Source organism: Brachyhypopomus gauderio, unplaced genomic scaffold (genome assembly GCF_052324685.1).
Source record: "Brachyhypopomus gauderio isolate BG-103 unplaced genomic scaffold, BGAUD_0.2 sc190, whole genome shotgun sequence".
NCBI classification, from domain to species: domain Eukaryota; kingdom Metazoa; phylum Chordata; class Actinopteri; order Gymnotiformes; family Hypopomidae; genus Brachyhypopomus; species Brachyhypopomus gauderio.
The window spans coordinates 144,070-213,663 of record NW_027507011.1 but is presented as its reverse complement, the minus strand read 5'-3'; the positions used below and the strand labels follow the sequence as shown (position 1 = coordinate 213,663).

Genomic DNA, 69,594 nt, shown 5'->3' with positions numbered 1-69,594 from the left:
GAATACCGTTAGTCAAACACAACTCGTATGTTATGAGGCTGTGGTCAGAAATGGTCTCACGCTGAGGGAGAATTGCTAATTCTAAAGTATGACTACAATTATGCGTAGGACCCACCACATTCTGAGTGATACCCATTGAATCAAGAATTGCTTGAAAATGTATGCTAAAAGAGTCACATTGATTTTCGAAATGGATGTTAAAATCACCAACTATAATCCCCTTATCGGCTGATAGCACTACATGAGACAGGAAGTCTGAAAACTCCTGTAAGAACTCAGAGTATGAACCAGGGGGGTGGTAAATAGTAATTAACATAAACGACTGCGACGCTTTGTTGGTTGTTAAATTTGATATATTTGATACAGTGAGGATGAGATGTTCAAAAGAATTAAACTTGAAGCCGAATTTTTGAGAAATGCCTATATCGGAGTCATATATTTTGGCGACACCACCTCCTTGACCATTTGGAAGGGGGTTATGAACATATCTGTAGCCAGAGGGAGAAGCTTCGTTTAGGGCCATATAGTCGTCTAGTTGGGTCCAGGTTTCTGTCAAGCAAAGCATGCATAGATTATGAACGGTAATCATTTCATTAACAAGCAATGCTTTAGATCAGTGGTTTTCAACCTGTGGGCCGCAGACATACTGCAAGGGGGCCATAGGCCAAAATTCTTTTTTTTCTCCAATAAATAGATACTTCCAGAAAACGCGTTTAGTTTGAGTTCATTGTTTGGTTTGGCTAGTGGATTAACTAGTTAGTTAGTTAGCTACTTCAATCTGAGTGAAACTGTTGTCTTCTGTAGCCTACACATCATGGATAAATGGTTAAAAACAGGGTCTTTGACAACAAAAGACCCTGAAGCTGGACCATCTACAAGTGAAGCAGCCACTGTATCTCTTACTGAGAGAACCGAGAAAAGCAAGCATGAATCGAAAAGAAGAAAATACAGTAGTGAGTACCTAGCACTAGCCTTCACATGCACAGGAACAGAAAACAAGCCACTACCACTACTGTGCGTTGTGTGTTCGGAGGTCTTGGCAAATGAAGCGTTGAAGCCAACCAAGTTACAGCGACATTTGGAGACTAAACACAGCGAGTATGCATCTAAACCTGTGGAATTTTTTGAGAACAAACTTAAATAATACCAAAGCAGGAAAAAGACCCTTGAATTGGCTTGCTCTGGAACCGATAATGCTAAAGCTGTTGAAGCTTCCTACCGTGTTGCGCAGCTTATAGCAAAGTCTGGAAAGCCACATACGATTGGGGAAAGTTTGATTTTACCTGCTGCGAAAGAGATGGTTAGCGTGATGTTGGGAGAAAAACCCTGCAAGCAATTGAATCTCGTATCACTTTCTGAGAACACAGTTGCAGCGGTGATAGTGGGAAAAATTCCTGAGCCTGAACTTTTTATGAGCGGGGGAGGAAATGGTACCATATTTAGAATATTTAATAATTAATCTTTAAATTAATTAAGAATAAATATGTCAGGTAATTATTATCGTGAAATAAAAAAACAAATTTCTATTAATATTCTGAGAAAATGCTGTAACCTAAAGATTGTTAACACAATTAGACACAATATGTTAAAAACAGGCATGATTAATTATTTATTCATTATTGTTAGTAAATTATAGGATACCAGACAACTCAAAGAAATTATGCAAATAAAGTTTAAAAGAATTACAAGTATTATGATTATAGTTAGTTTTAATATATAAAATATTTAATAAATATTTTGTGTTGGATTATTAGGACATACATTTTGTGCTTTTGTTCATGTATTACACCTTACGCCGTAAGGCGGCCAAGATGAACCAGATCGTCTGACCACCTGTACCGGCTCAAAAAAAAAACACTTTCTTATATTTCTGATAAAATTTTAACTTAATCAGAATAAAGATAAAATACTGAATTTATCCTCTGAAGCTCTTCCAATGTCTGAAATACAGGCGGTCCCCGGGTTACGACGTTGATCCGTCGTAAATCGATTTTTGGTGTAAATCGGAACATACGTACATACTGTACGTAAATAACGTACTATATGCAGTTATCCTATCCTAAAGCTAGCCTTTTGGCAAATACCTTTATCCATAGCTGCGTTTAACTAATCCTGACGCCACGCACACCAAACACCAAGTTCCGTTTACGATGCAGAACCACTTGGGTCCAAACGAGGCTTTATACAGTAAATGGGAGATGTGTAGTAACCACGAAAAATCGTAACTCGGGAACCTCGTAACCCCTGGACCGCCTGTATGATGTTTATGCATTAATGTCTTCGACACGACCAATCAAGTTGAAAACATTAACTGACCAAAACAAACTGGACTTAAGGCTGGAGGGAGGTAGCTTTTTTAAGTAAAGTCCGAAAATCAGAAGGCGGAATGACCCGCAAGTCAATCAAATGACACCGCCGTCATCCATCCAGCACTGATGATCCAGTGAGAGGATCATATTTCAGCCTCAAAACAGACAGCACGCGCATGTGTGTGGTTTATTATTATGATTTGACGGATTTTTCCGTCAATATTTTTAATATAAAATATATATAAAATATGTTTTTTTCTCGCGGACATGTCGGTACGCCGGAATTCCGGCGTGGCGCCTGAAAACTATCAGGCCTGCAGTTGAATGGCGAATAAATGAAATGCCACCAATACAGTCTCAGTTCTTCCAGGCATGGCGTTCACATACCAGACAACATGCAAGGCCTTCGTGTCCCCGGACAGGAAGTGAATACACCACGGTGTGCTCCCTTTTATTGCCCCCCTTTGGCGCCAAGCCTCACCTACAGTGGGCGTGATGGTATTGCACTGAAGGTCCACTTACGACCATGCCACATTAACAACAATGACTGAATAAAGGACATAAAACAATGGACAGCAACTCACTTTTTTCTTCTAAATTCCAATGAAACAAAGGTTCTACTGCATGAACCCAATGCTGCAAAAAGCATGGTCTGATCTCACAGTGTCCAACTCATTTCACATCATAACCCACGTGGTCGACTGTACTCTCCACATATAATTATTACAATTACAGCTATTTGTAAATCTTTGTCCTATGAAGCCTCTTACTTATCAAACAGCCTTACAGCATCAATTTGAGGCTCAGTTACAAGCCCAATTATTCAATATAGGCTTAAGACTTATTTACACAACTCTCATTTAGCCTTTTATATGTAAAATACAGAGCCTGGATGCCCAAGTCGTAGAGTGTTCAAGAAAACTGAGATGTTGATATTGTCTGCCAGTCACTATAAGCGTTCACTCAATTTTGTGATGATGATGAATATTTGTTTGGAATGACATACGATTGCTCTCACCCCCAGTCCGTCCATTTTTGGTAATACTGTCATTTTAAAAAACCATGTTCGAGCTACATGGTAATTGGCAAGCTCATGTACTGTATTTGAACTGTTAATGTGGTTTTCACCTTACAATCTCAAACTGGGATGCCCCATGGAGGATGGATTCCTTCTTGAGACTTGGTCCCCCCAAGGTTTCTTCCTAAATCCTGGGATATTTTCCTTGCCACTGTTGCCTCTGGATTGCTCATTAAGCCCATGGACCCATATATTTACAACGCTACTTTATGATATGTTATGATAAGTATAAGATCAGACTCAGTATCATCAGATAGGGGGCGGTCATGCTCTGGTGGTTAGGGAACCGGTCTTGTGACCAGAGTGTCCTGGGTTGGTTTCCCAGGCCTGAGGCCATGACTGAGGTGCCCTTTAGCAAGGCACGTAACCCCAACTGTTCCAGAGCGGCGGGCTAGGGCTACCAACCGCTCTGGGCACGTGTTCAACAAAGCCCCCTAGTAATACTTTGTGTGTGTGTGTGTGTGTTCTAAGTTCACAGATGGGTAAATGCGGAGGACAAATTTCGATTGGGGTGAAAATCACTTTTGACAAAAATATGGCACACATACTCATAATTAAAGCTCTCAGAGCAAAATGTGATTCATCTACGTATAATGCCATGCTGTGCCCCCCAGCACTGCTGCTCAGACCATTCTGAATACATACCATTGAACATGATTAATTTGCTTTGAAGTCTTTTATTATATGACATTAGTACATATTGTACAGTCACATGATGCAGGACAATTGCATTGTTACATTTTTGATTACACACTAGGTCGAGCTACAGAGGAAGTATTGGTTAGAAATTGTACATTATATGATGTCAATTTTAGCACTTATACAGAATTTTGATCCTCTTGACATCAATGGTGGAGAGTTCCTCTCTCTGCCCTATCGCCACTGATGCATCAGGAATAGGAGTGATGGTGTCTTGGTCGTTAACAGAGAAAGCAGTTCTTCCATAGTGCATCACGGAGGTGTAGTCATATGGTGTGTTGAGGTTGTTGGTGTTCGCCTTGTTAAAATTGTACTGCATTGATGGGTCAATGTTTTCCCAGTTGATCCTGACATATTTGTCACGGTCGCTCCTGGTATGCTCATGGTAGAAACCGAGCGCGTGGTTCAACTCATGCTCAACGATACCATGGTACACACATCCGCTTGTGCTGAGAGAGATCACCTGAGAACCACCTGTTTTGCCAATAGCAGAGTAGCACCTGAAAGACAGACTGTCCTGGTCACAGACATCAAGCAATTGGCAATGTGTACAAAACAGGAATAACAGAAGTAAAATAATTCAAATAGTTCCCTGCTCTCACCCATTTAGGTTCTGAATGCTGATGTAATCAGGTTCAACCGTTCTGCGAACAAAGCGAATGCAGGTTTTGCTGTGGAAGGATGCCATGGCACTGGTAATTACATTCAGGTCAGAAGAAGCTGAAAAAGAACCAAGCAAAAACATTAAGAAATAACATCAACATCAATGTAAAACCTGAACCTGAATCTGGAGGTTTTACTTACAGAAATCATTGCTCACGACATAAGGGACCTGCACTACTCCTGTTGAAGACTTCTGCCAAAAGCATTTGTTACTCGGGCAGACCAGAGCATTCCTGGTTCTTGGCAAATGTATGTCTCCCTCCACCAACTCTTCACTAGATCCTTCATACAATCATGGAACAAAAAGAAATTTGGGTTGCAAAAACCAAACAGGAACTTCAAACAAAATGTTAATATAAAAAGATAACAACCAGCAACTTGTCTGACCATTGTTGATGGTGATAATGCGTGAAATGATGTCCACATGCTGAGGTTCTGTGAGAGGGAGAGCCTGGTAGAGACCCAGCAGCAGGGCTAGAATGTAGAGAGAGGCTCTGGGCTCCATGTTGCTTCAGTGTGAGGAGATGATCTGGATGCTTCTACACTCTAGCTCAATGTCTGAATACTGTCCATCCTGGCCTTTTATACACATGGACACTTATATGACCACAATCCCATGAACAAACAAACACAGGTGTGACAGTTTGGGACTAATGTTAGGCATTAGTGTCCACTGTCTAATGTATATCACCAAAGGGAGGACACTTGGAACTTCCCCATTAGTCAAATATCTCAATGAATTGCAGTCTGCGGCTGAGTTTGTTTGGCTAATCTCCACTAATGGATGATCTGTAGAGTTTGTTTATCACTGTGCATTGGACTGTTTTTGTTGTCATTTCAGTTTAATCACTATTGTAGGATCTGTTGGAAAGGATAGTTCAAGAATTGTGTCATAGAAGCAGTCAAACAGTCAAGCTTTTCATGTTGGAGATTTTAAGAAAAACTATTGCAACTTAAAATTTTGCTGACATTTTTTGTCTTCACTTCAGGTACATATATAATGTTATAATTAGGGGTGGGACGCGATTAAAAAATTTATCAAATTAATCGGAAGCTTTGTAATTAATTAATCGAAATTAATTGCATTTTAATCGCATTTCAGTATTTAACATGAGAAATATTAATTTAAGTTTGATTGATGAATGAATCAATGAACATAATCATAAACTTCAACATCTTGTTTATTTTTCCACCAGTCTACTACACAGACCAATATATGTGTAGTGTGCAGAAAACAGTTCAGAACATTGGAAATTCTGACCAAAAATGTTTTGCTCAGGATATTGGAAGAATTGAATAAATCAGAAGATGTTTTTTAATACCATTTTAGATGGTATATTTTTCTTTGATTTCCCAGGCCTCTGCCACAGGGATCTCCATAGTGCCTATAAGTGGTCTTCTGCATGCTCAAAGCAAATGACTGGATCTTCATCATCTATAGATTCATCATCTATAATATGAGCTGTCACACCAAGATAATTCTTGTTGCTAACAGAGGTCCAGTGATCCCCAGTCAGAGCCACATTTGTGGCACTCTTCACAATAACCTGTTTTAATTCTTTCCTCATCATACAGCTGCTGGATTTTCTTTGACATTGTCTTTCTGGGGTGAGTTTCCCAAAACGTTCTTAGCGCCATGTACTTCGTAACCTCGTTCTTACGTACGAGGTTAAGAAGTACTTGGCGCTAAGAACGTTTTGGGATACTCACCCCTGGACGGTAGTTCGTAACTTGCATCAGTTGACGCAATTCGCAGCGCTTCTTGTAAGCATTTATCTTCGACCACAGGGAGTGGACAACACAAATAATGTAACGAGTCATGTATAAACGCGTGCGGAGTCGCGCGCTACGGCCACTCGCGAAAGTTTAATCCAGACTTAATGGTCCAATGAAGGTACTTTAAAAACCAGGACATTTCCTCAATTAAAAAAAAACCCGGGACAGGATGTGAATTACGGACGTTTGGTCACCCTATCGTACTAGGAATACATTTAGCAGCTAAGTTATCATTACTGACCTGCGCGTTAAGCTGGGCGTACACTGTGCGATTTTTGGCCCATTTTCAGCCAATTTTTCACTCGTTTCAGCTCAATCGCGTGTCGTGCATCGTATAGTTTACACAGGTAAACGAGGAACGATTCACACCTCACGACCAACTCCCGATCAGAAATCGCAGCGTCGCAAGAACATCAAACATGTTTGAAATTCAAATCGCTCCTCGTGAGAGTATCGCACTGTTGAAGCAGCTCCACGAGCCGACTCTCTGCGATTTAGTCGTACAGTTTGAGCTGGAGCTGAGTACACGATTTAAAATATCGCACAGTGTATGCCCAGCTTTAGCCGCAACATGTTTTGCGTTGAGGTGGTAATGAAGGGTGGAAGTGCTTGTAACGATTCTGTTGCGGACTTGGGTAAAGTAGGACACAAACGCGTAGAGACCAGGGTTGCATTTGCAGTAGACTGTATATTTAATTTAGAATCCAAAGACAGATGACCAATTGACAAACTCCCGACACGGTGACGAGACCGACGAGGCATTCTGGACAGACCACGAAACACTGGGGTTACATCAATTCACTATAATACCTAGATATAACAATATTAAGACAGAACAATGACATCTCTTAACGTGGTGACTTGATGAACGAGGCAGTACATAATGCATGTAACATGGCCAGTAACACTCTTTACATGACGACTAGATCACCGACAGTACATAACACATGCAACATGGGCAGTAACACTCTTTACGTGACAACTAGATCACCGAGGTATTTAAATAAACCACATAACATTATGGGCGGTAACAACTCTTTAAACGGTGACCAGATCAACAAGACATTAGAAACAACCACGTCAGTAGTCTTTGATAATTCGCGTGTGAAAGGGAGTAAATACCTAGATTTAGAAAAGACAAACGAAACTAAGTTTTCAGCTACATAGGACTTTGACCACGTAACTCAAAATTAGAACACACGCGGACATGAACCTTAATATAAAAACATTGACAGACAGGGAAATCAAAAGAACAAACACGGACAACGGCCAAACCTAACAGGGTTGCGAACTAGAAGAACAACGTTTCCCCAAAGGCAACGGCCAACCCTGAAGGAGACAAATACACGATAACCATAACAACATAACCAGAGACAGAACAGACTGATAAAGACTGAAACGAAGACTAAAGTGAATCGACTAAAATCTAGAGCACGGACAGACGGCACTGGACAACCTGGAAACGCGGAGGGCATGAAACAACGATCGCCAAAGACCGTGTCCTAACTAAGGATTTAAATACCCACTTATTTAAACAACAATGAGGTACAGGTGAGACCCATAATACCAAGGGCTGGAACAAGGCAGTGCAAAACACTAAAACCGACGAATAAACGTAAGTAAATGAGGGGGGGGGGCGGAGTAACGCGTTACAGAACCCCCCTCCTACGCGTGCCACTCCGGGGCACGCACGATCCAAACCAAAACCATTTCCCGAAACTAAGGAGGCCGAATCGGGAATCCTGAAGATAATGTAGCAGCCGAAAAACCTAAAGAGGAGGCACGTGATGCGACCGGAGCCACTGAAGCTGAAACAGAAGAAAGGGGAACAAAATCAGAACAACCAGGAGAAGACGAAGGCACGGACTCAGACTCAACACACGACCACCCCATACGAGAGGAACAGGCAGAGGCGGGGCCAGGAACAACCAACGGGACGAGATCATCAGGACTAACCGAACCAGGGGTCACAAAACTGAGAGAGCCAGAGACAAAAGGCCCTGTAGAGAATCCACAATCAGGCCCAGCGTCTACACCAGAAGACACAACCGGACCTCGAGCGGAGCACGGGTAATTGGAAGACCCAGAAGGCGGAGGAACTAAGGGGACCGATGCAACCCTGGAAATTGACTGAGGCAAGGGTACCCGTTGCGGAGAACCCTGGTGGCATGTTGGAATGGGCACAGTAGGAGAAACAGAAGAGAAAAACCCAGGGGCAGAAGACAATTCCAACACAGACATAATCACACTAAGAACAACAGACATAGGAACTGGAACCAAATTAACAACAACACGAGGAACCCACATTGTAACATTAGAACTAAACATTCCAACAGGAGGCAACACAATAGAAACAGGGACAAGTACATAACCAGGGGATGGTGCCAAAAACATAGGCATAGTCTTAGAGTCCATGCATGCAATGAAGTCAGTTACTGTCTTCAACACTGATGCCGGTTTCGTCTCTGTGCCTATGGAACTCTGATCTCCTAGATCCAAAGGGACAGTCTGGGTGAACCTCTCGGTGTTATCAGCAGATCCTTCCTGGGTAACAGGGTCAGGGAGTAATCCAGAAGACTGGGGAGCAGAAGACGGAAGCGACCATTCCCGGGTCGCGGGAGCGACAGATAACTCCCTCTGAAGTGCAGGTGTATGCAGCGCAGGCCTCTCCAAAGCCCTCGGAGCCGAAACCAGCCCAGAGACAGCGTTGTCGGGGGGCATTGCTACCGAGGAGACAGCTGGAGGTATAGGAGGCCCTGTGATAACAGGAGGGCCAGGGAGTGTTTCAACCAGGGTGGCGTCGCTAGGAAACGCAACAGTCATGATGACCTCACTAGAGGGCGTTGCTGCCAGAGACATAGCATCAGTAAGCACGGCCGCCGGGAGAGCGTCATCAGCAGGCGCGTCCAGAGGAACATTACAGAGTGGCCTGGTGGCCAAGGAAATGTCCAGAGGCATCGGGGCCAAGGAGACGCCAGGGAGCGTGGAGGCCTGAGGGACGCCAGGGAGCGTGGAGGCCTGAGGGACGCCAGGGAGCGTGGAGGCCTGAGGGACGCCAGGGAGCGTGGAGGCCTGAGGGACGCCAGGGAGCGTGGAGGCCTGAGGGACGCCAGGGAGCGTGGAGGCCTGAGGGACGCCAGGGAGCGTGGAGGCCTGAGGGACGCCAGGGAGCGTGGAGGCCTGAGTAGTAGCTTCGGTATGCGGAGCCTCCTGGAGGAACTGGGTTGGTATTGAGGGAGCAGGCAGAAGAGCTGCCTCGATCTTTCTTCGTAATGTCATCAAACTTTTAACATGAACGAGTGGATCATCTGTGTTGGCCATGAAAGATCTATTCCTGAACTCCCCCACTACCATTGGATATGGAGAAAAACGTTTAAACATCAAAATAAAAAAGTCCTCTAAAGAAAACCCGGTCCCCTTCTCATCCAATTTTGTACTGAGTGTCTTTTTAGCCCAAACCAACGCCTTTCCGGTGAGAAACTGGCACAAAAACTGAATTTTAACATGTTCCGGAGGAGGAGAACATAACAAAAATTGAAAAAACAATCTACTTTGAAAAACAAAGTCCTCAACCGTCCCCTCTCCATTATATATCTTAGGGGGGTCACGCCGAGAGAATAGGCATGGCGCACTTATTACCGGATTGTCTGTCAAATCAGTGTTGGGTCTCTCGCTGTGTCCATTTAAAGGGCGATCGTTCTGTAACGATTCTGTTGCGGACTTGGGTAAAGTAGGACACAAACGCGTAGAGACCAGGGTTGCATTTGCAGTAGACTGTATATTTAATTTAGAATCCAAAGACAGATGACCAATTGACAAACTCCCGACACGGTGACGAGACCGACGAGGCATTCTGGACAGACCACGAAACACTGGGGTTACATCAATTCACTATAATACCTAGATATAACAATATTAAGACAGAACAATGACATCTCTTAACGTGGTGACTTGATGAACGAGGCAGTACATAATGCATGTAACATGGCCAGTAACACTCTTTACATGACGACTAGATCACCGACAGTACATAACACATGCAACATGGGCAGTAACACTCTTTACGTGACAACTAGATCACCGAGGTATTTAACACTAGAGCTCCTGAGAATTCAGGATTCTGAGGACATCACCCCTCCTTCTTGCCAGCAATTAGCAAAGCCAAACATCACCCTTTATTATGTTAATTCACAGAGCAAGACTGAGGCAGCAGCCTCACCCAGAAAGTCTCTGATCACAGAGATCACAGATCACAAACAAGCAGAAACACAAATGCTTCTAACACAAATATAGATAGATAGATAGTATAAGAAATGTACAAAGAGCAAGATTCAAGCCTGCTGTTTAGATCACAAACAAGCAGAAACACAAATGCTTCTATCAAATGCTTCTAACACAAATATAGATAGATAGATAGTATAAGAAATGTACAAAGAGCAAGATTCAAGCCTGCTGTTTAGATCACAAACAAGCAGAAACACAAATGCTTCTATCAAATGCTTCTAACACAAATATAGATAGATAGATAGTATAAGAAATGTACAAAGAGCAAGATTCAAGCCTGCTGTTTAGATCATAAACAAGCAGAAACACAAATGCTTCTATCAAATGCTTCTAACACAAATATAGATAGATAGATAGATAGTATAAGAAATGTACAAAGAGCAAGATTCAAGCCTGCTGTTTAGATCACAAACAAGCAGAAACACAAATGCTTCTATCAAATGCTTCTAACACAAATATAGATAGATAGATAGATAGATAGATAGATAGATAGATAGATAGATAGATAGTATGAGAAATGTACAAAGAGCAAGATTCAAGCCTGCTGTTTAGATCACAAACAAGCAGAAACACAAATGCTTCTATCAAATGCTTCTAACACAAATATATATAGATAGATAGATAGATAGATAGATAGATAGATAGAGAGCACATGAATTTGTTTTCCTGTCTTTTCCTCTCCTTTTCCAGCCTGCTGTTTAGATCACAACATTTATCAGTGATGCAGTGATGCAACGCGACCATGCTAATTTTCGCTAGCAATGATATGGGATTTCCTATATAACATTAGCATCAAGCTAATCGCGCCATATAATTTCTTAGCTTTTCAAACGCGAATTCAAACGCGGAAACAGAAAGTGTTTGATTACAACAAATATTATATAGTATAGTATATGAAATATACAAAGAGCAAGATTCAAACATTTTTATTTATTTTTATTGTTTGACGGGACTCATTAGAGAAACTGTCGTCTCTACGTGCGATTGAATTGTAACTTTTGAAACATGAGTCTACAAATTTTCTGCAGTATCGGTAACATACAGTCTGCTTGTAAACTTTTTCGTGAAGTATCACGTTTGGTGTTTTGTTCATATGAGCTTGGGGGTGAGCCAGCTTGTGCTTTGGCAGGCGTATGAGCTGGGGGTGAGCTGCTTCCACCGCATTACCAAGACAATGGGCGTTAATCCCTTCACAGCAGGGGAGTGGGCTACATGGACCCTACCAAGCCCTGTGAAATTTTTCGCTTCTCTAGGAGCTCTAGTGTTAAATAAACCACATAACATTATGGGCGGTAACAACTCTTTAAACGGTGACCAGATCAACAAGACATTAGAAACAACCACGTCAGTAGTCTTTGATAATTCGCGTGTGAAAGGGAGTAAATACCTAGATTTAGAAAAGACAAACGAAACTAAGTTTTCAGCTACATAGGACTTTGACCACGTAACTCAAAATTAGAACACACGCGGACATGAACCTTAATATAAAAACATTGACAGACAGGGAAATCAAAAGAACAAACACGGACAACGGCCAAACCTAACAGGGTTGCGAACTAGAAGAACAACGTTTCCCCAAAGGCAACGGCCAACCCTGAAGGAGACAAATACACGATAACCATAACAACATAACCAGAGACAGAACAGACTGATAAAGACTGAAACGAAGACTAAAGTGAATCGACTAAAATCTAGAGCACGGACAGACGGCACTGGACAACCTGGAAACGCGGAGGGCATGAAACAACGATCGCCAAAGACCGTGTCCTAACTAAGGATTTAAATACCCACTTATTTAAACAACAATGAGGTACAGGTGAGACCCATAATACCAAGGGCTGGAACAAGGCAGTGCAAAACACTAAAACCGACGAATAAACGTAAGTAAATGAGGGGGGGGGGCGGAGTAACGCGTTACAGAACCCCCCTCCTACGCGTGCCACTCCGGGGCACGCACGATCCAAACCAAAACCATTTCCCGAAACTAAGGAGGCCGAATCGGGAATCCTGAAGATAATGTAGCAGCCGAAAAACCTAAAGAGGAGGCACGTGATGCGACCGGAGCCACTGAAGCTGAAACAGAAGAAAGGGGAACAAAATCAGAACAACCAGGAGAAGACGTAGGCACGGACTCAGACTCAACACACGACCACCCCATACGAGAGGAACAGGCAGAGGCGGGGCCAGGAACAACCAACGGGACGAGATCATCAGGACTAACCGAACCAGGGGTCACAAAACTGAGAGAGCCAGAGACAAAAGGCCCTGTAGAGAATCCACAATCAGGCCCAGCGTCTACACCAGAAGACACAACCGGACCTCGAGCGGAGCACGGGTAATTGGAAGACCCAGAAGGCGGAGGAACTAAGGGGACCGATGCAACCCTGGAAATTGACTGAGGCAAGGGTACCCGTTGCGGAGAACCCTGGTGGCATGTTGGAATGGGCACAGTAGGAGAAACAGAAGAGAAAAACCCAGGGGCAGAAGACAATTCCAACACAGACATAATCACACTAAGAACAACAGACATAGGAACTGGAACCAAATTAACAACAACACGAGGAACCCACATTGTAACATTAGAACTAAACATTCCAACAGGAGGCAACACAATAGAAACAGGGACAAGTACATAACCAGGGGATGGTGCCAAAAACATAGGCATAGTCTTAGAGTCCATGCATGCAATGAAGTCAGTTACTGTCTTCAACACTGATGCCGGTTTCGTCTCTGTGCCTATGGAACTCTGATCTCCTAGATCCAAAGGGACAGTCTGGGTGAACCTCTCGGTGTTATCAGCAGATCCTTCCTGGGTAACAGGGTCAGGGAGTAATCCAGAAGACTGGGGAGCAGAAGACGGAAGCGACCATTCCCGGGTCGCGGGAGCGACAGATAACTCCCTCTGAAGTGCAGGTGTATGCAGCGCAGGCCTCTCCAAAGCCCTCGGAGCCGAAACCAGCCCAGAGACAGCGTTGTCGGGGGGCATTGCTACCGAGGAGACAGCTGGAGGTATAGGAGGCCCTGTGATAACAGGAGGGCCAGGGAGTGTTTCAACCAGGGTGGCGTCGCTAGGAAACGCAACAGTCATGATGACCTCACTAGAGGGCGTTGCTGCCAGAGACATAGCATCAGTAAGCACGGCCGCCGGGAGAGCGTCATCAGCAGGCGCGTCCAGAGGAACATTACAGAGTGGCCTGGTGGCCAAGGAAATGTCCAGAGGCATCGGGGCCAAGGAGACGCCAGGGAGCGTGGAGGCCTGAGGGACGCCAGGGAGCGTGGAGGCCTGAGGGACGCCAGGGAGCGTGGAGGCCTGAGGGACGCCAGGGAGCGTGGAGGCCTGAGGGACGCCAGGGAGCGTGGAGGCCTGAGGGACGCCAGGGAGCGTGGAGGCCTGAGTAGTAGCTTCGGTATGCGGAGCCTCCTGGAGGAACTGGGTTGGTATTGAGGGAGCAGGCAGAAGAGCTGCCTCGATCTTTCTTCGTAATGTCATCAAACTTTTAACATGAACGAGTGGATCATCTGTGTTGGCCATGAAAGATCTATTCCTGAACTCCCCCACTACCATTGGATATGGAGAAAAACGTTTAAACATCAAAATAAAAAAGTCCTCTAAAGAAAACCCGGTCCCCTTCTCATCCAATTTTGTACTGAGTGTCTTTTTAGCCCAAACCAACGCCTTTCCGGTGAGAAACTGGCACAAAAACTGAATTTTAACATGTTCCGGAGGAGGAGAACATAACAAAAATTGAAAAAACAATCTACTTTGAAAAACAAAGTCCTCAACCGTCCCCTCTCCATTATATATCTTAGGGGGGTCACGCCGAGAGAATAGGCATGGCGCACTTATTACCGGATTGTCTGTCAAATCAGTGTTGGGTCTCTCGCTGTGTCCATTTAAAGGGCGATCGTTCTGTAACGATTCTGTTGCGGACTTGGGTAAAGTAGGACACAAACGCGTAGAGACCAGGGTTGCATTTGCAGTAGACTGTATATTTAATTTAGAATCCAAAGACAGATGACCAATTGACAAACTCCCGACACGGTGACGAGACCGACGAGGCATTCTGGACAGACCACGAAACACTGGGGTTACATCAATTCACTATAATACCTAGATATAACAATATTAAGACAGAACAATGACATCTCTTAACGTGGTGACTTGATGAACGAGGCAGTACATAATGCATGTAACATGGCCAGTAACACTCTTTACATGACGACTAGATCACCGACAGTACATAACACATGCAACATGGGCAGTAACACTCTTTACGTGACAACTAGATCACCGAGGTATTTAAATAAACCACATAACATTATGGGCGGTAACAACTCTTTAAACGGTGACCAGATCAACAAGACATTAGAAACAACCACGTCAGTAGTCTTTGATAATTCGCGTGTGAAAGGGAGTAAATACCTAGATTTAGAAAAGACAAACGAAACTAAGTTTTCAGCTACATAGGACTTTGACCACGTAACTCAAAATTAGAACACACGCGGACATGAACCTTAATATAAAAACATTGACAGACAGGGAAATCAAAAGAACAAACACGGACAATGGCCAAACCTAACAGGGTTGCGAACTAGAAGAACAACGTTTCCCCAAAGGCAACGGCCAACCCTGAAGGAGACAAATACACAATAACCATAACAACATAACTTGTAATAACCAGAGACAGAACAGACTGATAAAGACTGAAACGAAGACTAAAGTGAATCGACTAAAATCTAGAGCACGGACAGACGGCACTGGACAACCTGGAAACGCGGAGGGCATGAAACAACGATCGCCAAAGACCGTGTCCTAACTAAGGATTTAAATACCCACTTATTTAAACAACAATGAGGTACAGGTGAGACCCATAATACCAAGGGCAGGAACAAGGCGGTGCAAAACACTAAAACCGACGAATAAACGTAAGTAAATGAGGGGGGGGGCGGAGTAACGCGTTACAGTGCTCCTGTGATAAGCAAACTCCTTCCTACATAAAGTGTAAATAACACTATTTTTGTTTGTACTTCCATCTGGAAGTTTCATATTTTTAAATTTCCCATCCACAGGCGTAGCCTCTTCAGTCATCTCCATCATGATCTTATTGTGTGTCCATAATCTGTATGCCCGGAACTCGCGCACTGAGAAACATTCCACGGTGCAAAAGTGTCTCGTGCGTTAAAATGCGTAAATTTTTTTTAGTGCGTTAACTTTCCTGTAATTAATTAATCGAATTTAACGCGTTAAAGTCCCACCACTAGTTATAATCTGTTTCAAAAAGCAAAATCAATTTCTGTCCATTTTTTCTTAGAATGATTTGTTGATAAGTAACGGTTCAAAATAAAAAGTAGGCATTTCCCTGGCTTGTCCAAGGATGCTACAAACATCCATATTTGCAAAATATGAAATTAAATCCAAAAGTATAAAATGCATATGTAGTGGCGATTTCTGTCTAACGCCAATGAGGATGGTGGTAAGTTGTTCCCGACACGCAGTCAAGTAAGCACTCACAGACAGAGAAATAAAAATAGGATAAGCATAGACAGACTGAAACGTATAAAAATGCAAACATGTCAGGTAAGTATACCACTAATTTATGTGTATTATAAGTTACCATCAGCATGATGTACAATTCACAAATATGGCTCCAACACACTGGCCCCTAATTGTCACTGTTACTGCAGGACAATTCTAAACCATAATGAAAGGGAGCCATACGTACTCAATAAAGGCTATACAATACAGGTGTTCCAAAACCTAATACACAATACATTAGCCCATACACAAAGGTAACCATAAAAAACCAAGAAACACCAAATGAAATGCTAGTCTTACATTTTGTTTCCATTCGGGTCCCCCCCCCCCCCCCCTTTTTTTGTTTTTTATTTCAGTAAAGTTAAAAAAGGTAACTGATCAAGTCCAAGTCCAATGTACATGTAGCGCCACCTGTGAAAGTCCGTAGGTGTAAGTGTATGGGCTGGTGTGAGAGCACGCACAGGAATATTTAGATTTGTCAGTACTGCAAGTGTGCAATCAGAGCCTCTCTGAAGGTGCTTCATCACCTTCGAGAAGAAAGCAAAGCTTACTGATGGGTCTCTGCAGCACGTGGGTCTTTGTTTGCACCAATACGCTTCGCACAAGACCTTTGGGGCCAGGCAGGGTCTTAACCACCCTACCCAGGGGCCAAGAATTCCTAGGTGCTGCTGGGTCTACCAGCACCACAATGTCATTGATTTTGAAATTCATTTCAGTGTGGAGCCACTTCTGTCGTTCTTGCAGTAGTGGAAGGTATTCCATAGTCCACCTTTACCAGAACCGATCTGCCAGGTATTGGACATATTTCCACCGTTTCCTGCTGTACACATCATTTTTACTAAAGAGACCAGGAGGTGGCAACGGTTCACTCTTCAACTGCAGTAGGTGGTTTGGTGTCAAGGGTATGAGATCATTTGGGTCACTAGAGGTTGTAGTAAGCGGTCGGTCATTGAGAATGCATTCAGTCTCACAAAAGGCTGTTTGCAGCATTTCGTCGTCCAGTGTTTGTTATCGTACAATCGAGAGAAGTGTCTTCTTAACCAGGCGGATAAGTCTTTCCCATGCTCCTCCGAAATGAGCTGCATATGGTGGATTGAACAGCCACTTGACATGGTTAGCAGGAATTCCTGAATCTTTTCTTTATCCAGCTGATTCCGTGCCATTTCCAGTTCCTTCTGTGCGGAGGTGAAGTTGGTGCCACAGTCTGTTCTGATGGTAAGCACCTGACCTCTCCGACACAGGAACCGCCGGACTGCATTCATGCAAGCACTGGTATCCAGACTCCATGCTACTTCTGGATGGATTGCCCGGCTTACCAGACAGGTGAAGAATACTCCCCAGCGCTTTACCCGTGAGCGACCACTTTTGGCCTCCACCGGACCAAAGAAGTCAATACCCACATGGGAAAATGGTGGCAAGTTGGGAGTAATCCGATCCTGTGGCAATTCCACCATTTTCTGCATTCCAGGTCTGGCCTGCATCCGTCTGCAAAACACACAAGATCTAACAATGTGTCTAGCACAAGAGTTAGCCGAAGGGAGCCAGAATTTTTGTCTAAGTTTTGATAGCATGTGATTTCTTCCTGAATGTCCATTTTGCTGATGAATATCCCTAAGGATCAACTTGGATATATGTGATGACTTGGGGAGTATGATTGGATTCTTTGTGTTTACGGATATCGGTGCTTTACCTATCCGTCCTCCAACCCTCATGATGCCATTGTCAATGAATGGATCCAGTCTGAATACAAGGCTATCAGATTTCACTGGTTTGTTCATTTTCATCAATTTCAATTCTGCATCCAGGTGGCAGTGCTGTTCATAACAAATGATTGCCTTTTCTGCTTCATCCAAATCATCCACAGTTAAGCATTTTTGCTCTTGCTCACCTTGTCACTTTGTCTCTGTCCTTTCGACTTCGATGCAGAAGGATGCGTTTGAGCTTCAGCAACCAGGCAACAGCTCTAAGTAGTTTCCTCCAAGAGGAGAAGTACTGAATCAGGGATGAAGTTGCATTAATCTCCATCTTCACACAATTCACAGAAATGGCATGTTTTACCTCTACATCACAGCTGGGTATGTAGCTCAGATCTTCTGGCATATCAGGCCAATCTGATTCCCCTCTTGAAAGCAAGGGAGGACCGTGGAGCCATCTGTTGGACGCCAAGAGTGGTTCAATATAGAGTCCACGTGAGGCATCATCTGCCGGATTGTCCTTCGAGCAGACATACCTCCACTGGTGTGCTTGCGAGAGGCTGTAGATTATTGCAATGCTGTTAGCAACATAGGTGCGGAACCTTTTGGTTTCGTTGTGAATGTATTTCAGCACAGTTGTGCTGTCTGTCCAGAAAGTGGAATTCTGAAGATCTATGTGTAGCTCTTTCTGGGGCATTTTGTCGACTTTCACAGCCAGTGTGGCAGCAGCAAGCTCCAACCTGGGAATAGTCATCTGCTTCAGAGGTGCTACTCTTGATTTCGCCATTATAAAGACAATGTGAATGTCTCCACTGCTGTTCTTAAGACTAAGGTAGGTCACCGTTCCATAACCGGATTCACTGGCATCACAGAAATGATGCAGCCGAACAGTCTTCACCGGGCCGAAACCCTCAGGTTTTATGCACCTGTCCACTTCAAATCTGTCCAGCTGTTTCAGTTCTGTCATCCATCTTTGCCATGGCTTGTAGAGTTCTTTTGGAATGTGTTCATCCCATCCACGATTATCAATGCACAGTTTTTGCAGGAATTGCTTGGCCTTGAGAATGAAAGGGCATAGGAAACCCAATGGGAATGGGATGGAACTCACGACTGAAAGGATGGCTTGCCTAGTGAGTGATGTGCTCTTGTCGGCAACCTTGAAGGTGAGTATGTCTTTCTGGATATTCCACTGGATTCCCAAGGCCCTCTCAAGGGGTGGTTTTTCCCTGTCCAGGTCAAGTTGTTTCACAAGCGTGGCTCTGTGACTTTCAGATATTGTAGCAAGGACCTCACAGCTGTTACTTACCCACTTGTTTAGGGTAAATCCTCCTTGGGCGCATGCTTCCCTAAGGTTGTGCGTAAGCTGGATAGCCTCCGTCACAGATGCCACAGATCGAAGGCAGTCATCTACATAAAAACTGTTTGATGGTGTCAAGAGTTGTTGCACTAAACTGCTCTGAGTTGTCAACTGCTGTTTTTTTTTCAGGGCATAATTGGCGATGCTTGGAGATGACACAGCACCGAAAAGATGAACCTTCATCCTGTACGCTTCCAATGGCTTGCTTGTATCCCCCTGTGGCCACCAGAGGAATCGGAGGAAGTCACGGTGATGTTCATGAACACGTACTTGATAGTACATTGCCTCGATGTCGGCCATTACAGCAATCCTTTCTTCTCTAAATCTCAGAAGAACACCCAGCAGTGGATTCGCCAGGTCCGCACCCTGGAGAAGTTCTGTGTTCAGTGATTTGCCCTTATAAGATGCAGAGCAGTCGAATACAACTCTCAACTTGCCATTCTGCTTGTGGTAGACTGCGTGATGAGGTATATACCAGACCATTCCATCATTCCTTTGCAGCTGGCACGTAGGCACCTTTTCTGCATAGCCCTTGCTGAGCACATCTTCCATAAATGTGGTGTACTCACTAGCGAAAGCAGAATCTTTCTTAAATTTTCTAGCTAGACCCACTGTACGTTGTACTGCCATCTGCTGGTTGTCTGGCATATTTACAGCTTCATTGCGAAAAGGTAAAGATAAATGATAGCGACCATTTCTAAGCATGACTGACCTTGTCGTCACATCCATGAATTTTTTATCCTCAACGGACATCTCAGTTTCCTCTTCACATTCCTTTTCAGGGAAATCATGGTTGTATTGTCTAATAAGCGTCTCTCTTATGTTCTCCAATGTGATTCGGTTGACTGTTGCGGGTCCCTTGTCACCTCTTTCCATAGCAGAGCAGGAATTGAGTGGACCATTGACCACCCATCCAAGTAATGTCCTGACTGCATATGGTCCATCATTTTGGCTATTTAAAACATCCCATGGTTCCATCGCCTTCGGTACGTCCATGCCGATCAGTAGCTCTATATCAGCATCAATGCTGTCCAGGGTTATGCCACTGAGGTACGGCCATCTTTTGATGTCGTTTGCTGTAACCAAATGGTCCTTTGACACTGGGATTTTGGCTTGTGTGTATACAATGGGTAACTGAAGGAACACACTGCCATCAATGTTGCCAACTTTAAGACCTTTGAGCTTGTCAGAGCAGAAAGTTGCTGAGCTGCCCGGGTCAAGGAATGCGTAGGTCATTATGGATCTGGAGCTTTTGGGTGACTCAATGATGACTGGCACAATGGCCAATGCACAGTGACTGGCCCCTGTAACATGACTAGCTGAGATGAGTGCGCTATTAACAGGCGCCTGAGTTTTGACAGTATACTCACAGGTAATGTTCAGTAAGGTATGATGTTTATGCTTGCACAGCTCACAAATGGCCCTATTGAGGCAGTTCCTGCTAAGATGTCCTTTTTTAGACACCCAAAACAGTAGCCATTTCTCTTCAGATATTCTACTTTCTCTTCATGTGCCTGTGATTTGAAATTTTCACAGTCAGTGATGTCGTGCCTATCTGAACAGCAACTGCATGTCATTGACGCTGGAACGTGCTTGTTGGATTGCTGCGTCTTAGCTGTCTGTGCTGTTAACTGAGGGTTAGACAAGGTGACAGAGGTCATGAAGCTGCTTCCACTCTTTTGAGACTTTGCACTAGGCTTGGCTCTAGAGATGGGCTTGCTGATTGGGTTATCTCTGATGTCACCAAACACTGGATGGAGTAAGATGGTAGACTGGCGTTCTATGAACTCCACAAGATGAACGAACTTAATCCGTGTGTTGTTTTGTTGGGATTTTTCATACACTGTGGTTCGCCAGCGTTCACAGAGTTTGTAGGGTAATTTGGAGATGAGCAGTTTAAGATTAGATGTTACATTCAGTTCATCCAAATGGTCCAGATTTTGCATGGCAGTAAGACATTCTCTTAAATATAGTGCATATTCAAGGAGAGCCTTTCCATCATCAACTTTCAGTGTTGCCCAATTAAAAGCCTTGTCTAAGTATGCATTTGCAATTTTCGTTTCATTTCCAAAATGAGTTTTCAAGAGCTCTTTTGCCTTGGCATAACCTTGGAGGGCATCCATATGCATGCAACTTTTGACGATATTCTTTGCTGGGCCATCAGTGAACTGCTCTAAAAAGTACAATCTGTCTTTATAATCATCAGTATTTTTTTCAATAGAATGCTCAAAGGCAAGCATAAATGGCTGGAATGACAAGGGATTACCACTAAAAGTAGGCACTTCTCTTTTTGGTAAAATGGAAAGATTTAGCTGTCTCACCATTATTTCTGTAAGGTCTCTCTGCCTGTTCAGCTCTGTGTCGGTGGCTGGAGTGGTGTTGATTCTGCCACATCGTTGCTGCTGGTTTGTGGTGGACGGCGCGATACCCCTGGAGCTGCTTTTTAGATGTCGCACTGCTCGCTGGAGTGGTGTTTTAGGAACAGCCGCCACAGGTGCAAAGTCGAGGCGAGAGAGGACAGGCTTACTCGACTCCTCCATACGGGAGTCATAATACTCATTCATAGCGTTACCTTGCTCTTCAGTGTCACTTAATGCTTTGAGTTTGGCATTTGCCTCGTCTAATTGAGCTTGTAGTTCCAGATTCTCGCGTTTGGATTTTAATGCCATTTCTTCCATGTCGCGCTTTAATCTCAGTGACATTTCCTCCATCTCACGCTTTATCTTGAGCTCTGCCTCCTCCATTTGCAGCTCCTGAAGTGCTGGCAGTGCTTTACTTCGTGCCTCCAGAGCAGCCTTCTCAGCCAGTGCCATCTTCACTGCAGACGAGGCCCTCGAAGTCCTGGAAACGTTAGAAACACTGTCCTGTGGCTGTATGGTTGACTGCAGTTTGTTTTGTTCCATTCTCCAAACGTTCACTTTTTCAAGGAAATCCTCAATGTCCTGCAATTTTCCATTGAACCAGTCCGTGTCACTTTCGGTTTCATCCTCCAACAGTAATGATTGCACTTTGCCGTGTGATGTTTTAAACGACTGAATACTTAGCAACAGTGCCGTCACCTTTCCTTCAACTTGTTCCATTTCTCCGTTTTGAACCAACAAAGTCCGAATTTCATTGATTTGTTTCGTGCAGACACTTAACTTGCCGCGGCGGGAGGCAATCTTGATCTTTACTAACTCAGCCGGGTCTTGTACCATCTCGCATTCCGACATTGTGATTTAAACGCAGTCCACAATCACTACAGTCTTTCAACTTTTAAAGTCCTTCGAGTATCGGTTTTCACACACCCTGCTTGCTTGCTTTCCTTCCTAATTTACGCTTCCATTTCATCCTTTTTTGCGCATCCACAGGAAAACATCCAACGTATCCGAAGCAGGGTGAAGTAATCCAAGATATTTCAGAGCAATCCTTCTTACCGTCGGGTTAGAAAGTTTTCAGACTTTGTAGTGGCGATTTCTCTTTAACGCCAATGAGGATGGTGGTAAGGTGTTCCCGACACGCAGTCAAGTAAGCACTCACAGACAGAGAAATAAAAATAGGTAAATTTAATTCCTCAGTCCGGTTTTCTTTCTCTGTGAGTGCTTACTTGACTGCATATCAGGAACAACTTACCACCATCCTCATTGGCTGCATGCATAAGATTTTGAAGCGCTTGTAAAAGTTTGTGATAAAGGCAGAGACCACATGAATCTCATGCAACAAACTGGTGCCTTGAGCAGAAGGCAAAGAGCCAGCTCTCATGATGAGAACTTAGAGCACCCATTAAACCTTCTGGAGTGGCAGTCTCCATCACATCACCCTCTCCATCAGAGAGTGATGATCTCCACTGATGCTACCAGAACGTTCCCCTGCACTTTACACTTTCCGTCTGTCCCACATCTCCACCTTACATCCAGGACCACATCCATGCACCTCAATAGGGTTTTTTTAATGGGTTTTGAACCATCCTGTCACAGTAGGGATGGGTTCTTAACCATGGAAACAGTCCCGTTGGTATCAAAGTACCATCCCACTTCTGACGAAATTTGTACCAAAGGCTGACGGCAGCAACCATAGATTGTCTTGGATCCAGGTCCTACTCTCAGCAAACACGTGCGTCACCACCAGACCAAAGAGTGACAAAAACCTCAGGGTGCAGCCTGTCTGGATTTGTAATCTTACTTGCCTCTGTGATCATGCTGCCCTGTTACAATTGTCAATTTATCTTTGTATGGAATGAATACTCTGAGCTGCCAGTTGTAAAATATGGTGTCCCACAAGGGTCAATACCATGCCCCATGTAATTCTCATTAGACTACTGTCAGGCACATTTATTTGCAAACATGATATGTGTTTCCATTGTGTAACGTATTGAACAGGCAGAGAAGGATCCAAATGCGGAAGAACACCGCTTTTATTGAAATGAGACGCTGGTACAAACACAGGCAGGTGAATCACGAGTACTAGGATCAGTAGTAACAGCGTTTTCTTGGCGTGGTCAGGACAGTCCAGGGTCATACCGGGGGAGCAGAAGTCAGGAGGTACAGAGGGATTAGGCAGGAGACAAGGTCGGGGACGTAAGCGAGGGTCAGGACACAGGAGAGCAGACAGGATATAGAAAGGCTTGGTACGCGGCATGAGTCGGCAATACTTCGCAACTGAGATGTGCTGGTGAAGTGCTTAAGTAAGGCTGAAGGGGGCGTGGTAATGAGGGGCAGGTGAGGTTGATTAAGAAAGATCAGGTGGCATTCCTGACACATTGTTACGTCAATGATACTCAGTTGTATATATCTTCAAATCCTGATTATGCCTGTAATATTAACAACAATGACTGAATAAAGGACATAAACAATGGACAGCAACTCACTGTTTTCTTCTAAATTCCAATGAAACAGAGGTTCTACTGCATGAACCCAATGATGCAAAAAGCATGGTCTGATCTCACAGTGTCCTCATTTCACATCATAACCCACGTGGTCGACTGTACTCTCCACATGGAGGGTTTTCATTAGTCCGTATAATTATTACAATTACAGCTATTTGTAAATCTTTGCCCTATGAAGACTCTTACTTATCAAACAGCTTTACAGCATCAATTTGAGGCTCAGTTACAAGCCCAATTATTCAATCTAGGCTTAAGACTTATTTACACAGCTCTCATTTAGCCTTTTGTATGTAAAATACAGAGCCTGGAGGCCCAAGTCATAGTGTGTTCAAGAAAACTGAGATGTTGCACTTGATCAAGGCACGTAACCCCAACTGCCCCCCGGGCGGCGAGCTAGGGCTGCCCACCACTCTGGGCACGTGTGCAACAAAGCCTCCTAGTAATCCCTTATGTGTGTGTGTGTTCTAACTGCACAGATGGATAAATGCAGAGGACAAATTTCGATTGGGGTGAAAATCACATTTGACAAAAATATGGCACACATACTCATAATTAAAGCTCTCAGAGCAAAATGCGATTCATCCACGTATAATGCCATGCTGTGCCCCCCAGCACTGCTGCTCAGACCATTCTGAATACATACCATTGAACATGATTAATTTGCTTTGAAGTCTTTTATTATATGACATTAGTACATATTGTACAGTCACATGATGCATGACAATTGCATTGTTACATTTTTGATTACACACTACGTCGAGCAACAGAGGAAGTATTGTTTAGAAATTTTACATCATATGATGTCAATTTTAGCAATTATACAGAATTTTGATCCTCTTGACATCAATGGTGGAGAGTTCCTCTCTCTGTCCAATCACCACTGAAGCATCAGGTATAGGAGTGATGGTGTACTGGCCGTTAACAGAGAAAGCAGTTCTTCCATAGTGCATCACGGAGGTGTAGTCATATGGTGTGTTGAGGTTGTTGGTGTTCTCCTTGTTAAAATTGGACTGCATTGATGGGTCAATGTTTTCCCAGTTGATCCTGACATACTTGTCACGGTCGCTCCTGGTATGCTCATGGTAGAAACCGAGCGCGTGGTTCAACTCATGCTCAACGATACCATGGTACACACATCCGTCTTTGCTGAGAGAGATCACCTGAGAACCACCTGTTCTGCCAATAGAAGAGTAGCACCTGAAAGACAGGGAGAAGGCTGTCCTGGTCACAGACATCAAGCAATTGGCAATGTGTACAAAACAGGAATAACAGAAGTAAAATAATTCAAATAGTTTCCTGCTCTCACCCATTTAGGTTCTGAATGCTGATGTAATCAGGTTCAAACGTTCTGCGAACAAAGCGAATGCAGGTTTTGCTGTGGAAGGATGCCATGGCACTGGTAATTACATTCAGGTCAGAAGAAGCTGAAAAAGAACCAAGCAAAAACATTAAGAAATAACATCAACATCAATGTAAAACCTGAACCTGAATCTGGAGGTTTTACTTACAGAAATCATTGCTCACGACATAAGGGACCTGCACTACTCCAGTTGAAGACTTTTGCCAAAAGCAGTTGTTACTCCGGCAGACCAGAGCATTCCTGGTACTTGGCACAAGTATGTCTCCCTCCACCAACTGTTCACTAGATCCTTCATGCAATCATGGACAAAAAAGGAATTTGGGTTGCAAAAACCAAATAACAGGAACTTCAAATGAAATGTTTTAGCATTGTCATAGTAAAATGTTTAGTATTTATCAATATGTTTATACATCTTAAGAGGAAGCATGTTAAAATAAAAAGAAAACAACCAGCAACTTGTCTGACCATTGTTGATGGTGATAATGTGTGAAATGATGTCCACATGCTGATGTTCTGTGAGAGGGAGAGCCTGGTAGAGACCCAGCAGCAGGGCTAGAATGTAGAGAGAGGCTCTGGGCTCCATGTTGCTTCAGTGTGAGGAGATGATCTGGATGCTTCTACACTCTAGCTCAATGTCTGAATACTGTCCATCCTGGCCTTTTATACACATGGACACTTATATGACCACAATCCCATGAACAAACAAACACAGGTGTGACAGTGTGGGACTAATGTTAGGCATTAGTGTCCACTGTCTAATGTATATCACCAAAGGGAGGACACTTGGAACTTCCCCATTAGTCAAATATCTCAATGAATTGCAGTGTGCGGCTGAGTTTGTTTGGCTAATCTCCACTAATGGATGATCTGTAGAGTTTGGTTATCAATGTGCATTGGACTGTTTTTGTTGTCATTTCAGTTTAATCACTATTGTAGGATCTGTTGGAAAGGATAGTTCAAGAATTGTGTCATAGAAGCAGTCGAACAGTCAAGCTTTTCATGTTCGAGATTTTAAGAAAAACTATTGCAACTAAAAATTTTGCTGACATTTTTTGTCTTCACTTCAGGTACACATATTATGTTATAATCTGTTTCAGAAAGCAAAATAAATTTCTGTCCATTTTTCTTTGAATGATTTGTTGATAAGTAATGGTTCAGAATCAAAAAGGAGTCATTTCCCTGGCTTGTCCAAAGATGCTACAAACATCCATATTTGCAAAATATGAAATTAAATCCAAAATCAAAACTAAAATGCATAAGATTTTGAAGCACTTGTAAAAGGTTGTGACAAAGGCAAAGACCACATGAATCTAACGCAACAAAACTGGTGCCTTGACCACAAAGCCAAAGAGCCAGCTCTCATGATGAGAACTTAGAGCACCCATTAAACCTTCTGGACTGGTAGTCTCCATCACATCACCCTCTCCATCAGAGAGTGATGATCTCCACTGATGCTATCAGATCGTTCCCCTGCACTTCACACTTTCCGTCTGTCCCACACCTCCACCTTACATCCAGGACCACATCCATGCACCTCAATAGGGTTTTTCAATGGATTTTGAACCATCCTGTCACAGTAGGGATGGGTTCTTAACCATGGAAACAGTCCTGTTGGTATCAAAGTACCATCCCACTTCTGACAAAATTTGTACCAAAGGCTGAGGGCAGCAACCATATATGGTCTTGGACCCAAGTCCTACTCTCAGCAAACACGTGCGTCACCACCAGACCAAAGAGTGACAAAAACCTCAGGGTGCAGCCTGTCTGGATTTGTAATCTTACTTGCCTCGGTGGTCATGCCCTGTTACAATTTTCAGTTTATCTTTGTATGTAATGAATGCTCTGAGCTGCCAGTCATAAAATATGGTGTCCCACAAGGGTCAATACCATGGCCAATGTAATTCTCATTAGACTACTGTCAGGCACATTTATTTGCAAACATGATATGTGTTTCCATTGTTATGTCAATGATACTGAGTTGTATATATCTTCAAATCCTGATGACGCCTGTAATATTAACAACAATGACTGAATAAAGGACATAAAACAATGGACAGCAACTCACTGTTTTCTTCTAAATTCCAATGAAAAAGAGGTTCTACTGCATGAACCCAATGATGCAAAAAGCATGGTCTGATCTCACAGTGTCCTCATTTCACATCATAACCCACGTGGTCGACTGTACTCTCCACATGGAGGGTTTTCATTAGACCATATAATTATTACAATTACAGCTATTTGTAAATCTTTGTCCTATGAAGACTCTTACTTATCAAACAACCTTACAGCATCAATTTGAGGCTCAGTTACCAGCCCAATTTTTCAATCTAGGATTAAGACTTATTTACACTGCTCTTATTTAGCCTTTTATGAGTAAAATACAGAGCCTGGAGGCCCAAGTCGTAGTGTGTTCAAGAAAACTGAGATGTTGCCCTTGAGCAAGGCACGTAACCCCAACTGCTCCCTGGGCGGCGGGCTAGGGCTGCCCACCACTCTGGGCACGTGTGCAACAAAGCCTACTAGTAATCCCTTGTGTGTGTGTGTTCTAAGTGCACAGATGGGAAAATGCAGAGGACAAATTTCGATTGGGGTGAAAATCACATTTGACAAAAATATGGCACACATACTCATAATTAAAGCTCTCAGAGCAAAATGTGATTCATCCACGTATAATGCCATGCTGTGCCCCCCAGCACTGCTGCTCAGACCATTCTGAATACATACCATTGAACATGATTAATTTGCTTTGAAGTCTTTTATTATATGACATTAGTACATATTGTACAGTCACATGATGCATGACAATTGCATTGTTACATTTTTGATTACACACTACGTCGAGCAACAGAGGAAGTATTGTTTAGAAATTTTACATCATATGATGTCAATTTTAGCAATTATACAGAATTTTGATCCTCTTGACATCAATGGTGGAGAGTTCCTCTCTCTGTCCAATCACCACTGAAGCATCAGGTATAGGAGTGATGGTGTACTGGCCGTTAACAGAGAAAGCAGTTCTTCCATAGTGCATCACGGAGGTGTAGTCATATGGTGTGTTGAGGTTGTTGGTGTTCGCCTTGTTAAAATTGGACTGCATTGATGGGTCAATGTTTTCCCAGTTGATCCTGACATACTTGTCACGGTCGCTCCTGGTATGCTCATGGTAGAAACCGAGCGCGTGGTTCAACTCATGCTCAACGATACCATGGTACACACATCCGTCTTTGCTGAGAGAGATCACCTGAGAACCACCTGTTCTGCCAATAGAAGAGTAGCACCTGAAAGACAGGGAGAAGGCTGTCCTGATCACAGACATCAAGCAATTGGCAATGTGTACAAAACAGGAATAACAGAAGTAAAATAATTCAAATAGTTTCCTGCTCTCACCCATTTAGATTCTGAATGCTGATGTAATCAGGTTCAAACGTTCTGCGAACAAAGCGAATGCAGGTTTTGCTGTGGAAGGATGCCATGGCACTGGTAATTACATTCAGGTCAGAAGAAGCTGAAAAAGAACGAAGCAAAAACATTAAGAAATAACATCAACATCAATGTAAAACCTGAACCTGAATCTGGAGGTTTTACTTACAGAAATCATTGCTCACGACATAAGGGACCTGCACTACTCCAGTTGAAGACTTTTGCCAAAAGCAGTTGTTACTCCGGCAGACCAGAGCATTCCTGGTACTTGGCACAAGTATGTCTCCCTCCACCAACTGTTCACTAGATCCTTCATGCAATCATGGACAAAAAAGGAATTTGGGTTGCAAAAACCAAATAACAGGAACTTCAAATGAAATGTTTTAGCATTGTCATAGTAAAATGTTTAGTATTTATCAATATGTTTATACATCTTAAGAGGAAGCATGTTAAAATAAAAAGAAAACAACCAGCAACTTGTCTGACCATTGTTGATGGTGATAATGTGTGAAATGATGTCCACATGCTGATGTTCTGTGAGAGGGAGAGCCTGGTAGAGACCCAGCAGCAGGGCTAGAATGTAGAGAGAGGCTCTGGGCTCCATGTTGCTTCAGTGTGAGGAGATGATCTGGATGCTTCTACACTCTAGCTCAATGTCTGAATACTGTCCATCCTGGCCTTTTATACACATGGACACTTATATGACCACAATCCCATGAACAAACAAACACAGGTGTGACAGTGTGGGACTAATGTTAGGCATTAGTGTCCACTGTCTAATGTATATCACCAAAGGGAGGACACTTGGAACTTCCCCATTAGTCAAATATCTCAATGAATTGCAGTGTGCGGCTGAGTTTGTTTGGCTAATCTCCACTAATGGATGATCTGTAGAGTTTGGTTATCAATGTGCATTGGACTGTTTTTGTTGTCATTTCAGTTTAATCACTATTGTAGGATCTGTTGGAAAGGATAGTTCAAGAATTGTGTCATAGAAGCAGTCGAACAGTCAAGCTTTTCATGTTCGAGATTTTAAGAAAAACTATTGCAACTAAAAATTTTGCTGACATTTTTTGTCTTCACTTCAGGTACACATATTATGTTATAATCTGTTTCAGAAAGCAAAATAAATTTCTGTCCATTTTTCTTTGAATGATTTGTTGATAAGTAATGGTTCAGAATCAAAAAGGAGTCATTTCCCTGGCTTGTCCAAAGATGCTACAAACATCCATATTTGCAAAATATGAAATTAAATCCAAAATCAAAACTAAAATGCATAAGATTTTGAAGCACTTGTAAAAGGTTGTGACAAAGGCAAAGACCACATGAATCTAACGCAACAAAACTGGTGCCTTGACCACAAAGCCAAAGAGCCAGCTCTCATGATGAGAACTTAGAGCACCCATTAAACCTTCTGGACTGGTAGTCTCCATCACATCACCCTCTCCATCAGAGAGTGATGATCTCCACTGATGCTATCAGATCGTTCCCCTGCACTTCACACTTTCCGTCTGTCCCACACCTCCACCTTACATCCAGGACCACATCCATGCACCTCAATAGGGTTTTTCAATGGATTTTGAACCATCCTGTCACAGTAGGGATGGGTTCTTAACCATGGAAACAGTCCTGTTGGTATCAAAGTACCATCCCACTTCTGACAAAATTTGTACCAAAGGCTGAGGGCAGCAACCATATATGGTCTTGGACCCAAGTCCTACTCTCAGCAAACACGTGCGTCACCACCAGACCAAAGAGTGACAAAAACCTCAGGGTGCAGCCTGTCTGGATTTGTAATCTTACTTGCCTCGGTGGTCATGCCCTGTTACAATTTTCAGTTTATCTTTGTATGTAATGAATGCTCTGAGCTGCCAGTCATAAAATATGGTGTCCCACAAGGGTCAATACCATGGCCAATGTAATTCTCATTAGACTACTGTCAGGCACATTTATTTGCAAACATGATATGTGTTTCCATTGTTATGTCAATGATACTGAGTTGTATATATCTTCAAATCCTGATGACGCCTGTAATATTAACAACAATGACTGAATAAAGGACATAAAACAATGGACAGCAACTCACTGTTTTCTTCTAAATTCCAATGAAAAAGAGGTTCTACTGCATGAACCCAATGATGCAAAAAGCATGGTCTGATCTCACAGTGTCCTCATTTCACATCATAACCCACGTGGTCGACTGTACTCTCCACATGGAGGGTTTTCATTAGACCATATAATTATTACAATTACAGCTATTTGTAAATCTTTGTCCTATGAAGACTCTTACTTATCAAACAACCTTACAGCATCAATTTGAGGCTCAGTTACCAGCCCAATTTTTCAATCTAGGATTAAGACTTATTTACACTGCTCTTATTTAGCCTTTTATGAGTAAAATACAGAGCCTGGAGGCCCAAGTCGTAGTGTGTTCAAGAAAACTGAGATGTTGCCCTTGAGCAAGGCACGTAACCCCAACTGCTCCCTGGGCGGCGGGCTAGGGCTGCCCACCACTCTGGGCACGTGTGCAACAAAGCCTACTAGTAATCCCTTGTGTGTGTGTGTTCTAAGTGCACAGATGGGAAAATGCAGAGGACAAATTTCGATTGGGGTGAAAATCACATTTGACAAAAATATGGCACACATACTCATAATTAAAGCTCTCAGAGCAAAATGTGATTCATCCACGTATAATGCCATGCTGTGCCCCCCAGCACTGCTGCTCAGACCATTCTGAATACATACCATTGAACATGATTAATTTGCTTTGAAGTCTTTTATTATATGACATTAGTACATATTGTACAGTCACATGATGCATGACAATTGCATTGTTACATTTTTGATTACACACTACGTCGAGCAACAGAGGAAGTATTGTTTAGAAATTTTACATCATATGATGTCAATTTTAGCAATTATACAGAATTTTGATCCTCTTGACATCAATGGTGGAGAGTTCCTCTCTCTGTCCAATCACCACTGAAGCATCAGGTATAGGAGTGATGGTGTACTGGCCGTTAACAGAGAAAGCAGTTCTTCCATAGTGCATCACGGAGGTGTAGTCATATGGTGTGTTGAGGTTGTTGGTGTTCGCCTTGTTAAAATTGGACTGCATTGATGGGTCAATGTTTTCCCAGTTGATCCTGACATACTTGTCACGGTCGCTCCTGGTATGCTCATGGTAGAAACCGAGCGCGTGGTTCAACTCATGCTCAACGATACCATGGTACACACATCCGTCTTTGCTGAGAGAGATCACCTGAGAACCACCTGTTCTGCCAATAGAAGAGTAGCACCTGAAAGACAGGGAGAAGGCTGTCCTGATCACAGACATCAAGCAATTGGCAATGTGTACAAAACAGGAATAACAGAAGTAAAATAATTCAAATAGTTTCCTGCTCTCACCCATTTAGATTCTGAATGCTGATGTAATCAGGTTCAAACGTTCTGCGAACAAAGCGAATGCAGGTTTTGCTGTGGAAGGATGCCATGGCACTGGTAATTACATTCAGGTCAGAAGAAGCTGAAAAAGAACGAAGCAAAAACATTAAGAAATAACATCAACATCAATGTAAAACCTGAACCTGAATCTGGAGGTTTTACTTACAGAAATCATTGCTCACGACATAAGGGACCTGCACTACTCCAGTTGAAGACTTTTGCCAAAAGCAGTTGTTACTCCGGCAGACCAGAGCATTCCTGGTACTTGGCACAAGTATGTCTCCCTCCACCAACTGTTCACTAGATCCTTCATGCAATCATGGACAAAAAAGGAATTTGGGTTGCAAAAACCAAATAACAGGAACTTCAAATGAAATGTTTTAGCATTGTCATAGTAAAATGTTTAGTATTTATCAATATGTTTATACATCTTAAGAGGAAGCATGTTAAAATAAAAAGAAAACAACCAGCAACTTGTCTGACCATTGTTGATGGTGATAATGTGTGAAATGATGTCCACATGCTGATGTTCTGTGAGAGGGAGAGCCTGGTAGAGACCCAGCAGTAGGGCTAGAATGTAGAGAGAGGCTCTGGGCTCCATGTTGCTTCAGTGTGAGGAGATGATCTGGATGCTTCTACACTCTAGCTCAATGTCTGAATACTGTCCATCCTGGCCTTTTATACACATGGACACTTATATGACCACAATCCCATGAACAAACAAACACAGGTGTGACAGTGTGGGACTAATGTTAGGCATTAGTGTCCACTGTCTAATGTATATCACCAAAGGGAGGACACTTGGAACTTCCCCATTAGTCAAATATCTCAATGAATTGCAGTCTGCGGCTGAGTTTGTTTGGCTAATCTCCACTAATGGATGATCTGTAGAGTTTGGTTATCAATGTGCATTGGACTGTTTTTGTTGTCATTTCAGTTTAATCACTATTGTAGGATCTGTTGGAAAGGATAGTTCAAGAATTGTGTCATAGAAGCAGTCGAACAGTCAAGCTTTTCATGTTCGAGATTTTAAGAAAAACTATTGCAACTAAAAATTTTGCTGACATTTTTTGTCTTCACTTCAGGTACACATATTATGTTATAATCTGTTTCAGAAAGCAAAATAAATTTCTGTCCATTTTTCTTTGAATGATTTGTTGATAAGTAATGGTTCAAAATCAAAAAGGAGTCATTTCCCTGGCTTGTCCAAAGATGCTACAAACATCCATATTTGCAAAATATGAAATTAAATCCAAAATCAAAACTAAAATGCATAAGATTTTGAAGCGCTTGTAAAAGGTTGTGACAAAGGCAAAGACCACATGAATCTAACGCAACAAAACTGGTGCCTTGACCACAAAGCCAAAGAGCCAGCTCTCATGATGAGAACTTAGAGCACCCATTAAACCTTCTGGACTGGTAGTCTCCATCACATCACCCTCTCCATCAGAGAGTGATGATCTCCACTGATGCTATCAGATCGTTCCCCTGCACTTCACACTCTCCGTCTGTCCCACACCTCCACCTTACATCCAGGACCACATCCATGCACCTCAATAGGGTTTTTCAATGGATTTTGAACCATCCTGTCACAGTAGGGATGGGTTCTTAACCATGGAAACAGTCCCGTTGGTATCAAAGTACCATCCCACTTCTGACGAAATTTGTACCAAAGGCTGACGGCAGCAACCATAGATTGTCTTGGACCCAGGTCCTACTCTCAGCAAACACGTGCGTCACCACCAGACCAAAGAGTGACAAAAACCTCAGGGTGCAGCCTGTCTGGATTTGTAATCTTACTTGCCTCTGTGATCATGCTGCCCTGTTACAATTGTCAATTTATCTTTGTATGGAATGAATACTCTGAGCTGCCAGTTGTTAAATATGGTGTCCCACAAGGGTCAATACCATGCCCCATGTAATTCTCATTAGACTACTGTCAGGCACATTTATTTGCAAACATGATATGTGTTTCCATTGTGTAACGTATTGAACAGGCAGAGAGGGATCCAAATGCGGAAGAACACCGCTTTTATTGAAATGAGACGCTGGTACAAACAAAGGCAGGTGAATCACGAGTACTAGGATCAGTAGTAACAGCGTTTTCTTGGCGTGGTCAGGACGGTCCAGGGTCATACCGGGGGAGCAGAAGTCAGGAGGTACAGAGGGATTAGGCAGGAGACAAGGTCGGGGACGTAAGCGAGGGTCAGGACACAGGAGAGCAGACAGGATATAGAAAGGCTTGGTACGCGGCATGAGTCGGCAATACTTCGCAACTGAGATGTGCTGGTGAAGTGCTTAAGTAAGGCTGAAGGGGGCGTGGTAATGAGGGGCAGGTGAGGTTGATTAAGAAAGATCAGGTGGCATTCCTGACACATTGTTACGTCAATGATACTCAGTTGTATATATCTTCAAATCCTGATTATGCCTGTAATATTAACAACAATGACTGAATAAAGGACATAAACAATGGACAGCAACTCACTGTTTTCTTCTAAATTCCAATGAAACAGAGGTTCTACTGCATGAACCCAATGATGCAAAAAGCATGGTCTGGTCTCACAGTGTCCTCATTTCACATCATAACCCACGTGGTCGACTGTACTCTCCACATGGAGGGTTTTCATTAGACCATATAATTATTACAATTACAGCTATTTGTAAATCTTTGTCCTATGAAGACTCTTACTCATCAAACAACCTTACAGCATCAATTTGAGGCTCAGTTACAAGCCCAATTTTTCAATCTAGGTTTAAGACTTATTTACACAGCTCTCATTTAGCCTTTTGTGTGTAAAATACAGAGCCTGGAGGCCCAAGTCATAGTGTGTTCAAGAAAACTGAGATGTTGCCCTTGAGCAAGGCACGTAACCCCAACTGCTCCCCGGCGGCGAGCTAGGGCTGCCCACTGCTCTGGGCACGTGTGCAACAAAGCCTCCTAGTAATCCCTTGTGTGTGTGTGTTCTAACTGCACAGATGGATAAATGCAGAGGACAAATTTCGATTGGGGTAAAAATCACATTTGACAAAAATATGGCACACATACTCATAATTAAAGCTCTCAGAGCAAGATGCGATTCATCCACGTATAATGCCATGCTGTGCCCCCCAGCACTGCTGCTCAGACCATTCTGAATACATACCATTGAACATGATTAATTTGCTTTGAAGTATTTTATTATATGACATTAGTACATATTGTACAGTCACATGATGCATGACAATTGCATTGTTACATTTTTGATTACACACTAGGTCGAGCAACAGAGGAAGTATTGTTTAGAAATTTTACATCATATAATGTCAATTTTAGCAATTATACAGAATTTTGATCCTCTTGACATCAATGGTAGACAGTTCCTCTCTCTGCCCTATCACCACTGAAGCATCAGGAATAGGAGTGATGGTGTACTGGCCGTTAACAGAGAAAGCAGTTCTTCCATAGTGCATCACGGAGGTGTAGTCATATGGTGTGTTGAGGTTGTTGGTGTTCTCCTTGTTAAAATTGGACTGCATTGATGGGTCAATGTTTTGCCAGTTGATCCTGACATACTTGTCACGGTCACTCCTGGTATGCTCATGGTAGAAACCGAGCGCGTGGTTCAACTCATGCTCAACGATACCATGGTACACACATCCGTCTTTGCTGAGAGAGATCACCTGAGAACCACCTGTTCTGCCAATAGAAGAGTAGCACCTAAAAGACAGGGAGAAGGCTGTCCTGGTCACAGACATCAAGCAATTGGCAATGTGTACAAAACAGGAATAACAGAAGTAAAATAATTCAAATAGTTTCCTGCTCTCACCCATTTAGGTTCTGAATGCTGATGTAATCAGGTTCAACCGTTCTGCGAACAAAGCGAATGCAGGTTTTGCTGTGGAAGGATGCCATGGCACTGGTAATTACATTCAGGTCAGAAGAAGCTGAAAAAGAACCAAGCAAAAACATTAAGAAATAACATCAACATCAATGTAAACCTGAACCTGAATCTGGAGGTTTTACTTACAGAAATCTTTACTCACGACATAAGGGACCTGCACTACTCCAGTTGAAGACTTTTGCCAAAAGCAGTTGTTACTCCGGCAGACCAGAGCATTCCTGGTACTTGGCAAAAGTATGTCTCCCTCCACCAACTGTTCACTAGATCCTTCATGCAATCATGGACAAAAAAGGGATTTGGGTTGCAAAAACCAAATAACAGGAACTTCAAATGAAATGTTTTAGCATTGCCATAGTAAAATGTTTAGTATTTATCAAATGTGTTTATACATCTTAAGAGAAAGCATGTTAAAATAAAAAGAAAACAACCAGCAACTTGTCTGACCATTGTTGATGGTGATAATGCGTGAAATGATGTCCACATGCTGAGGTTCTGTGAGAGGGAGAGCCTGGTAGAGACCCAGCAGCAGGGCTAGAATGTAGAGAGAGGCTCTGGGCTCCATGTTGCTTCAGTGTGAGGAGATGATCTGGATGCTTCTACACTCTAGCTCAATGTCTGAATACTGTCCATCCTGGCCTTTTATACACATGGACACTTATATGACCACAATCCCATGAACAAACAAACACAGGTGTGACAGTGTGGGACTAATGTTAGGCATTAGTGTCCACTGTCTAATGTATATCACCAAAGGGAGGACACTTGGAACTTCCCCATTAGTCAAATATCTCAATGAATTGCAGTGTGCGGCTGAGTTTGTTTGGCTAATCTCCACTAATGGATGATCTGTAGAGTTTGGTTATCACTGTGCATTAGACTGTTTTTGTTGTCATTTCAGTTTAATCACTATTGTAGGATCTGTTGGAAAGGATAGTTCAAGAATTGTGTCATAGAAGCAGTCGAACAGTCAAGCTTTTCATGTTGGAGATTTTAAGAAAAACTATTGCAACTGAAAATTTTGCTGACATTTTTTGTCTTCACTTCAGGTACACATATGTTATAATCTGTTTCAGAAAGCAAAATCAATTTCTGTCCATTTTTCTTTGAATGATTTGTTGATAAGTAATGGTTCAAAATCAAAAAGGAGTCATTTCCCTGGCTTGTCCAAAGATGCTACAAACATCCATATTTGCAAAATATGGAATTAAATCCAAAATCAAACTAAAATGCATAAGATTTTGAAGCGCTTGTAAAAGGTTGTGACAAAGGCAAAGACCACATGAATCTAACGCAACAAAACTGGTGCCTTGACCACAAAGCCAAAGAGCCAGCTCTCATGATGAGAACTTATAGCACCCATTAAACCTTCTGGAGTGGCAGTCTCCATCACATCACCCTCTCCATCAGAGAGTGATGATCTCCACTGATGCTACCAGAACGTTCCCCTGCACTTCACACTTTCCGTCTGTCCCACACCTCCACCTTACATCCAGGACCACATCCATGCACCTCAATAGGGTTTTTCAATGGATTTTGAACCATCCTGTCAAAGTAGGGATGGGTTCTTAACCATGGAAACAGTCCTGTTGGTATCAGAGTACCATCCCACTTCTGACGAACTTTGTACCAAAGGCTGAGGGCAGCAACCATATATGGTCTTGGACCCAAGTCCTACTCTCAGCAAACACGTGCGTCACCACCAGACCAAAGAGTGACAAAAACCTCAGGGTGCAGCCTGTCTGGATTTGTAATCTTACTTGCCTCTGTGATCATGCTGCCCTGTTACAATTGTCAATTTATCTTTGTATGGAATGAATACTCTGAGCTGCTAGTTGTAAAATATGGTGTCCCACAAGGGTCAATACCATGCCCCATGTAATTCTCATTAGACTACTGTCAGGCACATTTATTTGCAAACATGATATGTGTTTCTATTGTTACGTCGATGATACTCAGTTGTATATATCTTCAAATCCTGATTATGCCTGTAATATTAACAACAATGACTGAATAAAGGACATAAACAATGGACAGCAACTCACTGTTTTCTTCTAAATTCCAATGAAACAGAGGTTCTACTGCATGAACCCAATGATGCAAAAAGCATGGTCTGGTCTCACAGTGTCCTCATTTCACATCATAACCCACGTGGTCGACTGTACTCTCCACATGGAGGGTTTTCATTAGACCATATAATTATTACAATTACAGCTATTTGTAAATCTTTGTCCTATGAAGACTCTTACTCATCAAACAACCTTACAGCATCAATTTGAGGCTCAGTTACAAGCCCAATTTTTCAATCTAGGATTAAGACTTATTTACACAGCTCTCATTTAGCCTTTTATGAGTAAAGTACAGAGCCTGGAGGCCCAAGTCGTAGTGTGTTCAAGAAAACTGAGATGTTGCCCTTGAGCAAGGCACGTAACCCCAACTGCTCCAGGGCGACGGGCTAGGGCTGCCCACCACTCTGGGCATGTGTTCAACAAAGCCACCTAGTAATCCCTTGTGTGTGTGTGTTCTAAGTGCACAGATGGGTAAATGCGGAGGACAAATTTCGATTGGGGTGAAAATCACAATTGACAAAAATATGGCACACATACTCATAATTAAAGCTCTCAGAGCAAGATGCGATTCATCCACGTATAATGCCATGCTGTGCCCCCCAGCACTGCTGCTCAGACCATTCTGAATACATACCATTGAACATGATTAATTTGCTTTGAAGTATTTTATTATATGACATTAGTACATATTGTACAGTCACATGATGCAGGACAATTGCACTGTAACATTTTTGATTACACACTAGGTCGAGCAACAGAGGAAGTATTGTTTAGAAATTTTACATCATATAAGGTCAATTTTAGCAATTATACAGAATTTTGATCCTCTTGACATCAATGGTAGAGAGTTCCTCTCTCTGCCCTATCACCACTGAAGCATCAGGTATAGGAGTGATGGTGTACTGGCCGTTAACAGAGAAAGCAGTTCTTCCATAGTGCATCACGGAGGTGTAGTCATATGGTGTGTTGAGGTTGTTGGTGTTCGCCTTGTTAAAATTGTACTGCATTGATGGGTCAATGTTTTCCCAGTTGATCCTGACATACTTGTCACGGTCGCTCCTGGTATGCTCATGGTAGAAACCGAGCGCATGGTTCAACTCATGCTCAACGATACCATGGTACACACATCCGCTTGTGCTGAGAGAGATCACCTGAGAACCACCTGTTTTGCCAGTAGCAGAGTAGCACCTGAAAGACAGAGAGAAGACTGTCGTGGTCACAGACATCAAGCAATTGGCAATGTGTACAAAACAGGAATAACAGAAGTAAAATAATTCAAATAGTTCCCTGCTCTCACCCATTTAGGTTCTGAATGCTGATGTAATCAGGTTCAACCGTTCTGCGAACAAAGCGAATGCAGGTTTTGCTGTGGAAGGATGCCATGGCACTGGTAATTACATTCAGGTCAGAAGAAGCTGAAAAAGAACGAAGCAAAAACATTAAGAAATAACATCAACATCAATGTAAAACCTGAACCTGAATCTGGAGGTTTTACTTACAGAAATCATTGCTCACGACATAAGGGACCTGCACTACTCCAGTTGAAGACTTCTGCCAAAAGCATTTGTTACTCGGGCAGACCAGAGCATTCCTGGTTCTTGGCAAATGTATGTCTCCCTCCACCAACTCTTCACTAGATCCGTCATACAATCATGGAACAAAAAGAAATTTGGGTTGCAAAAACCAAACAGGAACTTCAAACAAAATGTTAATATAAAAAGATAACAACCAGCAACTTGTCTGACCATTATTGATGGTGATAATGCGTGAAATGATGTCCACATGCTGAGGTTCTGTGAGAGGGAGAGCCTGGTAGAGACCCAGCAGCAGGGCTAGAATGTAGAGAGAGGCTCTGGGCTCCATGTTGCTTCAGTGTGAGGAGATGATCTGGATGCTTCTACACTCTAGCTCAATGTCTGAATACTGTCCATCCTGGCCTTTTATACACATGGACACTTATATGACCACAATCCCATGAACAAACAAACACAGGTGTGACAGTTTGGGACTAATGTTAGGCATTAGTGTCCACTGTCTAATGTATATCACCAAAGGGAGGACACTTGGAACTTCCCCATTAGTCAAATATCTCAATGAATTGCAGTCTGCGGCTGAGTTTGTTTGGCTAATCTCCACTAATGGATGATCTGTAGAGTTTGTTTATCACTGTGCATTGGACTGTTTTTGTTGTCATTTCAGTTTAATCACTATTGTAGGATCTGTTGGAAAGGATAGTTCAAGAATTGTGTCATAGAAGCAGTCAAGCTTTTCATGTTGGAGATTTTAAGAAAAACTATTGCAACTTAAAAATTTGCTGACATTTTTTGTCTTCACTTCAGGTACATATATAATGTTATAATTAGGGGTGGGACGCGATTAAAAAAATTAATCGAATTAATTGGAAGCTTTGTAATTAATTAATCGAAATTAATTGCATTTTAATCGCATTTCAGTATTTAACATGAGAAATATTAATTTAAGTTTGAATGATGAATGAATCAATGAACATAATCATAAACTTCAACATCTTGTTTATTTTTCCACCAGTCTACTACACAGACCAATATATGTGTAGTGTGCAGAAAACAGTTCAGAACATTGGAAATTCTGACCAAAAATGTTTTGCTCAGGATATTGGAAGAATTGAATAAATCAGAAGATGTTTTTTAATACCATTTTAGATGGTATATTTTTCTTTAATTTCCCAGGCCTCTGCCACAGGCATCTCCATAGTGCCTAGAAGTGGTCTTCTGCATGCTCAAAGCAAATGACTGGATCTTCATCATCTATAGATTCATCATCTATAATATGAGCTGTCACACCAAGATCATTCTTGTTGCTAACAGAGGTCCAGTGATCCCCAGTCAGAGCCACATTTGTGGCACTCTTCACAATAACCTGTTTTAATTCTTTCCTCATCATACAGCTGCTGGATTTTCTTCGACATTGTCTTTCTGGGGTGAGTTTCCCAAAACGTTCTTAGCGCTAAGTACTTCGTAACGTCGTTCTTACGTACGAGGTTAAGAAGTACTTGGCGCTAAGAACGTTTTGGGAAACTCACCCCTGGACGGTAGTTCGTAACTTGCATCAGTTGACGCAATTCGCAGCGCTTCTTGTAAGCATTTATCTTCGACCACAGGGAGCGGACAACACAAATAATGTGACGCGTCATGTATAAACGCGTGCGGAGTCACGCGCTACGGCCACTCGCGAAAGTTTAATCCAGACTTAATGGTCCAATGAAGGTACTTTAAAAACCAGGACATTTCCTCACTTTAAAAAAAAACCCGGGACGCCCGGGACAGGATGTGAATTACGGACGTTTGGTCACCCTATCGTACTAGGAATACATTTAGCAGCTAAGTTATCATTACTGACCTGCGCGTTAAGCTGGGCGTACACTGTGCGATTTTTGGCCCATTTTCAGCCAATTTTTCACTCGTTTCGGCTCAATCGCGTGTCGTGCATCGTATAGTTCACACAGGTAAACGAGGAGCGATTCACACCTCACGACCAACTCCCGATCAGAAATCGCAGCGTCGCAAGAACATCAAACATGTTTGAAATTCAAATCGCTCCTCGTGAGAGTATCGCACTGTTGAAGCAGCTCCACGAGCCGACTCTCCCTGCGATTTAGTCGTACAGTTTGAGCTGGAGCTGAGTACACGATTTAAAATATCGCACAGTGTATGCCCAGCTTTAGCCGCAACATGTTTTGCGTTGAGGTGGTAATGAAGGGTGGAAGTGCTCCTGTGATAAGCGAACTCCTTCCTACATAAAGTGTAAATAACACTATTTTTGTTTGTACTTTGTTGGAAAAAAGAAAATTAAAGGCTAATAACTTGATGTGTCAATTTAGTGTTTTTCAGGAAGACTGTGGGAAAGCAGGAGTAAGGAGGCCTCAGTGGCCTTGAGGAGAACAGAAGGGGCCTATTCAGTGCAGGATGTGTAGCAAGCAGTTTTTAGATAACCAGGCACACAGGCTGGGAGAAGAGGAGCAGGTGAATTTCCATGGAGAGCAGCCAGGATTGGGGAGTTATCGAAACTTAACAATTCGAAACTTATGGACAGAGAGTATGAAAGAAAGGACATCGCCCAGCACGGGAGGCTTTTCGCTTGGACACTGCTGAGATCCACTTGGGTTAGGTAGATTCCTAGGCAACTAGCACCAGTGCACTGAAGAGTTTGTACCACGTATACTTCTATTATATTGCATTCAATTATATTCTATATAAATCATTTTAAAAGAACTTTTGTTGTCGAGACTTTGCTTGGACCACTCAGTCAAAAACCAGTCGGTTCATCGGGGCGGTGTTGGGGCCCGTCTGGGTCGGAGAAGAAAATTCCCAACAAATTGGTAGCAGAGGATGGTTTTTGGCTGGAGTCGAATTCTGCAATTAGGACAAGAGAGGAGGTCAATCCGTCCGTGAGGTGACTGAACTAAACCGCGCGGTCTGAAAAAAGGTAAGGAGCCATTCTCTCCTATTGGCTGATGTTACTACGTCATAGGCTAAATTAAAGTTCAGTCACTAAATGGTCGAGGCGAAATACTCTCTGTAAATTTAGTATTGAAATTGTATACGTGTTACAAACTCGATATATAGACAGGAGGATTGCCCTACGACTCATAAAGTCGGGAGGAGGACGCCCTGTAAACTGCAGTAAACGGTTGAAGAGTAGGCAGCCCACGTTCTAAAAAGAACCTTGGTTCTAAAAGAGAACGGTGGAGGACGCGCTCAGAGAAAGTAGGCAGCCCACGTTCTAAAAAGAACCTTGGTTCTAAAAGAGAACGGTGGAGGACGTGCCCAGAGAAAGAGCAGGTAGCCCACGTTCTTAAAAGGAACTTTGGTTCTAAAAAAAGAACGGTGGAGGACGCGCTCAGGTGACGAGTAGGTAGCCCACGTTAAAAAAAAAAGGGGGAACTGTTGTTCTAAAAAAAAAAAAAAAAAAAAGAGAACGGTGGAGGACGCGCTCGGTCACGGTTAAATGAAGCCGGTTTTGGGGGGCCCCCGTGTGTTTTGTTGAAATTGCGTGCGTGATTGGTGAAACTACAGCTGTATCTGTGTATGCGTGTTTGCAAAATTGCAGTGTTGGGTTGGTTTTCATGTACCGTGTGGTTTTATGTTGAATAAAGACCTGTATAAATTGTTTGAGCATACGCGCTATAATAAAACTTGAGAGCCTTTCATTGGGGGACTTACAAACCCACGCCCATAAATCCATGAGCCTTTTATGTGAGGACATTTGAACCCCTGAGTAAATTGCATGAGCCCCCAAGAAAGACGTTCATCATTGTGTACACAAGCACAAGAGAAACATTTCATAAGAGGTTAAAGTGTAAAACAAAAATTATCATATATCTTCATGCATGAAATTATAATTTGGTTTATGACGCTCCGTAAACGTACGATTTAAGTGCTGGAAGTGAAACTCGCGCGAGCTGTGTTGAGCTGGAGTTGTTTGGAGTGTGGAGATATTAACTTGTGTCTGTCTGCCCTTGGGGTGCGCGCTGGCGAGTTAAAGCGCTTGCGAACACGACGATAAAGTGATAAAGTTTACTGAATTAATTCGGGGGTATTAAAGTGCTAGTGAGTACAACGAAAAAGTTTTAAAATTTACTGAATCGAAGCAAAAGTAATTTGGAAGTAGTTTAAAAATCGGAGTTATATCATGGATAATATTAAGGGTTTGGAGGATTATTTGGTTGATACTATGGAGAAACGTGCTGTGCCGAGAATGAGGTCTGACACAGTGATGTATGTGAAAAAATGTTTTGAAAAGATGCGATCCGAAGGGTTGTGGCCAGACCCGGACGACCGTGGTGTGTATCAGGTTGATTGGGAGCACATCGAGAAGCATTGGGTCACACAGGTTAATAAAGAGAAAAAAAGATTAGAGGCTAGCGGAGCCCTAACTAAGCAAAAGCGTAAAATCCAGCTGGAAGAAGCTGAAACTTATTTGTCGTATGTGAGAACATTTCGGAAAATTTGTCAGAAGATTAATGATAAAGAACGAGTTGAAACCAAAAAGACAGAACTCCCTGTGCCCCCTCCCTATGCAGAAAAAGCGTGTGAACCCAGTGCTCCTCAATGTCCGCGTGCAGCGCTGATGGCGCCTGTGTCTGTGAGTGAAATGAGTGACGTTGGTGTGGACGGGGCTTCTGCACGTCCAAAATCAGTGAGAGAGCGTGAATGTGATGAGGGGAGACAAGTGGTAATGGAGGTTGTCAGTGATGTGGCTATGGACAAAATAGAGAGTAGACTAGCGAGGCTCGAAGACTGTGCGCGTGAGAAAACTGGAGAAACAGAGATAAGTGATGCATTGCAAAGAATTGAACAGCGAATGGCTGAGAGTTTGAGTCTGAGTGCCCCCACACGGTTCGAACAGACGTTGAACAGAGCAGAGAAAGTGGTCTGTGATGTGGAGAAAGCCATCAGGCAAGAAGAAGCTAAGTTGGAAAAAGAGCATGCGAGACAGCTAGAGGAATGCGCTGCGGGTGATAGGAGGAGAGATAGAGGTGCACCTGACAGAAGAGATACATTGATTGTGACTGGTGAAAATTTAGAATGGGAAGCGGAGAATGACGAGGGTGGGGCGAACAGACGAGTGAAAACTCCCTCTTCAGAGGAGAGCGAGGTGGGAGATGAATGTATTAACCTGTCTGAATCCGAGGAATGGGTGAGAGTGCCCGCCTACTATGACAGGCACGGTGTAGTCACGCGATCAAAAGCCAAGAACATGTCGACCCCTGGTGGTCATTATCCGATAATGGCAGTGCCAGGGAGCAGTTACGCACACACATACGCTCCGTGGACACACAGAGATTTGCACACTATGATAGATAAATTACCCAATCCTAAAAAGGGCATTCAGTATTTCTTGTCTAAATTTGAACAGTACACGGCTGGGGACATGTTGGGTTTGGGAGACATAAGAACATTGTTTAAAGCCATGGGAGTTTTAAGTATGTTGTCTACAGCCGAGAAGGCGGCTGGAACAGAGCATCTGGCTGATGAGGCCCCGTTCGGTAGAATAAGAAGTGCTTTGTGGGGACAGCTGAGATTGCAAAATCAGGACACGTTTGACACGGCAGCCTTATCAGGGGTTAAACCTAAAGAAGATGAAGACCCGATGTCGTACTTAGATAGGTGCAAAGAAATCTGGCAAGCTAAAACTGGCGTTAGGCATGATAAATCAATCCCAGTGCGGGCTATGTACAGAGCAGCGGTCGTGGCGAGTTTATCTGAGGGAGTGCAAACGAAACTAAAAGATGTGGTCGCGCTGGATCAAAAGGAAGAAGGTGAATGGGAAGCTGTAATTACACACCATATGAAGCGTGAGGCAGAGAAGGGCGAAAACACTGATAAGTTAATGAAGGATGCATTACTCAAATTGTTGAGGGAGAAGGACAATTCAAAGCCTAAAAAGCAATTAGTGTCAAAGGAAGACACTCCAGTACAGGTAGCGGCCGTACAGCCACCCGCGCAACCAGTGATGCAACCCATACAACCCATGATGCAACCTTATGTTATGCCACAACAGGTCAACAGCTGGGCGGTGCCACAACAGCCCGGTTACTACGCCCAGGCAGGCCCATACCGAGGCAGAGGCAGGTCCAAAGGTAGATTCAGGGGAGGCAGAGCAGGGAACTTCCAAACCACACAAAGCAACGGCTGTTTTGGTTGTGGCCAGATGGGCCACTGGGCAAGAGATTGTCCGATGACGCAGCAGCAGCAGCCAATGCTGTACCAGCAGCCGATGCAGCAACAGCCAGCATACCAGCAACCAATGCAGTATCAGCAGCAACAACCAGTACAGTATCAACAGCCAATACAGTACCAGCAACCCCAAAACGTAAATTACCAGCAGAAACCCGCACTCACACAAGGACAACAGGTTGTGCCTCCTGGCATGCAATACATGCCAGCGCCACCTGGTGGCCAATGAAGCTGCCCGATGTCCAGTTCCCCCACATGCAGTGAACCAGTTGTATGTCTATTGGTGGAGGGGGAGCCAGTGGAGTTCTTAGTCGACACGGGAGCCACCACGTCAGTCTTAACAGACAGGAAGTGGAAAGGCTACTTGTCGAAGATGTCACTATCCACTACTGGATTTCTGGGAAAAACTACACTGCAGCCACTGACTGTGCCCTTGAAGGTGTCAGTGGGCTCAGGCCCACAGGTCGAGCACACATTTTTGTTTTCAGAACAGTGCCCAATTAATTTGTTAGGTAGAGATTTGTTGTGTCAATTTTCAGCTATTATTGAATGCACACCGAGTGAAGGTAAATTAGCTGTCTCTGTCACCAACCACGATGAGCGCCTCAGAATACTTAATCAACAAGCAGCGGACGGCCCAGCTCACATTTACTGGGCCACATTACAACATCCTGAGGAACAAGCAACTGCTAAAAATTTGCTTTACACGTTTAATTTATGGAAACCATGGTTCCTGTCACTTCAGAGTATGACCCCACCAATAGACAGCACACACTGCACTTTTAATTACATCAGAGGGGAGGATGGGGTTTACGGACAGCTGTGGAATAACATTGAAGGTCAATTACAAAATATAAATTGTGAATCAATGATTTTTGGACCTGAAGGTGTGGCTGCACTAGTTGTGTTAACAGGAGAACAGATGACGTACTGGAGAAACCCGGACCAGCAGGATTCACTACCACATGTCTCGCTGTTGGTCTCGGCTGGACACGAACCTCGTGAGCTGGGCCCCATGCTGGCCACTGCCATGAAGGAACAGTTTCGCCCAACCTGTCTGCCAGGGGTAGAGGGTACGTCGGATGGTAAGTACTGGAGAGTCGCATGTGACACCAGTGACTTGGCGTACTTCTGTAACCAGCCCCTGACAGCCACACACGGCAGAGCACTGTTGGATCACCCCCAGGCCAAAGAACAACTAGAGACGGTCCCAGCCAACTTGTGGACCACGACAAAGGTAGATGTAGGATGTGCATCACACCACATGGCTCCTATTAGGTTAAAGCCAGGAGAAACAGTCGTTCATCAGCCACAGTACCGAATCAAGCCAGAAGCCATGGCAGGTATTACAGACACCATTGCAGATTTGATCAAAGTTGGAGTTCTGAAACCCACGACGTCACCGTGGAACACGCCCATACTACCTGTTAAAAAACCTGGAAAAGATGAGTATCGTATGGTGCATGATTTGAGGCGCATTAATGATGTCACTGTAACTGAGAACATACCAGTACCTGACCCCTATCGATCTTTGCAGAACCTAACGACTGAACACTGCAGCTTTTCATGCATAGATTTAGCTAATGCTTTCTTTTCTATACCAATTGATGAGAATGTGAAAGACATTTTTGCGTTTACCTTTAAAGGTCAACAGTACACATACAACAGGCTACCTCAAGGCTACAAAGACTCACCAGGCATCTTCAATCAATGTCTGTTGAAAGATCTGTCTAGATTAACTGACAATGATTTGATTGACTCTAACACCGTACTAATACAGTTCGTGGACGATTTGTTAATAGCTAGTACTTCACCCGATAAGTGCCTTAGAGACACCATAACCATTCTAACCTTGTTAGCTGAATTAGGTTACAAAGTGAACAAGTCAAAACTCCAGGTGGCCAGGCCGATGGTCACCTTTCTGGGGAGAAACATCTCACACAAAGGTCACACCCTGACTCCAAATCAGAGACAGTCAATACTGTCATTTCCAAAGCCCACTACAGTGTCCCAAATGATGTCATTTTTAGGCCTGACAGGCTACTGCCGCAACTACATACCTAACTACAGTGATTTAGCTCACAGCCTCAGAAAACTCGCAGTGTCAAAAGGTCTGAGTAACGGGAAGGTGGAGCTTGACTGGACGGTTGAGGCAGAGAGGGATTTTATAACTCTAAAACAAGCACTTGCTAGCGCTACTGAATTAGCAGCACCAGACTACACACAACCTTTTCATTTAAATGTTTCTGTAAGAGACAATCATGTTCATGCTTGTCTCTTTCAGAAGGGGGAGAGTGAAGGAAGGAACATTTTATTTTTTCACAGTTCCAAATTAGATCAACCAGTGATAGGAACAGGACCATGCACAACATACATGGCAGGACTCACCACAGCGATAGAGAAGACAGCACACTTGGTAATGTGTCACCCACTAATAGTCAGCACCAATCACGGAGTAATGGCGTTCATAAACTCACAAGCCTTTTCTTTGTCAAGAGCACGACAGAACAAGATAAAAGCCATACTCACACAGCCACACATCACGTACAACACTGCGTCAAAACTTGTGAATCTGACTGATAACATTGAAGTAGCCGAAGATGCGACACCACATGACTGCGCTGACGCCACAGAAAGATACATTCAGCTCAGACCAGAACTGCACAAGGTCAGAATTACTAAACCAGGAGCATGGGAACTCTGTTCAGATGGGAGTTGTTGGAGACAAGGTAACGAACTGAAGGCCTCTTACGCTGTGGTACAAGCATGTGGGGAAGAGTGGGAGGAGGTGGAATCAGGAGTGGTTCCACAACCAGCTTCAGCTCAGCTGGCAGAAATGGTCGCACTCACTAGAGCACTGGAACACGCGTCAGGTCAGATTGTGAACATTTACACAGATTCAGCATACGTGCACGGGGTCATCCACCATGAACTAGTCAGGTGGATGGATAATGGGTACACTAACGCCACAGGACAGCCAATCAAACATTTGAGAGCAGTACATGAGTTGAGTGAAGCTATCATGTTACCCAAAGAAGTGGCAGTGATAAAGGTAAGGGGACATCAGGGTAATGACAGTTTTGTTTCTAGAGGTAATGAAGCTGCTGACAGAGCAGCCAAAGCTGCTGGAGGGTACAACCCACAGAGCTTGTTGTTGCTGGAAACTCATAACATGCCTGAGTTGACGGAGAGCCACCTGGCACAGATCCAAGAACAAGCCACGGTCTATGAGAAGCAATTGTGGATAGACCGGGGAGCCACAGTCACTAAAGGACTCTGGAGGAGTCCAGAAGGGAGAGTAGTTTTGCCCTTAGAGAAGATGAAATTGATACTATGCGAAGCACATGGGCCTACTCACTCCGGAGTGTCGGCCATGGTGACCAAATTAGAATGTTTATGGTGGCATCCATACCTCAGAGACCACGTGAAGCAATACGTGAGCGAATGCGATATCTGTCAGTCATACAATGTGAAGAAACCATACCGGGTGAGAATTGGAGGATACCCAGTGCCCACGGGGCCATTTGAGGAGATTGTGATCGATTACACAGACATGGGGCCAGACAACAGGGTAAGGGGGTACAGGTACCTGCTGGTCATGGTAGACAGATTCACCAAGTGGGTAGAAGCTATACCCACCAAAAAGGAAGATTCAAAATCAGTCATAAAATGGTTGCAAAATGAGTTGATTCCCAGGTACGGCCTACCAAAAGTGATTAGGAGTGACAATGGGTCCCACTTTGATAACAAACACTTGGCAGAAGTAGAACAAAAGCTGGGCCTAACCCACAAGTTTGGCACTGTCTACCACCCACAGTCACAGGGGTTGGTGGAAAGAGCCAACCAGACCATTAAGACTAAACTGGCCAAGGTGTGCGCAGCAGGAGACATGGACTGGGTTCAGGCGCTGCCACTAGTGTTGATGTCCATGAGAGCGACCCCCACGGGAGAATACAATCTCTCACCACACCAGCTCATGACAGGACGACCCATGCCAGGGTGCCCTCGACCAAGGATTGAGGGACCAGCTTTGGAAATCCAGGAACAGGAGATGTCAGAGTACATGAGAGAATTAACCAAGTTGCTTTGTGAAATCAATAAGTCTGTTCAACAGGAAAAAGGAGAAGAAGACCTGGAATCACCCAAGGTGAAGGTGAAGCCAGGGGATTGGGTAAGGATCAAGGTGCACAAGAGGAAGTGGAACGAGCCACGGTGGACAGGCCCGTGGGAGGTCGAAGGTGCCAACGAGCACTCAGTGAAAGTGAGGAAAGACAAAGGTAAGACTTGGTACCACATTTCACACTGTGTTGCAGCAAAAGAACCAACAAGAACCACAGGAGAGATCAAGACACACCTGGAGGAGACAGGAGAAGCCCCAGGGAAGGAGTTAGTGGTGAGTACCGACCCCAGTGTAGCTTTTTACAGAGAATACATCACAGCCGAGGACTGGTGGGAGGAAGGTGAAGGAGACCTGTTGGAGACTGACTGTGAGGCTATAGCACACTGTGTGAGCGCGGACCTGAACCTGGGAGCTGGAGTGGCTCTGCAGATCAGACAAGCGTTTGGCACTACAGGTATAGCCAAGGTGCCCATAGGCAAGTGTGCCACACAAACCACACAGACACACATTATATTTCATTTAGTGACCAAAAGATACTACAGGGAGAAGCCAGAATTAGGAGATCTGATTTCAAGCATACAACACCTGGCCACATTGTTAATATCATTGAACATTAACACTCTAGCCATACCGAAGCTGGGTTGTGGACTAGACGGATTAGACTGGAGGACTGTGAAGCCAATCATTAAAACTTTACTTAAACCAACCGGTACCAAGGTGGTGGTGCACCATCTTCCATCCTAGGATGGAACTGTGGGAAATAAGAGACATGTTGTCGGGACGTGTCGGACGTCCAGATGAGGCCCAGTACCAACAATATGTTAGAGTAGGGAGATTAACTTTGAGAACATGGACTTGGCTATGGGGGGGAACATTTCTAGCCGCAGTGATAATAGGAGCGGTGGTAATATTTAGTGTAGGAAATCAGAAACAACCCAATAACGTGAACGTAACTTTGTGTCGGTGGGATGACAATCACACTGTCTGCAAAGAGGTGAGGCCCGATGAGATCCACAGCCCTAACCCGCTAGTAAACGCGACCAAACCAGAGAAAATAGACTTTAAAGTAAGAAAACCAAGAGAAGCTGGAACCAGGCCAGTAGGACAGTCCAAGGACCGGTGTGTACGGACATACGGAGGTGTGGAGTTGAGTTATAGAGATGGTACAGCCTCGAGCTGGACTTTTGACTTATGTGAGGTAGTGGACTGCGGGGGAGCCAATGCCTCATACAGAGGATGTGATTTGTACATATGTTGGACCAATCAAGTTAATGCGGGCTGTCATGGAAGGGGGAGTTTCTATAGTGCAGACTGGTGTCCTGGTTGGGGGTCAGTGATAAAGTACTCGGGGAGATGGAAACCGACATTAGGAGATAAGAAAGGTAACCCGTCCACGACCTCTTTGAGCAAATGGTGGGTCGATGTGTCGTTTCAGCGAGACTATCACGTGTCCCAAAATCCAGTAACTTTTTCTGTCAAATGGAATGGGCAGATATGGGGTAATAACAGACCGTTGTACTTCACCCTGGGGGTGGAACAATCAGGACGTGACATATGGGGAATAATTAAACTCAGCTATTTAGCCAAACCCAAGCCACTCAGCCCAGCAAAACCTGAGGCAAAAATAAAAGAGGTGGAGGATTCAGCAGACAAGTTCACTCTAACCACAGATTTCACTAAATTATCGTCCCAGCAGTTAATAGAATTAGCAACCGGTTACAGCGGCTCGAATTTGTGGTTGTCATGGCTAGAACAAAACAGTAGAGAAAATGGGTTAGAAGGTTGTGTGGCCTGTGCGGCGGCCCGACCCGCGTTGATGACCTCACCAGCCCCACTGAATCCTGAAACAGATCCAGTAGGATATCAGTGCATGTTGAATTTAACTAAGGTGAAAAGTATTGCGACCTCAAATTGTTCCAACCTGGACAGTATTTTTCCGTATGTCACAAATTTGGAAGGAGGTAACGCTCCTTTCGTGCCAGTGAAACTTACAGGGCAATACCAATGTTTTAACTTGACCGAGAAAGACGCAATCATGAGTGTGGGAGAAATTGAACCAGATTGGTGCAACGCCACAACGAAGGTCCCGGGGATAGGGAGAGTAGCCCGGGCAGGGATCTGGTGGTACTGCGGAGGACACACTCTGTTGGCATTAATACCAGGAAAAGCTAAAGGAATCTGTGCTATGGTTAGACTAATCACACCAATAACAATGATAGGGCTGAGGGAAATCACACCGCTGCCTGCTATAGCCCAAGGGAGAAAGAAGCGTGATGCCTTTGATTTGTCCATAGGGTCACCAACATACATTGACTCCATAGGAGTGCCTCGGGGGGTTCCCAATGAATACAAGCTAGTTGATCAAATAGCTACGGGCTTTGAGAACATTCCAATTATATCAGCCTTGTTTCCAGTAACACCGAACAAGAATGTAGATAGGATCAACTTTGTCCATTACAATGTGCTGAGATTAACCAACCTAACGAGAGACGCAATAGAGGGGCTGAGCGAACAACTGAGAGCTACCTCACTGATGGCCGTACAAAACAGAATGGCTCTAGATATGCTCCTGGCGGAAAAAGGGGGTGTATGTTTCATGTTTGGCGACAACTGTTGTACCTTCATTCCCAATAACACCGCACCGGACGGGTCGGTGACCAGAGCTCTGGACGGACTGAAGGCCTTATCTAAGGAGATGCAGGAGGCCTCAGGTATCAGTAACCCCATGGAGGAGTGGTTCACGAAGGTGTTTGGGAAATGGAAGGCACTAATTATGTCTTTGTTTATGTCAGTAGCAGTGTTCATTGCAATTGTTGTTATTTGTGGATGTTGTTGTATACCATGTATCAGATCTCTCACCCAAAGGTTGATCACAGCCGCGATTGAGAAGGGGGATGCAAAGAACCCACCACCATACACCATGCCACTGATGGTGGAGGATGATGATGACATATCATCTGAAGAAGACGATTCTGTGTGAAAAACTTGTTGTTTTTGATTAATTATGCTTGCTTTGTAGGTATTGGCAGCGACAGCGACTGATGAAGAATGAAGACGCACCACACATTAGAGCACAACCAACAGCACATGAAAGCTGATTCACTAGCTTAAAAGTAATATGCATGACACATGGGCACATTAATAGAACGGGTCGAGGTGATCTCCCACCAGGCGGGACCTGGGTCTCGGGGACAACGTCAAGTCACGAGACCGTGGGAGATGAAGGGGGGCATCTCCGAATAGTCTGAAAGGTCTCGGCCCACGACTGGGGAGTGATCCAGAACCCACCAATCACATAAAAGAACACATAGACGTTGTACTAACTGACATAGTCACACTATGAATGTATACACATTTAGGGATTTTTATGATTGTCTTTCTTTTAATAAGTGCACTGGGCTAGATAGATTTTAGTATTAGACTAGAGTTAGACCAATGTTTTGGTCTAAAAGGGGGAATGTTGGAAAAAAGAAAATTAAAGGCTAATAACTTGATGTGTCAATTTAGTGTTTTTCAGGAAGACTGTGGGAAAGCAGGAGTAAGGAGGCCTCAGTGGCCTTGAGGAGAACAGAAGGGGCCTATTCAGTGCAGGATGTGTAGCAAGCAGTTTTTAGATAACCAGGCACACAGGCTGGGAGAAGAGGAGCAGGTGAATTTCCATGGAGAGCAGCCAGGATTGGGGAGTTATCGAAACTTAACAATTCGAAACTTATGGACAGAGAGTATGAAAGAAAGGACATCGCCCAGCACGGGAGGCTTTTCGCTTGGACACTGCTGAGATCCACTTGGGTTAGGTAGATTCCTAGGCAACTAGCACCAGTGCACTGAAGAGTTTGTACCACGTATACTTCTATTATATTGCATTCAATTATATTCTATATAAATCATTTTAAAAGAACTTTTGTTGTCGAGACTTTGCTTGGACCACTCAGTCAAAAACCAGTCGGTTCATCGGGGCGGTGTTGGGGCCCGTCTGGGTCGGAGAAGAAAATTCCCAACAACTTCCATCTGGAAGTTTCATATTTTTTAATTTCCCATCCACAGGCGTAGCCTCTTCAGTCATCTCCATCATGATCTTATTGTGTGTCCATAATCTGTATGCCCGGAACTCGCGTACTGAGAAACATTCCACGGTGCAAAAGTGTCTCGTGCGTTAAATGCGTTAAAATGCGTAAATTTTTTTAGTGCGTTAACTTTCCTGTAATTAATTAATCGAAATTAACGCATTAAAGTCCCACCACTAGTTATAATCTGTTTCAAAAAGCGAAATCAATTTCTGTCCATTTTTTCTTAGAATGATTTGTTGATAAGTAATGGTTCAAAATAAAAAGTAGGCATTTCCCTGGCTTGTCCAAGGATGCTACAAACATCCATATTTGCAAAATATGAAATTAAATCCAAAAGTATAAAATGCATATGTAGTGGCGATTTCTGTCTAACGCCAATGAGGATGGTGGTAAGTTGTTCCCGACACGCAGTCAAGTAAGCACTCACAGACAGAGAAATAAAAATAGGATAGGCATAGACAGACAGATATGTATAAAAATGCAAACATGTCAGGTAAGTATACCACTAATTTATGTGTATTATAAGTTACCATCAACATGATGTACAATTCACAAATATGGCTCCAACACACTGGCCCCTAATTGTCACTGTTACTGCAGGACAATTCTAAACCATAATGAAAGGGAGCCATACGTACTCAATAAAGGCTATACAATACAAGTGTTCCAAAACCTAATACACAATACATTAGCCCATACACAAAGGTAACCATAAAAAACCAAGAAACACCAAATGAAATGCTAGTCTTACATTTTGTTTCCATTCGGGTCCCCCCCCCCCCTTTTTTGTTTTTTATTTCAGTAAAGTTAAAAAAGGTAACTGATCAAGTCCAAGTCCAATGTACATGTAGCGCCACCTGTGAAAGTCCGTAGGTGTAAGTGTATGGGCTGGTGTGAGAGCACGCACAGGAATATTTAGATTTGTCAGTACTGCAAGTGTGCAATCAGAGCCTCTCTGAAGGTGCTTCATCACCTTCGAGAAGAAAGCAAAGCTTACTGATGGGTCTCTGCAGCACGTTGGTCTTTGTTTGCACCAATACGCTTCGCACAAGACCTTTGGGGCCAGGCAGGGTCTTAACCACCCTACCCAGGGGCCAAGAATTCCTAGGTGCTGCTGGGTCTACCAGCACCACAATGTCATTGATTTTGAAATTCATTTCAGTGTGGAGCCACTTCTGTCGTTCTTGCAGTAGTGGAAGGTATTCCATAGTCCACCTTTACCAGAACTGATCTGCCAGGTATTGGACATATTTCCACCATTTCCTGCTGTACACATCATTTTTACTAAAGAGACCAGGAGGTGGCAACGGTTCACTCTTCAACTGCAGTAGGTGGTTTGGTGTCAAGGGTGTGAGATCATTTGGGTCACTAGAGGTTGTAGTAAGCGGTCGGTCATTGAGAATGCATTCAGTCTCACAAAAGGCTGTTTGCAGCATTTCGTCGTCCAGTGTTTGTTATCGTACAATCGAGAGAAGTGTCTTCTTAACCAGGCGGATAAGTCTTTCCCATGCTCCTCCGAAATGAGCTGCATATGGTGGATTGAACAGCCACTTGACATGGTTTTTTAGCAGGAATTCCTGAATCTTTTCTTTATCCAGCTGATTCCGTGCCATTTCCAGTTCCTTCTGTGCGGAGGTGAAGTTGGTGCCACAGTCTGTTCTGATGGTAAGCACCTGACCTCTCCGACACAGGAACCGCCGGACTGCATTCATGCAAGCACTGGTATCCAGACTCCATGCTACTTCTGGATGGATTGCCCGGCTTACCAGACAGGTGAAGAATACTCCCCAGCGCTTTACCCGTGAGTGACCACTCTTGGCCTCCACCGGACCAAAGAAGTCAATACCAACATGGGAAAATGGTGGCAAGTTGGGAGTAATCCGATCCTGTGGCAATTCCACCATTTTCTGCATTCCAGGTCTGGCCTGCATCCGTCTGCAAAACACACAAGATCTAACAATGTGTCTAGCACAAGAGTTAGCCGAAGGGAGCCAGAATTTTTGTCTAAGTTTTGATAGCATGTGATTTCTTCCTGAATGTCCATTTTGCTGATGAATATCCCTCAGGATCAACTTGGATATATGTGATGACTTGGGGAGTATGATTGGATTCTTTGTGTTTACGGATATCGGTACTTTACCTATCCGTCCTCCAACCCTCATGATGCCATTGTCAATGAATGGATCCAGTCTGAATACAAGGCTATCAGATTTCACTGGTTTGTTCATTTTCATCAATTTCAATTCTGCATCCAGGTGGCAGTGCTGTTCATAACAAATGATTGCCTTTTCTGCTTCATCCAAATCATCCACAGTTAAGCATTTTTGCTCTTGCTCACCTTGGCATGTGGATGTCACTTTGTCTCTGTCCTTTCGACTTCGATGCAGAAGGATGCGTTTGAGCTTCAGCAACCAGGCAACAGCTCTAAGTAGTTTCCTCCAAGAGGAGAAGTACTGAATCAGGGATGAAGTTGCATTAATCTCCATCTTCACACAATTGACAGTAATGGCATGTTTTACCTCTACAGCACAGCTGGGTATGTAGCTCAGATCTTCTGGCATATCAGGCCAATCTGATTCCCTTCTTGAAAGCAAGGGAGGACCGTGGAGCCATCTGTTGGATGCCAAGAGTGGTTCCATATAGAGTCCACGTGAGGCATCATCTGCCGGATTGTCCTTCGAGCAGACATACCTCCACTGGTGTGCTTGCGAGAGGCTGTGGATTATTGCAATGCGGTTAGCAACATAGGTGCGGAACCTTTTGGTTTCGTTGTGAATGTATTTAAGCACAGTTGTAGCAAGGACCTCACAGCTGTTACTTACCCACTTGTTTAGGGTAAATCCTCCTTGGGCGCATGCTTCCCTAAGGTTGTGCGTTAGCTGGATAGCCTCCATCACAGATGCCACAGATCGAAGGCAGTCATCTACATAAAAACTATGTTTGATGGTGTCAAGAGTTGTTGCACTAAACTGCTCTGAGTTGTCAACTGCTGTTTTTTTTCAGGGCATAATTGGCGATGCTTGGAGATGACACAGCACCGAAAAGATGAACCTTCATCCTGTACGCTTCCAATGGCTTGCTTGTATCCCCCTGTGGCCACCAGAGGAATCGGAGGAAGTCACAGTGATGTTCATGAACACGTACTTGACAGTACATTGCCTCGATGTCGGCCATTACAGCAATCCTTTCTTCTCTAAATCTCAGAAGAACACCCAGCAGTGGATTCGCCAGGTCCGCACCCTGGAGAAGTTCTGTGTTCAGTGATTTGCCCTTATAAGATGCAGAGCAGTCGAATACAACTCTCAACTTGCCATTCTGCTTGTGGTAGACTGCGTGATGAGGTATATACCAGACCATTCCATCATTCCTTTGCAGCTGGCATGTAGGCACCTTTTCTGCATAGCCCTTGCTGAGCACATCTTCCATAAATGTGGTGTACTCACTAGCGAAAGCAGAATCTTTCTTAAATTTTCTAGCTAGACCCACTGTACGTTGTACTGCCATCTGCTGGTTGTCTGGCATATTTACAGCTTCATTGCGAAAAGGTAAAGATAAATGATAGCGACCATTTCTAAGCACGACTGACCTTGTCGTCACATCCATGAATTTTTTATCCTCAACGGACATCTCGGTTTCCTCTTCACATTCCTTTTCAGGGAAATCATGGTTGTATTGTCTAATAAGCGTCTCTCTTATGTTCTCCAATGTGATTCGGTTAACTGTTGTGGGTCCCTTGTCACCTCTTTCCATAGCAGAGCAGGAATTGAGTGGACCATTGACCACCCATCCAAGTAATGTCCTGACTGCATATGGTCCATCATTTTGGCTATTTAAGACATCCCATGGTTCCATCGCCTTCGGTACGTCCATGCCGATCAGTAGCTCTATATTAGCATCAATGCTGTCCAGGGTTATGCCACTGAGGTACGGCCATCTTTTGATGTCGTTTGCTGTAACCAAATGGTCCTTTGACACTGGGATTTTGGCTTGTGTGTATACAATGGGTAACTGAAGGAACACACTGCCATCAATGTTGCCAACTTTAAGACCTTTGAGCTCATAGCATCTCACCATTTGCTCCTGTCCCATCGTTTTCAGGGCCACCTCAGTCCTGCGTCCGCTGACGTTAAGCTGGTGCATGAGCTTGTCAGAGCAGAAAGTTGCTGAGCTGCCCGGGTCAAGGAATGCGTAGGTCATTATGGATCTGGAGCTTTTGGGTGACTCAATGATGACTGGCACAATGGCCAATGCACAGTGACTGGCCCCTGTAACATGACTAGCTGAGATGAGTGCGCTATTAACAGGCGCCTGAGTTTTGACAGTATACTCACAGGTAATGTTCAGTAAGGTATGATGTTTATGCTTGCACAGCTCACAAATGGCCCTATTGAGGCAGTTCCTGCTAAGATGTCCTTTTTTAGACACCCAAAACAGTAGCCATTTCTCTTCAGATATTCTACTTTCTCTTCATGTGCCTGTGATTTGAAATTTTCACAGTCAGTGATGTCGTGCCTATCTGAACAGCAACTGCATGTCATTGACGCTGGAACGTACTTGTTGGTTTGCTGCGTCTTAGCTGTTTGTGCTGCTAACTGAGGGTTAGACAAGGTGACAGAGGTCATAAAGCTGCTTCCACTCTTTTGAGACTTTGCACTAGGCTTGGCTCTAGAGATGGGCTTGCTGATTGGGTTATCTCTGATGTCACCAAACACTGGATGGAGTAAGATGGTAGACTGGCGTTCTATGAACTCCACAAGATGAACGAACTTAATCCGTGTGTTGTTTTGTTGGGATTTTTCATACACTGTGGTTCGCCAGCGTTCACAGAGTTTGTAGGGTAATTTGGAGATGAGCAGTTTAAGATTAGATGTTACATTCAGTTCATCCAAATGGTCCAGATTTTGCATGGCAGTAAGACATTCTCTTAAATATAGTGCATATTCAAGGAGAGCCTTTCCATCATCAACTTTCAGTGTTGCCCAATTAAAAGCCTTGTCTAAGTATGCATTTGCAATTTTCGTTTCATTTCCAAAATGAGTTTTCAAGAGCTCTTTTGCCTTGGCATAACCTTGGAGGGCATCCATATGCATGCAACTTTTGACGATATTCTTTGCTGGGCCATCAGTGAACTGCTCTAAAAAGTACAATCTGTCTTAATAATCAACAGTATTTTTTTCAATAGAATGCTCAAAGGCAAGCATAAATGGCTGGAATGACAAGGGATTACCACTAAAAGTAGGCACTTCTCTTTTTGGTAAAATGGAAAGATTTAGCTGTCTCACCATTATTTCTGTAAGGTCTCTCTGCCTGTTCAGCTCTGTGTCGGTGGCTGGAGTGGTGTTGATTCCGCCACATCGTTGCTGCTGGTTTGTGGTGGACGGCGCGATACCCCTGGAGCTGCTTTTTAGATGTCGCACTGCTCGCTGAAGTGGTGTTTTAGGAACAGCCGCCACAGGTGCAAAGTCGAGGCGAGAGAGGACAGGCTTACTCGACTCCTCCATACGGGAGTCATAATACTCATTCATAGCGTTACCTTGCTCTTCAGCGTCGCTCAATGCTTTGAGTTTGGCATTTGCCTCGTCTAATTGAGCTTGTAGTTCCAGATTCTCGCGTTTGGATTTTAATGCCATTTCTTCCATGTCGCGCTTTAATCTCAGTGACATTTCCTCCATCTCACGCTTTATCTTGAGCTCTGCCTCCTCCATTTACAGCGCCTGAAGTGCTGGCAGTGCTTTACTCCGTGCCTCCAGAGCAGCCTTCTCAGCCAGTGCCATCTTCACTGCAGACGAGGCCCTCGAAGACCTAGAAGTCCTGGAAACGTTAGAAACGCTGTCCTGTGGCTGTATGGTTGACTGCAGTTTGTTTTGTTCCATTCTCCAAACGTTCACTTTTTCAAGGAAATCCTCAATGTCCTGCAATTTTCCATTGAACCAGTCCGTGTCACTTTCGGTTTCATCCTCCAACAGTAATGATTGCACTTTGCCGTGTGATGTTTTAAACGACTGAATACTTAGCAACAGTGCCGTCACCTTTCCTTCAACTTGTTCCATTTCTCCGTTTTGAACCAACAAAGTCCGAATTTCATTGATTTGTTTCGTGCAGACACTTAACTTGCCGCGGCGGGAGGCAATCTTGATCTTTACTAACTCAGCCGGGTCTTGTACCATCTCGCATTCCGACATTGTGATTTAAACGCAGTCCACAATCACTACAGTCTTTCAACTTTTAAAGTCCTTCGAGTATCGGTTTTCACACACCCTGCTTGCTTGCTTTCCTTCCTAATTTACGCTTCCATTTCATCCTTTTTTGCGCATCCACAGGAAAACATCCAACGTATCCGAAGCAGGGTGAAGTAATCCAAGATATTTCAGAGCAATCCTTCTTACCGTCGGGTTAGAAAGTTTTCAGACTTTGTAGTGGCGATTTCTCTCTAACGCCAATGAGGATGGTGGTAAGGTGTTCCCGACACGCAGTCAAGTAAGCACTCACAGACAGAGAAATAAAAATAGGTAAATTTAATTCCTCAGTCCGGTTTTCTTTCTCTATCTGTGAGTGCTTACTTGACTGCATATCAGCAACAACTTACCACCATCCTCATTGGCTGCATGCATAAGATTTTGAAGCGCTTGTAAAAGTTTGTGATAAAGACAGAGACCACATGAATCTCATGCAACAAACTGGTGCCTTGAGCAGAAGGCCAAAGAGCCAGCTCTCATGATGAGAACTTAGAGCACCCATTAAACCTTCTGGAGTGGCAGTCTCCATCACATCACCCTCTCCATCAGGGAGTGATGATCTCCACTGATGCTACCAGAACATTCCCCTGCACTTTACACTTTCCGTCTGTCCCACACCTCCACCTTACATCCAGGACCACATCCATGCACCTCAATAGGGTTTTTTTTTATGGGTTTTGAACCATCCTGTCACAGTAGGGATGGGTTCTTAACCATGGAAACAGTCCCGTTGGTATCAAAGTACCATCCCACTTCTGACGAACTTTGTACCAAAGGCTGACGGCAGCAACCATAGATTGTCTTGGACCCAGGTCCTACTCTCAGCAAACACGTGCATCACCACCAGACCAAAGAGTGCCAAAAACCTCAGGGTGCAGCCTGTCTGTATTTGTAATCTTACTTGCCTCTGTGATCATGCTGCCCTGTTACAATTGTCAATTTATCTTTGTATGGAATGAATACTCTGAGCTGCCAGTTGTAAAATATGGTGTCCCACAAGGGTCAATACCATGCCCCATGTAATTCTCATTAGACTACTGTCAGGCACATTTATTTGCAAACATGATATGTGTTTCCATTGTGTAACGTATTGAACAGGCAGAGAGGGATCCAAATGCGGAAGAACACCGCTTTTATTGAAATGAGACGCTGGTACAAACACAGGCAGGTGAATCACGAGTACTAGGATCAGTAGTAACAGCGTTTTCTTGGCGTGGTCAGGACGGTCCAGGGTCATACCGGGGGAGCAGAAGTCAGGAGGTACAGAGGGATTAGGCAGGAGACAAGGTCGGGGACGTAAGCGAGGGTCAGGACACAGGAGAGCAGACAGGATATAGAAAGGCTTGGTACGCGGCATGAGTCGGCAATACTTCGCAACTGAGATGTGCTGGTGAAGTGCTTAAGTAAGGCTGAAGGGGGCGTGGTAATGAGGGGCAGGTGAGGTTGATTAAGAAAGATCAGGTGGCATTCCTGACACATTGTTACGTCAATGATACTCAGTTGTATATATCTTCAAATCCTGATTATTCCTGTAATATTAACAATGACTGAATAAAGGACATAAACAATGGACAGCAACTCACTGTTTTCTTCTAAATTCCAATGAAACAGAGGTTCTACTGCATGAACCCAATGCTGCAAAAAGCATGGTCTGATCTCACAGTGTCCTCATTTCACATCATAACCCACGTTGTCGACTGTACTCTCCACATGGAGGGTTTTCATTAGACCATATAATTATTACAATTACAGCTATTTGTAAATCTTTGTCCTATGAAGACTCTTACTCATCAAACAACCTTACAGCATCAATTTGAGGCTCAGTTACAAGCCCAATTTTTCAATCTAGGATTAAGACTTATTTACACAGCTCTCATTTAGCCTTTTGTGTGTAAAATACAGAGCCTGGAGGCCCAAGTCATAGTGTGTTCAAGAAAACTGAGATGTTACCCTTGAGCAAGGCACGTAACCCCAACTGCTCCCCGGGCGGCGAGCTAGGGCTGCCCACTGCTCTGGGCACGTGTGCAACAAAGCCTCCTAGTAATCCCTTGTGTGTGTGTGTTCTAACTGCACAGATGGATAAATGCAGAGGACAAATTTCGATTGGGGTAAAAATCACATTTGACAAAAATATGGCACACATACTCATAATTAAAGCTCTCAGAGCAAGATGCGATTCATCCACGTATAATGCCATGCTGTGCCCCCCAGCACTGCTGCTCAGACCATTCTGAATACATACCATTGAACATGATTAATTTGCTTTGAAGTATTTTATTATATGACATTAGTACATATTGTACAGTCACATGATGCATGACAATTGCATTGTTACATTTTTGATTACACACTAGGTCGAGCAACAGAGGAAGTATTGTTTAGAAATTTTACATCATATAATGTCAATTTTAGCAATTATACAGAATTTTGATCCTCTTGACATCAATGGTAGAGAGTTCCTCTCTCTGCCCTATCACCACTGAAGCATCAGGAATAGGAGTGATGGTGTACTGGCCGTTAACAGAGAAAGCAGTTCTTCCATAGTGCATCACGGAGGTGTAGTCATATGGTGTGTTGAGGTTGTTGGTGTTCTCCTTGTTAAAATTGGACTGCATTGATGGGTCAATGTTTTGCCAGTTGATCCTGACATACTTGTCACGGTCACTCCTGGTATGCTCATGGTAGAAACCGAGCGCGTGGTTCAACTCATGCTCAACGATACCATGGTACACACATCCGTCTTTGCTGAGAGAGATCACCTGAGAACCACCTGTTCTGCCAATAGAAGAGTAGCACCTAAAAGACAGGGAGAAGGCTGTCCTGGTCACAGACATCAAGCAATTGGCAATGTGTACAAAACAGGAATAACAGAAGTAAAATAATTCAAATAGTTCCCTGCTCTCACCCATTTAGGTTCTGAATGCTGATGTAATCAGGTTCAACCGTTCTGCGAACAAAGCGAATGCAGGTTTTGCTGTGGAAGGATGCCATGGCACTGGTAATTACATTCAGGTCAGAAGAAGCTGAAAAAGAACCAAGCAAAAACATTAAGAAATAACATCAACATCAATGTAAACCTGAACCTGAATCTGGAGGTTTTACTTACAGAAATCTTTACTCACGACATAAGGGACCTGCACTACTCCAGTTGAAGACTTGTGCCAAAAGCAGTTGTTACTCCGGCAGACCAGAGCATTCCTGGTACTTGGCAAAAGTATGTCTCCCTCCACCAACTGTTCACTAGATCCTTCATGCAATCATGTACAAAAAAGGGATTTGGGTTGCAAAAACCAAATAACAGGAACTTCAAATAAAATGTTTTAGCATTGCCATAGTAAAATGTTTAGTATTTATCAAATGTGTTTATACATCTTAAGAGGAAGCATGTTAAAATAAAAAGAAAACAACCAGCAACTTGTCTGACCATTGTTGATGGTGATAATGTGTGAAATGATGTCCACATGCTGATGTTCTGTGAGAGAGAGAGCCTGGTAGAGACCCAGCAGCAGGGCTAGAATGTAGAGAGAGGCTCTGGGCTCCATGTTGCTTCAGTGTGAGGAGATGATCTGGATGCTTCTACACTCTAGCTCAATGTCTGAATACTGTCCATCCTGGCCTTTTATACACATGGACACTTATATGACCACAATCCCATGAACAAACAAACACAGGTGTGACAGTGTGGGACTAATGTTAGGCATTAGTGTCCACTGTCTAATGTATATCACCAAAGGGAGGACACTTGGAACTTCCCCATTAGTCAAATATCTCAATGAATTGCAGTGTGCGGCTGAGTTTGTTTGGCTAATCTCCACTAATGGATGATCTGTAGAGTTTGGTTATCACTGTGCATTAGACTGTTTTTGTTGTCATTTCAGTTTAATCACTATTGTAGGATCTGTTGGAAAGGATAGTTCAAGAATTGTGTCATAGAAGCAGTCGAACAGTCAAGCTTTTCATGTTGGAGATTTTAAGAAAAACTATTGCAACTGAAAATTTTGCTGACATTTTTTGTCTTCACTTCAGGTACACATATGTTATAATCTGTTTCAGAAAGCAAAATCAATTTCTGTCCATTTTTCTTTGAATGATTTGTTGATAAGTAATGGTTCAAAATCAAAAAGGAGTCATTTCCCTGGCTTGTCCAAAGATGCTACAAACATCCATATTTGCAAAATATGGAATTAAATCCAAAATCAAACTAAAATGCATAAGATTTTGAAGCGCTTGTAAAAGGTTGTGACAAAGGCAAAGACCACATGAATCTAACGCAACAAAACTGGTGCCTTGACCACAAAGCCAAAGAGCCAGCTCTCATGATGAGAACTTATAGCACCCATTAAACCTTCTGGAGTGGCAGTCTCCATCACATCACCCTCTCCATCAGAGAGTGATGATCTCCACTGATGCTACCAGAACGTTCCCCTGCACTTCACACTTTCCGTCTGTCCCACACCTCCACCTTACATCCAGGACCACATCCATGCACCTCAATAGGGTTTTTCAATGGATTTTGAACCATCCTGTCAAAGTAGGGATGGGTTCTTAACCATGGAAACAGTCCTGTTGGTATCAGAGTACCATCCCACTTCTGACAAAATTTGTACCAAAGGCTGAGGGCAGCAACCATATATGGTCTTGGACCCAAGTCCTACTCTCAGCAAACACGTGCGTCACCACCAGACCAAAGAGTGACAAAAACCTCAGGGTGCAGCCTGTCTGGATTTGTAATCTTACTTGCCTCTGTGATCATGCTGCCCTGTTACAATTGTCAATTTATCTTTGTATGGAATGAATACTCTGAGCTGCTAGTTGTAAAATATGGTGTCCCACAAGGGTCAATACCATGCCCCATGTAATTCTCATTAGACTACTGTCAGGCACATTTATTTGCAAACATGATATGTGTTTCTATTGTTACGTCGATGATACTCAGTTGTATATATCTTCAAATCCTGATTATGCCTGTAATATTAACAACAATGAGTGAATAAAGGACATAAACAATGGACAGCAACTCACTGTTTTCTTCTAAATTCCAATGAAACAGAGGTTCTACTGCATGAACCCAATGATGCAAAAAGCATGGTCTGATCTCACAGTGTCCTCATTTCACATCATAACCCACGTGGTCGACTGCACTCTCCACATGGAGGGTTTTCATTAGTCCGTATAATTATTACAATTACAGCTATTTGTAAATCTTTGTCCTATGAAGACTCTTACTTATCAAACAGCCTTACAGCATCAATTTGAGGCACAGTTACAAGCCCAATTATTCAATCTAGGCTTAAGACTTATTTACACAGCTCTCATTTAGCCTTTTGTATGTAAAATACAGAGCCTGGAGGCCCAAGTCATAGTGTGTTCAAGAAAACTGAGATGTTGCCCTTGAACAAGGCACGTAACCCCAACTGCCCCCCGGGCGGCGAGCTAGGGCTGCCCACCACTCTGGGCACGTGTGCAACAAAGCCTCCTAGTAATCCCTTATGTGTGTGTGTGTTCTAACTGCACAGATGGATAAATGCAGAGGACAAATTTCGATTGGGGTGAAAATCACATTTGACAAAAATATGGCACACATACTCATAATTAAAGCTCTCAGAGCAAAATGCGATTCATCCACGTATAATGCCATGCTGTGACCCCCAGCACTGCTGCTCAGACCATTCTGAATACATACCATTGAACATGATTAATTTGCTTTGAAGTCTTTTATTATATGACATTAGTACATATTGTACAGTCACATGATGCATGACAATTGCATTGTTACATTTTTGATTACACACTAGATCGAGCAACAGAGGAAGTATTGTTTAGAAATTTTACATCATATGATGTCAATTTTAGCAATTATACAGAATTTTGATCCTCTTGACATCAATGGTGGAGAGTTCCTCTCTCTGCCCTATCACCACTGAAGCATCAGGAATAGGAGTGATGGTGTACTGGCCGTTAACAGAGAAAGCAGTTCTTCCATAGTGCATCACGGAGGTGTAGTCATATGGTGTGTTGAGGTTGTTGGTGTTCTCCTTGTTAAAATTGGACTGCATTGATGGGTCAATGTTTTGCCAGTTGATCCTGACATACTTGTCACGGTCGCTCCTGGTATGCTCATGGTAGAAACCGAGCGCGTGGTTCAACTCATGCTCAACGATACCATGGTACACACATCCGTCTTTGCTGAGAGAGATCACCTGAGAACCACCTGTTCTGCCAATAGAAGAGTAGCACCTGAAAGACAGGGAGAAGGCTGTCCTGGTCACAGACATCAAGCAATTGGCAATGTGTACAAAACAGGAATAACAGAAGTAAAATAATTCAAATAGTTTCCTGCTCTCACCCATTTAGGTTCTGAATGCTGATGTAATCAGGTTCAAATGTTCTGCGAACAAAGCGAATGCAGGTTTTGCTGTGGAAGGATGCCATGGCACTGGTAATTACATTCAGGTCAGAAGAAGCTGAAAAAGAACCAAGCAAAAACATTAAGAAATAACATCAACATCAATGTAAAACCTGAACCTGAATCTGGAGGTTTTACTTACAGAAATCATTGCTCACGACATAAGGGACCTGCACTACTCCTGTTGAAGACTTCTGCCAAAAGCAGTTGTTACTCCGGCAGACCAGAGCATTCCTGGTACTTGGCACAAGTATGTCTCCCTCCACCAACTGTTCACTAGATCCTTCATGCAATCATGGACAAAAAAGGAATTTGGGTTGCAAAAACCAAATAACAGGAACTTCAAATGAAATGTTTTAGCATTGTCATAGTAAAATGTTTAGTATTTATCAATATGTTTATACATCTTAAGAGGAAACATGTTAAAATAAAAAGAAAACAACCAGCAACTTGTCTGACCATTGTTGATGGTGATAATGTGTGAAATGATGTCCACATGCTGATGTTCTGTGAGAGGGAGAGCCTGGTAGAGACCCAGCAGCAGGGCTAGAATGTAGAGAGAGGCTCTGGGCTCCATGTTGCTTCAGTGTGAGGAGATGATCTGGATGCTTCTACACTCTAGCTCAATGTCTGAATACTGTCCATCCTGGCCTTTTATACACATGGACACTTATATGACCACAATCCCATGAACAAACAAACACAGGTGTGACAGTGTGGGACTAATGTTAGGCATTAGTGTCCACTGTCTAATGTATATCACCAAAGGGAGGACACTTGGAACTTCCCCATTAGTCAAATATCTCAATGAATTGCAGTGTGCGGCTGAGTTTGTTTGGCTAATCTCCACTAATGGATGATCTGTAGAGTTTGGTTATCACTGTGCATTGGACTGTTTTTGTTGTCATTTCAGTTTAATCACTATTGTAGGATCTGTTGGAAAGGATAGTTCAAGAATTGTGTCATAGAAGCAGTCGAACAGTCAAGCTTTTCATGTTCGAGATTTTAAGAAAAACTATTGCAACTAAAAATTTTGCTGACATTTTTTGTCTTCACTTCAGGTACACATATTATGTTATAATTTGTTTCAGAAAGCAAAATAAATTTCTGTCCATTTTTCTTTGAATGATTTGTTGATATGTAATGGTTCAAAATCAAAAAGGAGTCATTTCCCTGGCTTGTCCAAAGATGCTACAAACATCCATATTTGCAAAATATGAAATTAAATCCAAAATCAAAACTAAAATGCATAAGATTTTGAAGCGCTTGTAAAAGGTTGTGACAAAGGCAAAGACCACATGAATCTAACGCAACAAAACTGGTGCCTTGACCACAAAGCCAAAGAGCCAGCTCTCATGATGAGAACTTAGAGCACCCATTAAACCTTCTGGACTGGTAGTCTCCATCACATCACCCTCTCCATCAGAGAGTGATGATCTCCACTGATGCTATCAGATCGTTCCCCTGCACTTCACACTTTCCGTCTGTCCCACACCTCCACCTTACATCCAGGACCACATCCATGCACCTCAATAGGGTTTTTCAATGGATTTTGAACCATCCTGTCACAGTAGGGATGGGTTCTTAACCATGGAAACAGTCCTGTTGGTATCAAAGTACCGTCCCACTTCTGACAAAATTTGTACCAAAGGCTGAGGGCAGCAACCATATATGGTCTTGGACCCAAGTCCTACTCTCAGCAAACACGTGCGTCACCACCAGACCAAAGAGTGACAAAAAGGGTGCAGCCTGTCTGGATTTGTAATCTTACTTGCCTCGGTGGTCATGCCCTGTTACAATTTTCAGTTTATCTTTGTATGTAATGAATGCTCTGAGCTGCCAGTCATAAAATATGGTGTCCCACAAGGGTCAATACCATGGCCAATGTAATTCTCATTAGACTACTGTCAGGCACATTTATTTGCAAACATGATATGTGTTTCCATTGTTATGTCAATGATACTGAGTTGTATATATCTTCAAATCCTGATGACGCCTGTAATATTAACAACAATGACTGAATAAAGGACATAAAACAATGGACAGCAACTCACTGTTTTCTTCTAAATTCCAATGAAACAGAGGTTCTACTGCATGAACCCAATGATGCAAAAAGCATGGTCTGATCTCACAGTGTCCTCATTTCACATCATAACCCACGTGGTCGACTGTACTCTCCACATGGAGGGTTTTCATTAGACCATATAATTATTACAATTACAGCTATTTGTAAATCTTTGTCCTATGAAGACTCTTACTTATCAAACAACCTTACAGCATCAATTTGAGGCTCAGTTACCAGCCCAATTTTTCAATCTAGGATTAAGACTTATTTACACTGCTCTTATTTAGCCTTTTATGAGTAAAATACAGAGCCTGGAGGCCCAAGTCGTAGTGTGTTCAAGAAAACTGAGATGTTGCCCTTGAGCAAGGCACGTAACCCCAACTGCTCCCTGGGCGGCGGGCTAGGGCTGCCCACCACTCTGGGCACGTGTGCAACAAAGCCTACTAGTAATCCCTTGTGTGTGTGTGTTCTAAGTGCACAGATGGGAAAATGCAGAGGACAAATTTCGATTGGGGTGAAAATCACATTTGACAAAAATATGGCACACATAC

At 43.4% G+C, this 69,594-nt stretch overlaps 8 protein-coding genes across 8 annotated transcripts; all 8 read right to left on the bottom strand.

Moving 5' to 3' along the window:
- Nucleotides 1-4,198: 4,198 nt before the first annotated feature.
- Nucleotides 4,199-5,432, bottom strand: LOC143502111 (hatching enzyme 1.2-like). The gene is made up of 4 exons (XM_076995290.1): nt 5,137-5,432; nt 4,891-5,031; nt 4,689-4,806; nt 4,199-4,586 (listed from the first exon to the last, which is right to left on the bottom strand). The coding sequence occupies exons 1-4, from the start codon at nt 5,252-5,254 to the stop codon at nt 4,199-4,201; spliced, it is 765 nt and encodes a 254-aa protein (XP_076851405.1). The 5' UTR covers nt 5,255-5,432.
- A 19,637-nt stretch (nt 5,433-25,069) lies between these two features.
- Nucleotides 25,070-26,203, bottom strand: LOC143502106 (hatching enzyme 1.2-like). Its single transcript, XM_076995284.1, has 4 exons — nt 26,086-26,203; nt 25,769-25,909; nt 25,567-25,684; nt 25,070-25,457 (listed from the first exon to the last, which is right to left on the bottom strand). Exons 1-4 carry the CDS (start codon nt 26,201-26,203, stop codon nt 25,070-25,072), a joined length of 765 nt encoding a protein of 254 aa, XP_076851399.1.
- A 2,307-nt stretch (nt 26,204-28,510) lies between these two features.
- Nucleotides 28,511-29,644, bottom strand: LOC143502109 (hatching enzyme 1.2-like). Its single transcript, XM_076995288.1, has 4 exons — nt 29,527-29,644; nt 29,210-29,350; nt 29,008-29,125; nt 28,511-28,898 (listed from the first exon to the last, which is right to left on the bottom strand). The coding sequence occupies exons 1-4, from the start codon at nt 29,642-29,644 to the stop codon at nt 28,511-28,513; spliced, it is 765 nt and encodes a 254-aa protein (XP_076851403.1).
- Nucleotides 29,645-31,951: 2,307 nt separating this feature from the next.
- LOC143502104 (hatching enzyme 1.2-like) lies at nt 31,952-33,085 on the bottom strand. The gene is made up of 4 exons (XM_076995283.1): nt 32,968-33,085; nt 32,651-32,791; nt 32,449-32,566; nt 31,952-32,339 (listed from the first exon to the last, which is right to left on the bottom strand). Exons 1-4 carry the CDS (start codon nt 33,083-33,085, stop codon nt 31,952-31,954), a joined length of 765 nt encoding a protein of 254 aa, XP_076851398.1.
- Nucleotides 33,086-35,793: 2,708 nt separating this feature from the next.
- On the bottom strand, nt 35,794-37,174 carry LOC143502107 (hatching enzyme 1.2-like). The gene is made up of 4 exons (XM_076995285.1): nt 36,810-37,174; nt 36,492-36,632; nt 36,291-36,408; nt 35,794-36,181 (listed from the first exon to the last, which is right to left on the bottom strand). The coding sequence occupies exons 1-4, from the start codon at nt 36,925-36,927 to the stop codon at nt 35,794-35,796; spliced, it is 765 nt and encodes a 254-aa protein (XP_076851400.1). The 5' UTR covers nt 36,928-37,174.
- Nucleotides 37,175-39,231: 2,057 nt separating this feature from the next.
- LOC143502110 (hatching enzyme 1.2-like) lies at nt 39,232-40,472 on the bottom strand. The gene is made up of 4 exons (XM_076995289.1): nt 40,127-40,472; nt 39,931-40,048; nt 39,729-39,846; nt 39,232-39,619 (listed from the first exon to the last, which is right to left on the bottom strand). Exons 1-4 carry the CDS (start codon nt 40,292-40,294, stop codon nt 39,232-39,234), a joined length of 792 nt encoding a protein of 263 aa, XP_076851404.1. The 5' UTR covers nt 40,295-40,472.
- Nucleotides 40,473-62,980: 22,508 nt separating this feature from the next.
- On the bottom strand, nt 62,981-64,114 carry LOC143502108 (hatching enzyme 1.2-like). Its single transcript, XM_076995286.1, has 4 exons — nt 63,997-64,114; nt 63,679-63,819; nt 63,478-63,595; nt 62,981-63,368 (listed from the first exon to the last, which is right to left on the bottom strand). The coding sequence occupies exons 1-4, from the start codon at nt 64,112-64,114 to the stop codon at nt 62,981-62,983; spliced, it is 765 nt and encodes a 254-aa protein (XP_076851401.1).
- A 2,307-nt stretch (nt 64,115-66,421) lies between these two features.
- LOC143502103 (hatching enzyme 1.2-like) lies at nt 66,422-67,555 on the bottom strand. Its single transcript, XM_076995282.1, has 4 exons — nt 67,438-67,555; nt 67,121-67,261; nt 66,919-67,036; nt 66,422-66,809 (listed from the first exon to the last, which is right to left on the bottom strand). The coding sequence occupies exons 1-4, from the start codon at nt 67,553-67,555 to the stop codon at nt 66,422-66,424; spliced, it is 765 nt and encodes a 254-aa protein (XP_076851397.1).
- Between the last annotated feature and the right edge of the window lie 2,039 nt (nt 67,556-69,594).

What these genes read in the sequence shown, in the direction of transcription:
- LOC143502111 (XM_076995290.1), bottom strand. Translation starts at nt 5,254, where the DNA reads ATGGAGCCCAGAGCCTCTCTCTACATTCTAGCCCTGCTGCTGGGTCTC. An exon ending in CATTATCACCATCAACAATG is followed by an intron (nt 5,032 to 5,136) that starts GTCAGACAAGTT and finishes GATTGTATGAAG; the next exon opens with GATCTAGTGAAGAGTTGGTG. An exon ending in TGTCGTGAGCAATGATTTCT is followed by an intron (nt 4,807 to 4,890) that starts GTAAGTAAAACC and finishes GTTCTTTTTCAG; the next exon opens with CTTCTTCTGACCTGAATGTA.
- LOC143502106 (XM_076995284.1), bottom strand. Translation starts at nt 26,203, where the DNA reads ATGGAGCCCAGAGCCTCTCTCTACATTCTAGCCCTGCTGCTGGGTCTC. An exon ending in CATTATCACCATCAACAATG is followed by an intron (nt 25,910 to 26,085) that starts GTCAGACAAGTT and finishes GATTGCATGAAG; the next exon opens with GATCTAGTGAACAGTTGGTG. An exon ending in TGTCGTGAGCAATGATTTCT is followed by an intron (nt 25,685 to 25,768) that starts GTAAGTAAAACC and finishes GTTCTTTTTCAG; the next exon opens with CTTCTTCTGACCTGAATGTA.
- LOC143502109 (XM_076995288.1), bottom strand. Translation starts at nt 29,644, where the DNA reads ATGGAGCCCAGAGCCTCTCTCTACATTCTAGCCCTGCTGCTGGGTCTC. An exon ending in CATTATCACCATCAACAATG is followed by an intron (nt 29,351 to 29,526) that starts GTCAGACAAGTT and finishes GATTGCATGAAG; the next exon opens with GATCTAGTGAACAGTTGGTG. An exon ending in AGCATTCAGAATCTAAATGG is followed by an intron (nt 28,899 to 29,007) that starts GTGAGAGCAGGA and finishes CCTGTCTTTCAG; the next exon opens with GTGCTACTCTTCTATTGGCA.
- LOC143502104 (XM_076995283.1), bottom strand. Translation starts at nt 33,085, where the DNA reads ATGGAGCCCAGAGCCTCTCTCTACATTCTAGCCCTACTGCTGGGTCTC. An exon ending in CATTATCACCATCAACAATG is followed by an intron (nt 32,792 to 32,967) that starts GTCAGACAAGTT and finishes GATTGCATGAAG; the next exon opens with GATCTAGTGAACAGTTGGTG. An exon ending in AGCATTCAGAATCTAAATGG is followed by an intron (nt 32,340 to 32,448) that starts GTGAGAGCAGGA and finishes CCTGTCTTTCAG; the next exon opens with GTGCTACTCTTCTATTGGCA.
- LOC143502107 (XM_076995285.1), bottom strand. Translation starts at nt 36,927, where the DNA reads ATGGAGCCCAGAGCCTCTCTCTACATTCTAGCCCTGCTGCTGGGTCTC. An exon ending in CATTATCACCATCAACAATG is followed by an intron (nt 36,633 to 36,809) that starts GTCAGACAAGTT and finishes GATTGCATGAAG; the next exon opens with GATCTAGTGAACAGTTGGTG. An exon ending in AGCATTCAGAACCTAAATGG is followed by an intron (nt 36,182 to 36,290) that starts GTGAGAGCAGGA and finishes CCTGTCTTTTAG; the next exon opens with GTGCTACTCTTCTATTGGCA.
- LOC143502110 (XM_076995289.1), bottom strand. Translation starts at nt 40,294, where the DNA reads ATGGAGCCCAGAGCCTCTCTCTACATTCTAGCCCTGCTGCTGGGTCTC. An exon ending in ATATTAACATTTTGTTTGAA is followed by an intron (nt 40,049 to 40,126) that starts GTTCCTGTTTGG and finishes GAGTTGGTGGAG; the next exon opens with GGAGACATACATTTGCCAAG. An exon ending in TGTCGTGAGCAATGATTTCT is followed by an intron (nt 39,847 to 39,930) that starts GTAAGTAAAACC and finishes GTTCTTTTTCAG; the next exon opens with CTTCTTCTGACCTGAATGTA.
- LOC143502108 (XM_076995286.1), bottom strand. Translation starts at nt 64,114, where the DNA reads ATGGAGCCCAGAGCCTCTCTCTACATTCTAGCCCTGCTGCTGGGTCTC. An exon ending in CATTATCACCATCAACAATG is followed by an intron (nt 63,820 to 63,996) that starts GTCAGACAAGTT and finishes GATTGCATGAAG; the next exon opens with GATCTAGTGAACAGTTGGTG. An exon ending in TGTCGTGAGTAAAGATTTCT is followed by an intron (nt 63,596 to 63,678) that starts GTAAGTAAAACC and finishes GTTCTTTTTCAG; the next exon opens with CTTCTTCTGACCTGAATGTA.
- LOC143502103 (XM_076995282.1), bottom strand. Translation starts at nt 67,555, where the DNA reads ATGGAGCCCAGAGCCTCTCTCTACATTCTAGCCCTGCTGCTGGGTCTC. An exon ending in CATTATCACCATCAACAATG is followed by an intron (nt 67,262 to 67,437) that starts GTCAGACAAGTT and finishes GATTGCATGAAG; the next exon opens with GATCTAGTGAACAGTTGGTG. An exon ending in AGCATTCAGAACCTAAATGG is followed by an intron (nt 66,810 to 66,918) that starts GTGAGAGCAGGA and finishes CCTGTCTTTCAG; the next exon opens with GTGCTACTCTTCTATTGGCA.